The 72,089-nt window shown below is 38.2% G+C and overlaps 1 protein-coding gene across 9 annotated transcripts; it reads left to right on the forward strand.

Annotated features, from left to right (window-relative positions):
* Positions 1-28,479: 28,479 nt before the first annotated feature.
* Positions 28,480-39,566, forward strand: LOC107812007 (putative LRR receptor-like serine/threonine-protein kinase At5g10290). 9 transcript variants are annotated; one of them, XR_001654042.2, is made up of 13 exons: positions 28,480-28,615; positions 29,491-29,641; positions 29,844-29,976; positions 30,123-30,194; positions 32,058-32,129; positions 32,264-32,329; positions 32,481-32,545; positions 33,871-34,014; positions 34,257-34,598; positions 35,427-35,821; positions 36,324-36,673; positions 38,664-38,980; positions 39,326-39,566. XR_001654042.2 is itself a non-coding variant. In XM_016637018.2 (12 exons), exons 2-11 carry the CDS (start codon positions 29,575-29,577, stop codon positions 36,636-36,638), a joined length of 1,671 nt encoding a protein of 556 aa, XP_016492504.1. In that variant the 5' UTR covers positions 28,480-28,615; positions 29,491-29,574; the 3' UTR covers positions 36,639-36,673; positions 38,664-39,566. The 9 variants fall into 9 exon arrangements, 6 of the variants coding, with proteins under 6 accessions (XP_016492504.1, XP_075084125.1, XP_016492506.1 ...); XR_001654041.2 differs by lacking the exons at positions 38,664-38,980; positions 39,326-39,566 and adding exons at positions 36,956-37,185; positions 37,275-37,540; XR_012698028.1 differs by lacking the exons at positions 38,664-38,980; positions 39,326-39,566 and adding exons at positions 37,026-37,185; positions 37,275-37,540.
* Positions 39,567-72,089: the final 32,523 nt, after the last annotated feature.

Genomic DNA, 72,089 nt, shown 5'->3' on the forward strand with positions numbered 1-72,089 from the left:
GTAATTTTATTTTTTAATAAAACCGACCAACTTTGGTCGGTTATTTTCATGCGAAAATACAATTAAAGAGTATAAATCAAATAAAAGACAGTCTAAAAATAAAATGCACTAATGGTCTAGTGGTAGAATAGTATCCTGCCACAGTACAGACCCCGGTTCGATTCTCAGATGGTAAATCTTTTGATTACATAATTAAAATACCGACCAACTTTGGTCGGTTTTTTTTTGCAATATTTTTTTTTTTTTTGAATTTAATTGACCGACCAAAGTTGGTCGGTAATTTCCGACCAACTTTGGTCGGTATTTCTTTCCGACTCCTAAAAAATCGTCCACACGTAAATGGTCGTATTTTGATCTATTATTAGCCATTACCGATTAATTTTGATTGATTGTTTTGGTCAGTTTTTACCGGATCTCTAGTAGTGTCGCACTTATCAACAGGAACTGTGAGACAAGAATCACCGTCTCATAACGCTCCAGTTTTAGAAACCCCCTTCTTTATTGCTCCGTTTAAGTCAAAATTTTCAAAATATAATAGAACCATATGATGGTGAAGGTTGCAACTTGCAACTGCTAACGACCTTTTACCTAGTTCCATAAGTACGTGGGAACGGATTTGCCTGACATGACATACAAACTTAAGGTTATAACAACCAGTACATTATAGGTTGAACCGTTTACTCAAGTAGTATTTAGTACTAGTTGGCTTGCTGCAGTTCTACCATTAAAACTGTCTCACACATTTTTATTAATAGCCATATTAGGAACCCACTTTTTTCTTGCTCCATTTATTTAAAAGATTTCCAAGAAAGTAATATTCAATGGCGAAGGTTTCACCTGCTGGGGCTAGGAGCAATTCGAGATGGTCTCCTTCAGGGATGGCCGCTCTCGTCACCGGCAGCACTCGTGGAATTGGGTAAACCGCCTCTACCCTCCTACAACTGAATCGTCTTTCATACCTAGCCTAGAGGTGTCAAATGAATAGAGCTATATTTGAGTGGTTAAAATGATTAAATCAATAAATGAGTAAGTAATAACTCGCTCAATGTTTGTGTGAGTCAAGATGTCAATTTAATTAAACAAAGCATCATAACCCAATTCGTCCAACTCAACATTATTTCTCATTAGTTAGTTTGTTCTTTTATAATTTGTTCAATCACCCAATCGAACTAATAAAACAAAAAGTTCTCTTATCTATCATGATTATATCTTAAAATCAAATTAGAAAAATGTTGTTTCTATGTTTAATAGCCTATCTCTAGCTTTTATGGGTCAACTTGAGCTACATGTACAAGGCAAATTGGTCAAAACTTTTAGATAAACTAATGTGGGTCATGCATAAAATAATTCCCCAATGAATATATAGTCAGCTTAACCTGTCAAATTCCAGATGGATAGTTGAATTTTCATGGGCTAAATTACACCTCTATTCATCCCATGTATGTTATGGCCATATGCTCTTTTAGGCATGCAGTTGTGGAGGAATTAGCCGAGCTGGGAGCGACAGTGTACACATGTTCGCGTAATGAATGAGAGCTTAAGGAATGCTTGCAAGAGTGGTCCGCGAAAGGCCTTAGAGTCGAGGATTGTGTCTGGTGATGTATCTTCAAAGGGAGCAAAGAGTTCAGCTGATGGAAAATGTCTCGGCTGAACATTCTTGTAAGTGCTATAACCAGTCCTCCTATTGTTCGTAAAATAGCCTATGTATCCGATTGCATGCATGCAGGGATTAGGGGTGTCAACGGGTTGGGCTGATTTTGAACGGGTTAAAATGGACTGAGTTAATATATGGGCGGATCAAAATTACTTGAGCTGAGATGGATTGGATCAAGATGGACAAAAATTTGGATCATAGCCCAACCCGTCCAACTATTACTAAACTTTAATTAATGTGTGTTATTTTCTTATGAATTATTTAATTATCAAATAAGACTTTTTATCATTTGTTATGATCATATATAACATATCAAAAAAAATATATATTTTAAAGATATTTTACCAAAGTGTCTCATGGATCAATTTGAGCTAAAAATCAACCCAACTTTAGATGGGTTGAGATGAGCTGGATAAGATGGTCCGAGTTCAACAATAGGCGGGTCAGTGAGCGGCCCAACCTTGGGTGGATTGAATAGGTTTGAACTTAAATTGTCACCCCTAGCAGGGATGAAGTGGAGGCCAAAATATTGTTAATAAGTAGTACTCTCTGGTTCGATATATATGAACCTATTTGACTGGGTATAGCTGTAAGACTTTTTAAACTTGTGGTATTAAATATCGGGACCGCTGAGTGGTTATAGAAGTTTCTGATGAAGGGTAAAATGAAAAACTTAATTTAGATTGTTTTCAAATTTTTACAAAATGGTCATTTTTTCTGGATAAAAATTAATAGGATCAACATAAACTGAAACAAAGGGAGCATTTCCTAGTCGTGAAATCGGAATATAATCCATTGTGCTACCACTTAGTGTGTTTGGAGCTTGTTTGTTTGAGCAATGAGTAATATCTTATTTCATGTGGCTAAGACCAATTTAGCCGATATGTTAATCGTGAAAGAAAAAGAAATACAAATAAGAAAGAGCCTACTTAGCGTTTACATTCCTTTTGATTAATGGAGTTCTTGAATGATACTATTCTACTCCAATGGGTTATTACATGTGTTTTCAAAGTTAAAATTCCAATTGAATCAGTGTCACGATCCAAATCTCACATGTCGTGATAGCGTCTATCGCGATACTAGGCAAGCCGATAACCACAATAAATCATGCATTCTTTAAGTTTGAAAATATAATAAAATAAGCTTCAGAGTAAAATCTCATAAATACTGATACGAAAATATTGCGACTCAATACAATATTTTTCCCTAATCCGGGTGTCACTGAGTACATGAGCATCTAAATAACAACATAGTCTGACTGCTAACTACACTGTCTAGGAAGGTAGAACAGTATAAATAAAACTAAAAGAAAAAGGAGGAGAGTCAAGGTCTGCGGACGCCAAAGCAGCTACCTCGAGAATCTCCGAGCTGATAAAGCTCCAAAATCAGCAACCACCGTACCCGGAAGTACCTGAATCTGCACACGAAGTGTAGAGTATAGTATGAGTACAACCAACACAATGTACTCAATAAGTAACAAGACTAACATTGGGCTGAAAGTAGTGACGAGCTCAACAGGTACAGCCCAAATACAGAATTTTGCAGTACAAAAATGTAGACATGCTTTCAAGTTCAACAGTTAAGCTCAAAACAGATATAATATGCTAAGTGTGATTGGAATGAGGAATGATACATCTCTATATCTACATGTCAATATGCATGCCAACAGTAATGCAACACAATGATAAAATCATATGCATACTCTCGGAGTATCAATTCACTCAGTCCTCCCATTCACTCCATCCTCACAGTCACTCATTCCTCACAGTTACTCATTCCTCCCAATCGCTCGGCACTCGCTCTCGGCACTCGCACGACTCGAATCTATACACACACAACTCGATACAATCAACATAAGCTATATGAATCAATTCCATATGATAAAGCTAAGTTTAACAAAAGTCAAAAAGTCAACTCAAAAAGTCAACCCCGGGCTCATGTCTCGGAATTCAATAAAAGTTACCAAAATCCGAACACACATTCAACCACGAGTACAACCATACCAAAATTACTCAAATCCGATCATAACTCGACCTTCAAATCCTCAAATTAAAACCTATGAAGTTTCTACAATTTTTCCCAATTTTTCTACCCCAAAATACTAATTAAATGATAAAAATAATGATATATTAATGTATATTAACTAAATCCGAGTTAGAATCACTTACCCCAATCAATTCCTTGAAAATCCCTCCAAGAATCGCCTCAATCCGAACTCCTAAAGTCCAATTATGAAGTTTCACTCTAACCCTCGTTTTGATATTTTATAATCTACCAAGAAGTCCTCCTTCGCGATCGCGAAGCACAAAAACAAAACTGCCAAGAATTAACTCTACGCGAACGCTTATAGACCCACGTGAATGCGAAGACCAAATATCCCTGACCTACGCGATCGCAGACAGCCTCACACGATCGCAAAGAACAATGCGTGGAATCTCCACCTTCTTCCTTTCCTCTACGCGAACACGACTTATCCCACGCGTTCACGATGCACTGATGGCCAAAGCTTTGCGATCGCGGTCCTCATTTTACGATCGCATAGCACAAAGTCTAGCTTCCAAAAATAAGCCTACACGGTCGCGGACCTTCCCTCATGATCGCGTATAAGGAAACCAGACCTGCAATATCAGAAATCTTCTAAGTCCAGATTCCAATCTGTTAACCATCTAAAATCCACCCTAGGCCCCCGGGACCTCAACCAAACATACCAACAAGTCCTTAAACATTATACAAACTTAGTCAGGGCCTCAAATCACATCAAAAACCCGAATCGCACTCCAATTCAAACTTAATGAAACTAATGAATTTCCAACTTCTACAATCGATGCCGAATCCTATCAAATCAACTCCGATTGACCTTAAATTTTGCACACAAGTCATAAATGACAGCACAGACCTACTCCAATTTTCGGAACCAAAGTCTGAGCATGGTAACCATAAAGTCAACTATCGGTCAAACTTCTCAACTTTCCAAACCTTTCATTTTCCAACTTTCGCCATTTCAAGCCAAAATCACCTACGGGCCTCCAAATCAATATCCGGACACACTCCGAAATTCAAAATCACCATATGGAGCTTTCGGAACCATCAAAACTCCATTCCAAAGTCATTTATACGTAAGTCAACATCCGATCAACTCTTTCAACTTAAGCTTCCAACCTTGGGACTAAGTGTCTCAATTCATTCCGAAACATCCACGGAACCGTACTAATCACTCCGGCAAGTCACATAACAACAATTGAGCACATAATAAGCAATAAATGGGGGAACGGGGCTACAACACTCAAAATGAACAACCGGGTCGTTACATCCTCCTCCTCTTAAACAAATGTTAGTCCTTGAACGAGTCTAGAATCATACCTGGAGTCTCAAATAAGTGTGGATATCTGCTTCGCATCTCCCGCTCGGTCTCCCAAGTAGCCTCCTCGACAGGCTGGCCTCTCCACTTCACCTTCACTGAAGCTATGTTCTTTGAACTCAACTTTCGAACCCGCCGATCGAAAATGGCCACCGGCTCTACACCACAAGTCAAATCACCATCCAACTGAACCGTGCTGAAGCCCAAAACATGAGACAGATCGCCGACATACTTCCAGAGCATGGATACATGAAACACTATATGATGAACACTCGATAGATTAGGCGGTAATGCAAGCTTGTAAACCACCTCCCCAATCCTCTCAATCTCCTTAACCAGGCCAATATACCGAGGGCGTAACTTGCCCTTCTTCCCGAACCTCATAACACCCTTCATGGGTGACACCCTGAGCAGTACCTTCTCTCCCACTATGTAAGAAACATCACAAACCTTCTGATCGGCGTAGCTATTCTACCTAGACTGCGTCGTGCAAAACCGATCCTAAACCAACTTAACCTTGTCCAAAGAATCCTGAACCAAGTTAGTACCCAATAGCCTAGCCTCACCCGGATCAAACCAACCCACCGGAGACCAACACCGTCTCCTATATAAAGACTCATACTGAGCCTTATGAATGCTCGATTGGTAGCTGTTGTTGTAGGCAAACTCGGCAAGAGGCGAAAACTGATCTTAAGAACCCCTAAAATCTATGACACAAGTGCGTATCATATCCTCCAATATTTGAATAGTGCGCTCGGATTATCCGTCCGTCTGAGGGTGGAATGTTGTACTCAACTCAACCCGTGGGCCTAACCCTCGTTCCACTGCTCTCCAAAACTGCGATATAAGCTGCATGCCCCAATCTGAAATGATGGAAACTGGCACACCGTGAAGGCGAACAATATCGCGGATGTAGATCTCAGCCAACCGCCCCAAAGAATAAATAGTCGCAACTAGAATGAAATGTGCCGACTTGGTCAATCGATCCATAATCACCCAAATAGCATCAAACTTCCTCGAAGTTCGTGGGAGCCCAACTACGAAGTCTATGGTGATACGCTCCCATTTCCACTCTGGAATATCAAGCCTCTGAAGCAATACGCCCGATCTCTGATGCTCGTACTTCACCTGCTGACAATTTAGGCAACGAGCTACAAACCCCACTATGTCTTTCTTTATCCTCCTCCACCAATAGTGCTGCCTCAAGTCCTGCTACATCTTTGCGGCACCTGGATGAATGGAATACCGCAAACTTTGGGCCTCCTCAAGAATCAACTCACGTAGCCCATCCACATTGGGCACACAAATCCGACCATGCGTCCGCAACACCCCATCATCCCCAATAGTAACCTCCTTGGGATCACCATGCTTAATCGTGTCCTTGAGGACAACCAAATGGGGATCATCATACTGACGCTCTCTGATGCGAACATATAAGGAAGACCGAGAAACCACACAGCTAGAACCCGACTGGGCTCCGAAATATCTAACCTCACGAACTGATTGGCCAAGGCCTGAACATATGATGCAATCAGTCTCTCACCAACACAAATAAATACAAGGCTAGCCATACTCACCGCCTCTACTCAAGGCATCGGCTACCATATTGGCCTTCCAGAGATGATACAGAATGATAATATCATAGTCCTTTAGTAGTTCCAACCATCTCCGCTGCCTCAAATTTAGATCCTTTTGTTTGAACAAGTGCTTGAGACTCCAATGATCTGTAAATACCTCACAAGACATACCGTTGAGATAATGCCTCCAAATCTTCAATGCATGAACGATGGCTGCCAACTCCAAATCATGAAAAAAGTAGTTTTTCTCGTAGGGCTTCAACTGGCATAAGGCATAAGCAATCACTCTACCCTCCTGCATCAAGACACACCCAATACCAATCTGAGAAGCATCATAATACACTGTATAAGAGCCTGATGCTGAAGACAAAACTAGAACTGGGGTTGTGGTCAAGGCAGTCTTGAGCTTCTAAAAGCTCTCCTCACACTCATCTGACCACCTGAATGGCGTACCCTTATGGGTCAACCTAGTCAAAGGCACTACAATGGACGAGAAACCCTCCACAAAGCGGTGATAATATCCGGCCAAGCTGAGAAAACACTGAATCTTAGTAGCTGAAGACGGTCTGGGCTAATTCTGAATCGCCTTTATCTTCTTCGGATCCACCTTAATCCCCTCACTAGACACCACATGCCCCAAGAACACCACCGAACTGAGCCAAAACTCACACTTAGAGAACTTGGGATAAAGCTTCTCCTCCCTCAACCTATGTAGTACAATCCTCAAATGTTGTGCATGCTCCTCCTGGCTACGTAAGTACACCAGGATGTCGTCAATAAATACTATGACAAAAGAATCAAGATACAACTGGAATACACTATTCCTCAGATGCATGAATGATGTTGGGGCGTTGGTCAGCCCAAAAGACATCACAAGGAACTCCTAGTGACCATAGGGGGTCCTGAATGCCGTCTTCAGAATATGCTAGTCCCGAATCTTCAACTGGTGATACCCAGACCTCAAATCAATCTTAGAGAACACCCTCACTCCCTGAAGATAGTCAAATAAATCATCAATGCGCGACAAATGATACTTGTTCTTGATTGTAACTTTGTTCAACTGCCTATAGTCGATGCACATCTGCATAGTACCATCCTTCTTCTTCACAAACAGAACCGGTGCAGCCCAAGGTGACACACTAAGCCTAATGAACCCCTTATCAAGAAGCTCCTGAAGCTGATCCTTCAGTTCCTTCAACTCTGCTGGTGCCATATTGTAACGATCCGGCCGGTCATTTCGAGAGTTATAGCCCCGTTTTCCCTATTTCTACTTCTTTTTGTGTTATTCAACTATATTATGTAATATCAGATTAGTTGGTTCGGGATCAGAATGGTTTCAGAGTGAATTGAGACACTTAGTCTCTTAAGTAGAAACTTAAGTTGGAAAAGTCAACTGGATGTTGACCTATGTATAAACGATCTCGGATTTGAATTCTGATGGTTCTGTTATCTCCGTTAGGTGATTTTGGACTAAATGTGCGTCCGGAATATGATTTGGAGGTCCGTGGTAGAATTAGGCTTGAATTGCCGAAATTGGAAATTTGGCGATTTCGGTTGGCAATGGAAAATTTGATATCTGGGTCAGAATAGAATTCTGGAAGTTGGAGTAGGTTCGTAGTGTCATTTATGATGTGTGTGAAAAATTTGAGGTCATTCAGACGTGTTTTGGTTGGTTTCGGCATTAGTTGCCGAATTTGGAAATTAAGAAGTTCTTAGGCTTGAATCCGAGGGTAATTTGATGATTTGATGTTGTTTTTAGTGATTCGAAGGTTCAACTAAGTTGGTATGTTGATATATGACTTGTTGGTATTTTTGGTTGAGGTCCCGAGGGCCTCGGGGTGATTCCGGGAGGTTAACAGATTTGTCGAAGTTGGAAAATGCAGCTGAAGCTGCTGCTACTGCTATTTTCGCACCTGCGGAAGAAAGAGTCGCATGTGCGAGGCCACTGGTGCGCGTGGGGAGTGTGCAGGTGTGGAAAATGCTGGGCTAGGCAGGTTACGCAGGTGCGAGTTGGAGGTCGCATCTGCGAGCCCGCAGGTGCGAAACCTGGGGCGCAGATGCGGAAAGGGGGATGTTGGGCAGGCTTCGGAGAAGCGGAGGAAACGCGCAGGTGCGCCTTCACAGGCACAGGGTTTTGGGCCGCAGATGCGGAAGCTGGGCTCCTAAGTGAGTTCCGCACTTGCGATGGATTTTTTGCAGGTGCGGTGGCGCAGAAGCATGAAAGTTTCCGCAGGTGCGAAAAACCTGGGCAGAAACCATAAATAGAACCCTTCGCAAATTTGGTTCATTTCCACTATTTGCAAGTCGGTTTTTGGAGCTTTTGGAGGGATTTTTGATGGGTAATTCAAGGGCTATCAGTGAATTAAGTTGCTTGAGCCCTAATACTCGTATATATGGTGATTTGTCGTTATTTAATCATTGTAATTAGTAAAAATGAGGGGTTAGGGCTTGTAATCTTTGGAGAGTAATTTAAGGATTTGAAGGACCAAACGATGTCGGATTTTGATGAATTTGGAATGGTTAGGTTTGTGAGTGAATGAGTTTTCTAGTTTTGTGAATTTTGTCAGATTTTGAGACGCGGGCCCGGGGGGCCGAGTTTGAGCCAATTTCAAGTTTTGGTCTAATTTTGTAGCTTTTCTTGTGGAATTCATTCCATTAGTGTGTATTGATGGTATTGTACTGATTGTGAATAGATTCAGAGCATTTGGAGGCTGAGTCCAGAGGCAAGAGCATTGCGGGGTTGAGATTTGACCGGTTTGAGGTAAGTAACGATTGTAAATCTAGTCCTGAGGGTACGAACCCCCGGATTTTGTTTCATTCTACTATTTTTAGTGACGCACATGCTAGGTGACGGGCGTGTGGGCGTGCACTGTTGGGGATTGTGACTTGGTCCGTCCCGTAGCAACTGTAAAGTTTCATATTTTGTTGAAACTATATGATATTTATTTGTTTTAGAAAGAGTTTTCGTAAATTGGGTTGAATGCCATGTTCGGGCCTTGCGCCAGTGTTGTTTGGACCCTTAGGGGCTTTTTCTTACCATCATCTCATTTGTTTTCGATTGAAAATCCATACTCAGTCATGTTTATACTTGTTTACCGCGTAACTCAGTTTTATGACTCTATTTTGATGTATATAAATGTTTTGGGCCAAATGCAGTATTTTACTGAAATGCCCGAGTGGTTTGAGAGGTTTATGAATGAGTGAGGCCGAGGGCCTGATTTGTGAGGATGAGTGTGGATCGAGGCTGCCCGCCTGCAGCATACTTTATTATTATAGCACGTGAGTTATCCGTGCAGCACGTGAGTTGTCCGTGCAGATTATAGCGCTTGGGCTGAAGGAGCCCCTACGGAGTCTGTACACACCCCCAGTGAGCGCAGGTACCTACTGAGTGCGAGTGCTGAGTGATTGGGAGGGATGAGTGATTGTAAGGTATGCCCGAGTGGCAAGAGTGATTGTGAGGTATGCCCGAGTGGCACGAGTGACTGTGAGGTTTGCTCGAGGGGCTGTATATGAGTGATGTTTTGCCCGAGGGGCTGTTTATGATTTCATTATTTTGCTCACCTTTGCATTTTTCCTCTATCTGAAAACTGTTGGAAAATACCTTTAAATGATTTTTACTGGAACTGGGTTAAACGAGATGTTTTGATTCAAATCCTGATTTTAAAAGCATGTGGTATTTTACTAAGATTTCCCGAAATGAATGTTATATGCTTTATTGCTCGTCACTAATGCTTAGTTTTTATTTATTTTTGTTACTTACTGAGTTGGCATACTCACGTTACTCCCTGCACATTGTGTGCAGATTTAGGTGTAGCTGGACACGGTAGCGGTTATTAATGGTTCTGGTTGCAGATTTTCTTGGAGATAACAAGGTAGTTGTTGGCAATCGCAGCCCCTGCTCTTCTCCCTCTTATCTTCCTTTAGTTGTATTTAGCTATTTTCAGGCTGAGTTAGCCTTGATATTGTTAGACAGATTGTAGTAGATGCTCATGACTAGTGACACCCCGATTTCGGGCTTTTCCTTCCACACTTTTATTTTGATTTGAACTCCTTTACGAAGGTTTTTATGTTAAATAACATTGAAATTATCTTTGAAATGAAAATATCGGTTTGTTTTGGAAATGAGTCGGCTTGCCTAGTTCCACGATAGGCGCCATCATGACAGATGTTAGTTTGGTCATGACAGATTGGTATCAGAGCCTAGGTTACATAGGTCTCACAAGTCATGAGAAGGTTTAGTAGAGTCTTGTGGATCGGTATAGAGACATCTGTACTTATCTTCGAGAGGCTGCAGAACCTTTAGGAAACTCCACATTCTTGAATTCTTGTCGTGTGAATTTGTTGATTCAAGTAACTAAACATCTGTTGTTTCATTCTCTCACAGATGGCGAGGACTCATGCTACCGGTCAGGAGGGCCAGCCACCAGTACCACCAGTACTACCAGCCAGGGCCGCGAGAGGCCGAGGCCATGGTAGAGGCCGTGGTTGGGGCAGAGGTGCAGCCCGTACAGCAATTGGGGCAGTGCCTGCAGACCTGTGCCTATTGTGATTCCAGGCCTTCAGGAGGACCTAGCTTAGATTCTGACAGCGTGTACTGGCCTTGCTCAGGTGGTCTCTATTTCGATGGCCACAGCCACTTCTCAGGCCAGGGGAGGCACTCAGACTCCCGTCGCTCGCACACCCGAGCAGGTTGTTCAGGGACTTCAGACACCGGAGGCACCACCAGCCCAGCCGGTTGTAGTTGCTCAGGATTATGTGGTTTCTGCTATGCCTGAGGATGATCAGCGTAGGTTGGAGAGGTTTGGGAGACTCCAGCCACCACCTTTCAGTGGCACAGAGAGAGAGGATGCTCAGGACTTTTTGGACAGGTGTCAGAGAATACTCCGTACTGCTGGTATTTTGGAGACTCGTGGGGTCTCATTCACTACCTTTCAGTTTTCTGGGGCTGCACTTAGATGGTGGGAGACTTACGAGAGGCGTAGGCCTGTTGGCGTAGCACCCCTTACTTGGCAGCAGTTCTCCGTGGTCTTTTTAGAGAAGTTCGTGCCTCGATCCCGCAGAGAGGAGCTGCGCAGACAGTTTGAGCGACTTCGCCAGGGTAATATGTCTGTGACATAGTATGAGATGCGATTCTTTGAGTTGGCCTGTCATGCTATCTGGTTGGTTCCCACGGACAGAGAGAGGATCATGAGGTTTATTGATGGCCTCACTTATCAGCTATAGTTGCTCATGACCAAGGAGCGGGTTTCGGGTGCTACCTTTGATGAGGTTGTCGACATTGCTTGGTAGATTGAGATGGTTCGCGGTCAGGAGAGGGTTAAGAGGGAGGCCAAGAGGCCTCGTGGTCAGGGTGGATTCAGCGGTGCTCCTTTTAGGGGTCAGTTCCAGCAAGGTAGAGGTTATCATTTCAGACAGGCTCAGTCAGCTCGGCCATTTCACCGTGGTGCATCATCTAGCCATGGTTCTCACAGTTTTCATCAGGGCCACTCATCACTTAGTGCCCTTCCAGTTCAGAGTTCGTCCCGTGCTCCACCTGTTCAGGGATCTTCCATGCCAGGTTCTTCTACCAGTTATCCCGGTGCTAGGGGTTCCCTTCAGTTTCCACCGCCAGCACTAGGGAGTTGTTTTGAGTGTGGGGAGCTTGGGCATATATGGAGGCAGTGTCCTCATCGTCATGTAGGTCTATCTCAACAGAGGAGTCAGCCTCCGACTACAGCACCAGTTACCTCACCACCTGCCCAGTCAGCTCGGGGTGGAGGTCAGTCAGCTAGGGGTCGCCCTAGAGGGGGAGGCAGATTAGGGGGTGGTCAGGCCCGTTTCTATGCTCTCCCTGCCAGACCAGATTCTATTGCTTCAGATGCTGTGATTACAGGTATTGTCTCAGTTTGTCACAGAGATGCCTCAGTATTATTTGATCCTAGTTCCACATATTCATATGTTTTCTCGTATTTTGCCCATTTTCTTGATATGCCCCGTGAGTCTCTAATTTCTTCCGTTCATGTATCTACTTCTGTGGGTGATACTATTATTGTGGACCGCGTATATCAGTAATGTGTGGTGACTATTGGGGGTCTGGAGACCCAAGTGGACCTTTTGTTGCTCAGTATGGTCGACTTTGATATGATATTGGGTATGGATTGGTTATCTCCATGTCATGCTGTTCTAGATTGTCATGCTAAGACGGTGACATTGACTATGCCGGGAATTCCGAGGGTTGAGTGGAGCGGTTCTGTAGATTATGTACCAAGTAGGGTGATTTCATATTTGAAGGCTCAACGCATGGTTGAGAAGGGTTGCCTATCTTATTTGGCTTTTGTGAGGGATGTTAGTGCAAAGACTCCTGTCATTGATTCTGTTTCGGTGGTACGTGATCTTCAGGATGTGTTTCCTGCAGACCTGCCGGGCATACCGCCTGACAGGGATATTGACTTTGGTATTGATTTGGTATTGGGCACTCAGCCCATTTCTATTACACCGTATCGTATGGAACTGGCAGAGTTGAAGAAATTGAAAGAACAGCTTCAGGAACTCCTTGATAAGGGGTTTATTCGGCCTAGTGTATCACCTTGGGGTGCACCGATTCTATTTGTGAAGAATAAGGATGGTTCAATGAGAATGTGTATTGATTACAGGTAGTTGAACAAGGTTGTCAAGAACAAGTATCCTTTGCCTCGTATTAATGATTTATTCGACCAGCTTCAGGGAGCGAGGTTGTTCTCCAAGTTTGATTTGAGGTCCGGTTATCACCAGCTGAAGATTCAGGATTCAGATACTCTTAAGACATCTTTCAAGATCCGATATGGCCATTATGAGTTCTTGGTGATGTCTTTTGGGCTGACCAATGCCCCAGCAGCGTTCATGCATTTGATGAACAGTGTATTCCAGCCCTATTTGGACTCATTCATTGTTGTATTCATTGATGACATCCTGGTGTACTCTCGTAGCCAGGAGGAGCACGCTCAACATTTGAGGATTGTATTATAGAGATTGAGGGAGGAGAAGCTTTATGCAAAGTTCTCTAAGTGTGAGTTTTGGCTCAGTTCAGTAGCATTCTTGGGGCACGTGGTGTCCAGTGAGGGTATTCAGGTGGATCCGAAGAAGATAGAGGCAGTGCAGAGTTAGCCTAGACCGTCCTCAGCCACGGAGATTAGGAGCTTTCTTGATTTGGCGGGTTACTACCGTCGCTTTGTGGAGGTATTTTCATCTATTGCATCACCCTTGACCAAATTAACCCAAAAGGGTGCTCCATTCAGGTGGTCGGATGAGTGTAAGGAGAGCTTTCAGAAGCTCAGGACTGCTTTGACCACAACTCTAGTATTAGTTCTGCCATCAGCTTCAGGTTCTTACACCATGTATTGTGATGCCTCGAGGATAGGCATTGGTTGTGTTTTGATGCAGGAGGGTAGGATGATTGCCTATGCCTCGCGCCAGTTGAAGACCCATGAGAAGAACTATCCTGTCCATAATCTTGAGTTAGCAGCTATTGTTCACGCCTTGAAGATTTGGCATCATTATTTGTATAGTGTTAGTTGTGAGATCTATACTGATCACCGGAGTCTGCAGTATCTGTTAAAGTAGAAGGATCTTAATTTGCATCAGCGGAGATGGTTGGAGCTTCTTAAGGACTATGATATCACTATTTTGTACCATCCGGGGAAGGCTAATATGGTGGCCGATGCTTTGAGTCGCCGGGCAGAGAGTTTGGGGAGTTTAGCATATCTTCCAGTAGCAGAGAGACCTTTGGCATTGGATGTTCAGGCCTTAGCGGGCCAGCTTGTCAGATTGGATATTTCGGAGCCTAGTCGGGTATTGGCTTGTGTGGTCTCTAAGTCTTCTCTTTATGACTGTATCAGGGAACGTCAGTATGATGACCCCTACTTGCTCGTTCTTCAGGACAGGGTTCGGAGAGGTGATGCTAGGGATGTGACTATTGGTGATGACGGCGTGCTGAGAATGCAGGGCCGGATATGTGTGCCTAATGTAGATGGGCTTCGAGAGTTGATTCTTGAGGAGGCCCACAGCTCGCGGTATTCCATCCATTCGGGTGCCGCGAAGAAGTACCAGGATTTGAGGCAGCACTATTGGTGGAGGATAATGAAGAAGGATATAGTTGGGTTTGTGACTCGGTGCCTCAACTGTCAGCAGGTTAAGTATGAGCATCAGAGACTAGGTGGCTTGCTTCAGAGATTAGAGATCCCAGAGTGGAAGTGGGAGCGGATCACCATGGACTTTGTAGTCGGGCTCCCACGGACTTTGAGGAAGTTCGATGCTATTTGGGTTATTGTGGATCGACTGACCAAGTTCGCGCACTTCATTCCAGTTGGTACTACTTACTCTTCAGAGCTGTTGGTTTAGATTTACATCCGAGAGATCGTTCGCCTACATGGTGTCCCAGTTTCTATCATTTCAGATAGGGGTACTCAGTTCACATCGCAGTTTTGGAGGCCATGCAGCGAGAGTTGGGTACTCAGGTTGAGTTGAGCATAACTTTTCACCCTCAGACGGACGGGCAGTCCGAGCGCACTATTCAGATATTGGAGGACATGTTGCGTGATTGTTTCATTGACTTTGGGGGTTCATGGGACCAGTTTCTGCCACTCACGGAGTTTGTATATAACAACAGTTATCAGTCGAGTATTCAGATGGCTCCGTGTGAGGCTTTATATAGGAGGAGGTGTAGATCTTCGGTTGGATGGTTTGAGCCGGGTGAGGCTAGGCTCTTAGGTACAGACTTGATCCAGGACGCATTAAATAAGGTGAAATTGATTCAGGAGTGGCTTTGAACGGCGCAGTCTAGGCAGAAGAGCTATGCGGATAGGAAGGTCTGTGATGTGTCTTTTATGGTTGGGGAGAAGATTTTACTGAAGGTATCACCCATGAAGGGTGTTATGAGGTTTGGGAAGAGGGGCAAGTTGAGCCCCCGGTTCATTGGGCCTTTTGAGGTACTTCAGAGGATAGGGGAGGTGGCTTATAAGCTTGCCTTGCCACCCAGCTTGTCGTGTGTGCAACCAGAGTGAATTGAGACACTTAGTCTCTTAAGTAGAAACTTAAGTTGAAAAAGTCAACCGGATGTTGACCTATGTGTAAACGATCTCGGATTTGAATTATGATGGTTCGGTTAGCTCCGTTAGATAATTTTGGACTTAGGAGTGTGTCCGGAATGTGATTTGGAGGTCTATGGTAGAATTAGGCTTGAATTGGCAAAATTGGAAATTTGACGATTTCGGTCGACAGTGAAAATTTTGATATCGGGGTCGGAATGGAATTCCTAAAGTTGGAGTAGGTTCGTAGTGTCATTTTTGATGTGTGTGCAAAATTTGAGGTCATTCGGGCGTGGTTTGGTTGGTTTCGGCATCAGTTGCCGAATTTGGAAATTTAGAAGTTCTTAGGCTTGAATCCGAGGGTAATTTGATGATTTGATGTTGTTTTGAGTGATTCGAAGGTTCGACTAAGTTGGTATGTTGATATATGACTTGTTGGTATTTTTGGATGAGGTCCCGAGGGCCTCGGGGTGATTCCGGGTGGTTAACGGATTTGTCGAAGTTGGAAAATGCAGCTGAAGCTGCTGCTACTGCTATTTTCGCACCTGCGGAAGAAAGAGTCGCAAGTGCGAGGCCGCTGGTGCGCGTGGGGAGTGCGCAAGTGAGGGCAATGCTGGGCTAGGCAGGTTGCACAGGTGCGAGTTGGAGGTCACATTTGCGAGCCTGCAGGTGCGAAACCTTGGGCGCAGATGCGGAAAGGGGGATGCTGGGCAGGCTTCGCAGAAGCGGAGGAAACGCGCAGGTGCGCCTTCGCAGGCGCGGGGTTTTGGGCTGCAGATATGGAAGCTGGGCTCCTAAGTGAGTTCCACACCTGCGATGGATTTTTTCGTAGCTGCGGTGGCGCAGAAGCGTGAAAGTTTCCGCAGGTGCGAAAAACCTGGGCATAAACCATAAATAGAACCCTTCACAAATTTGGTTCATTTTCACCATTTTCAAGTCGGTTTTTGGAGCTTTTGGAGGGAATTTTGAAGGGTGATTCAAGGGCTATCAGTGAGGTAAGTTGCTTGAGCCCTAATACTCGTATATATGGTGATTTTTCGTTATTTAATCATTGTAATTAGTAAAAATGAGTGGTTAGGGCTTGGAATCTTTGGAGAGTAATTTAAGGATTTGAAGGACCAAACGATGTCGGATTTTGATGAATTTGGTATGGTTAGGTTTGTGAGTGAATGAGCTTTCTAGTTTTGTGAATTTTGTCGGATTTCAAGACGTGGGCCCAAGGGGCCGGGTTTTAGCCAGTTTCGGGTTTTGGTCTAATTTTGTAGCTTTTCTTGTGGAATTCTTAGCGCGTATTGATGGCATTGTACTGATTGTGAATAGATTCGGAGCATTTGGAGGCCGAGTCTAGAGGCAAGAGCATTGCGGGGTAGAGATTTGACCGGTTTGAGGTAAGTAACGATTGTAAATCTAGTCCTGAGGGTACGAAACCTCGGATTTTGTATCATTCTACTATTTTTAGTGACGCACATGCTAGGTGACGGGTGTGTGGGCGTGCACTGTTGGGGATTGTGACTTGGTCCGTCCCATAGCAACTATAAAGTTGCATATTTTGTTGAAACTATATGATATTTATATGTTTTAGAAAGAGTTTTTGTAAATTGGGCTGAATGCCATGTTCGAGCCTTGCGCCAGTGCTGTTTGGACCCTTAGGGGCTTTTTCTTACCATCGTCTCATTTGTTTTCGATTGAAAATCCATACTCAGTCATGTTTATACTTGTTTACCGTGTAACTCAGTTTTATGACTCTATTTTGATGCATATAAATATTTTGGGCCGAATGCCATGTTTTACTGAAATGCCCGAGTGGCTTGAGAGGTTTATGACTGAGTGAGGCCGAGGGCCTGATTTGTAAGGATGAGTGTGGATCGGGGCTGCCCGCCTGCAACATACTTTATTATTATAGCACGTGAGTTGTCCGTGCAGATTATAGCACTTGCGCTGAAGGAGCCCCTCTGGAGTCTGTACATACCCCTAGTGTGCGCAGGTACCTACTAAGTACGAGTGCCGAGTGACTGGGAGGCATGAGTGATTGTGAGGTATGCCCGAATGGCAAGATTGATTGTGAGGTATGCCCGAGTGGCACGAGTGACTGTGAGGTTTGCCCGAGGGGCTATATATGAGTGATGTTTTGCGCGAGGGGTTGTTTATGATTTCATCATTTTGCTCACCTTTGCATTTTTCCTCTATCTGAAAACTGTTGGAAAATACTTTAAATGATTTTTACTGAAACTAGGTTAAACGAGATGTTTTGATTCAAATCCTGATTTTAAAAGTATGTGGTATTTTACTGAGATTTCCCGAAATGAATGTTATATGCTTTGTTGCTCGTCACTATTGCTCAGTCTTTATTTATTTTTGTTACTTACTGAGTTGACGTACTCACGTTACTCCCTACACCTTATGTGCAGATTCAGGTGTAGCTGGACACGGTAGGGTTTTTGATTGTTCTGGTTGCAGATTTTCTTGGAGATAGCAAGGTAGTTGTTGGCGATCGCAGCCCCTGCTCTTCTCCCTCTTATCTTCCTCTAGTTGTATTTAGCTATTTTCAGGCCGAGTTAGCCTTGATATTGTTAGACAAATTGTAGTAGATGCTCATGACTAGTGACACCCCGATGTCGAGCTTTTCCTTTCGCACTTTTATTTTGATTTGAACTCCTTTACGAAGGTTTTTATGTTAAATAACATTGAAATTATCTTTAAAATAAAAAAATCGGTTTGTTTTGGAAATGAGTCAGCTTGCCTAGTTCCACGATAGGCGCCATCACGACAGGGGTTAGTTTGGGTTGTGACACATACGATACGGGGGAATAGAAATATGCTGAGTGCCTGACACCAAGTCAATACCAAAATCAATATCCTTGTCGGGTGGCATGCCCAGCAAATCTGCAGGAAACACATCCGGAAAATCTCGCACTACCTGAATAGAATCAATGGTTGGAGTATCAACACCAACATCTCTCACAAAGGCCAAATATGACAAGCACCCCTTCCCAACCATCTGTTGGGCCTTCAAATATGAAATCACCCTACTGGGAACATAATCCAGAAAATCTCTCCACTCGATCCTTGGCAACCCCAGCATCACCAACATCACGGTCTTAGCATGACAATCCAGAATAGTATGACATTGAGACAACCAATCCATACCCAAAATCACGTCGAAATCAACCATACTAAGTAATAAGAGGTAAACTCTAGTCTCCAATCCTCAAATGGTTACCACACATGACCAATACATACGGTCAACAACAATAGTATCGCCCACCAGCGTAGATACATGAACATGTGAAACTAAGAACTCACGGGGCATATCCAAATAACGAGTAAAATAGGATGATACATAGGAATAAGTAGAACCAGGGTCAAATAATGTGGAAGCATCTCTGTGGCACACTGAAATAATACATGTAATCACTGCATCTGATGCAAACGCCTCTGGCTTGGCAGGAATAGCATAGAATCAAGCCTGACCACCACCTGATCGGCCTCCCCCTCTAGGGAAACCTCTAGCTGCCTAAGCCCCACCCCGAGCTGTCTGGGCGGGTGGTGAAGTAACTGGTGCGGAAGTCTCCGCCTGACCCCTCCGCTGAACTGGACCTCCAAAGCGACATGGACACTGTCTCCACACATGCCCAAAGTCCCCGCACTCAAAGCAACTCCCCGTTAGTGGTGGGGACTGAATCGAGCCCCAAGAACCAGAATAACTGCTAGAAGGACCTGACATCGATGAACCCTGAACCGATGGAGCACATGATGAACTCTAAGCTGGGAGAGCACTGAGAGATGACTGATCCAAACGGGCATTGTATGAATCATGGCTAGCTGATGCACCATGATGAACCGGACGATCCATCAGAGCGGGCCTATAAGGACGACCCCTACTGTGGTAGGACTGCCCCTAGAAGGAACACCGCTGAAACCACCCGAACCACAAGGCCTCTTGGCCTCTCTCTCCTCACGCTCCTGACTACGGACAAGTTCTAGCCGTCGAGGCGATATCAACCACCTCATCAAACCTAGCACCTGATGTATTCTCCCGAGTCATAACAAAACACAACTAATAGCTGAGGCCATCAATGTACCTCCTAATACTCTCCCTCTCTGTGGGAACCAACCAGATCGCATGGCGAGCCAACTCTGAAAATCTCATCTCGTACTGGGTCACGGACATACCCTCCTGGCATAGCTGCTCAAACTGCCTACGTAACTCCTCCCTGCGGGTCAGTGGCACAAACTTCTCCAAGAAGAGAATAGAGAACCCATGCCATATACGTGGTGCAACATCAGCTGGCCTGCTTCGCTCATAGGTCTCCCACCATCTAAAGGCTGCCCCTGTCAGCTGAAAAGTAGTAAATAAGACTCCACTAGTCTCCAGAATACTCGTCGTGCAGAGAATCCGCTGGCACCTATCCAAGAAGTCTTGAGCATCCTCTAACACAACCCCACTGAATGTTGGAGGCTTGAGCCTCCCAAACCTCTCTAGTCTCTTCTACTCCTAATCACTCATAATGGGAACCACCTGAGCCTGGGCAACTACAACCGGCTTGGCTAGTAATACCCCTGGTGTCTGGAGTCCATGCATCACCTGCTATGGAGTACGGGCGATGGGAGTTTGAGCACCTTCCCCGGCCTGAGAAGTGGCTGGTGTGACCAGAACTGAAACCGCCTGAGCAAGGCTAGTGCAAACAATCAATATCTGGGCCAGAGCCTCCTGAAGGCCTGGAATCACAATGGGCATAGTTGATGCCTGAGCTGGTCCCATCGGCTCAACCACATCTGGAATATGCTCCTGAGCTGGAACAACTGGTGGATCTGTAGGTGCTGCTCTAACTGCTGTATGAGCTGCACCTCGACCTCTACCATGGCCTCAGCCTCTTGTTGCCCTGGCTGGTGGTACTGGTGGCCGCCCACCTGGTCTGAAAGCACGTGTCCTCACCATATGTGATAGAATAGAATAACAAAAGTATAGTTTCCGGAATCAACAAATTCGCATGACAAGAACACAAGAAAGTGAAGTTTTTCCTAATGGTTCGACAACCTCTACAAGATAAGTACAGACATCTCCGTACCGATCCGCAAGACTCTACTAAACTTGCTCATGACTCGTGAGACCTATGCAACCTAGGCTCTGATACCAACTTGTCACGATCCAAATCTTATATGTCGTGATGGCACCTATCACGATATTAGGCAAGCCGACAACCACAATAAACCATGCATTCTTTAACTTTGAAAACATAATAAAATAAGCTTAAGAGAACAATCTCATAAATACTGATACGAAAATACCGCGACTCAATATAATATTCCCAAAAATTCGGGTGTCACTGAGTACATGAGCATCTAAATAACAACATAGTCTGACTGTTAAATATACTGTCTAGGAAGGTAGAACAATATAAATAAAACTAAAAGAAAAAGGAGGAGAGTCAAGGTCTGCGGACGCCAAAGCAGCTACCTCGATAGTCTCCGAACTGAATAAGCTCCAACACTGGAAGTACCTAGATCTACACACGAAGTGCAGAGTATAGTATGAGTACAACCAACCCTATGTACTCAATAAGTAACAAGACTAACCTTGGGCTAAACGTAGTGACGAGCTCAACAGGTACAATCCAAATAAGAAATTTAACAATACAGAAATATGGACATGCTTTCAAGTTCAATAGTTAAGCTCAAAACAGATATAATATGCAAAGTGTGACTAGAATGAGGAATGATACATCTCTATATCTACATGTCAATATGCATGCCAACAATAATGCAACATAGTGATAAAATCATATGCATACTCTCGGAGTATCAATTCATTCAGTCCTCCCATTCACTCAATCCTCACAGTCACTCATTCCTCACAATCACTAATTCCTCCCAATTGCTCGGCACTCGCTCTCGACACTCGCACTCGGCACTCACACTCGCACTTAGTAGGTACCTGTGCTCACTGCGGGCGAGTCAGACTCCGGAGGGGAGGATCCTGCCCAACCGCTATAATAAGCCAATCCTGGTATGAATCAATAAAGCCTGTTGCGGCGCGTAGCCCGATCCCATAAATATCCTCACAATCAGGCTCTCGGCCTCACTCAGTCATCAATCTCTCTAATCTATCGAGCTCACGAATATCATGACAATCAGTCCAAACAATAATGATATAATGTATCAATATATGGCAACAAAGACTGAGATATGATATGCAAATGATAGATGTGACAGAGTACATAAATGCAAATTAAGCAAGTAATTCAATAGCAACACGACCTCTGTGGGTCCTGACAGTACCAGCGTATAGCATAAGCATGATTTCTAACATGAATCACAACTCAATTTCTCTAACACATGGAGAATATATGGATAATAAAAAGATCATTTGACTACACAGCTCCACGGAATTGACCGAGTCACAATTCCTATGGTGCACGCCCACATGCTCGTCACCTAGCATGTGCGTCACCTCAACACCAACCACATAACACGTAATTTAGGGATTCACACCCTCAAAACTAAGTTTAGAAGTGTTACTTACCTCAAACCGTGCAATCTCTGCTCCAACAAGACCTTGCCTTGCAAATCAGCCTCCGAACTGCTCGAATCTATGCACACACAACTCGATACAATCAACACAAGCTATAGGAATCAATTATGATAACGCTAAGTTCTTAAGCAAAAGTCAAAAAGTCAACTCAAAAAGTCAACCCCGGGCCCATGTCTCGGAATCCAATAAAAGTTACAAAAATCTGAACACCCATTCAACCACGATTCTAACCATACCAAAATTACTCAAATCCGATCATAACCCGACCTTCGAATCCTCAAATTAAAGCCTATGAAGTTTCCACAAATGTTCCCCAATTTTTCCACCTAAAACACTAATTAAATAATAAAAATAATGACATATTCATGTATATTAACCAAATCCGAGTTAGAATCACTTACCCCAATCAATTCCTTGAAAATCCCTCTAAGAATCACCTCAATTCGAGCTCCCAAAATCCAATTATGAAGTTTCACTCTAAGCCACGTTTTGATGTTTTATATTCTTCCCAGAAGTCCTCCTTTGCTATCGCGGAAAATGCTTCGCGATTGTGAAGCACAAAAACTAAGCTACCAAAAATTAACTCTACGTGAACGCGTACAGACCCACACGAACACGAAGACCAAACATCCCTGACCTATGCGATCGTGGACAGCCTCACGCAATCGTAAAGAACAACATGTGGAATCCCTAGCTTCTTCCTTTCCTCTACGCGAGCGACTTATCCCACGCATTCGCGATGCACTGATGGCCAAAGCTTCACGATCGCGGCCCTCATTTCGCGATCGCATAGCACAAAATCCCAGCTGCCCAAAATAAGCCTACGTGATCGCGGACCTTCCCACGCGATCACGTATAAGGAAACTAGACCTGCAACACCAGCAATCTTCTAAGTCCAAATTCCAATCCATTAACCATCCAAAATTCACCCGAGGCCCCCGAGACCTCAATCAAACATACCAACAAGTCCTAAAACATCATACGAACTTAGTCAAGGCCTCAAATCACATAAAAACACGAATCACACCCCAATTCAAACCTAATGAAATAAATGAATTTCCAACTTCTACAATCGATGCTGAACCCTATCAAATCAACTCCGATTGACATCAGATTTTGCACACAAGTCATAAATGACACCACGAACCTACTCTAACTTCCGAAACCAAAATCCTAGTCCAGTAACCATAAAGTCAACTCTCGGTCAAACTTCTCAACTCTTCAAACTTCTAATTTTTCAACTTACGCCATTTCAAGCCAAAAATCATCTACAGACCTCCAAATCAATATCTGGAGACACTCCTAAGTTCAAAATTATTATACGGAGCTATCAGAACCATCAAAATTCTATTCCGGAGTTGTTTACACATTAGTCAACATCCGATCAACTCTTTCAACTTAAACTTCCAATCTTGGGACTAAGTGTCCTAATTCATTCCGAAACATCCCCGAAACCGAACCAACCACCCCGACAAGTCACATAACAACAATTGAGCACATAATAAGTATTAAATGGGGGAATGGAATTATAACACTCAAAACGACCGGCCGGATCATTGCAATTAGTTTAAGCTTCTTAATTAGCCTTTTTGAGTCATAAAATAAAGTGTAAGCTTATGAAATTGATGCATATTGACTAACTCAATAAAAAAAATTATCCGTGAAACTCTTCAGTCATTATTCAATATATTTTTCTTAGATTATGTTTAATATTATAAATTCATATGTTCAATTTCACAAGTTATCGTGCTTTCTTTTTAGTTTCAGTAAAAGCATATAGCCCTTAAAGATTTAATATTTAAGAATTTTTCTGATACACATAAGCTTTTATTACGATTCTTAAAGATTTATCAAATTTATGTCTTCTTAGTTTATCTCTCTTCAAAGGTTTCGATATTACCCATTTAGTGAGGTTTTAATTATTGAAATAAAAGAAAATGATGATTTACATAACTTTGTCGAAATGTGCTAAGCAAAGAAAATATTACTAAATCATGAATATTTAATAGGGTGAACAAATTACTATAAAAGTTATTAAATTAACTAACTCTATGTAATCATATTAATTTTGATTTTTTATATCTAATTTATTTTAAAGTCCTAAATGTTTGGACTTCCTACATAGTTTAAATACGAAAAATATTAATATGCAAAACCTTAATTGATTTTAAAATCTTGAATATTAGTAAAATATTTACACTACGTTTTTGTTCAATAAAAAAATGATTTTTAAAGAATAAAAAGCCAATTAACATTTCATGTAGAAGTTTCGTCCTTTTTTAATATAAATTTAGGCTTGTACGGTTTATTATAACTAAATATGACATCATATAATTATTTTTGGTGCTTGATTAAACATGGATTAATTACTTTGTATGATTAAAATAAGAATTTTTAAAATACATATTTAATTGTTTCGCGTTGAAATAATTTTAATTTAGACGTTATTTTATTAAACATTTTCAATTTAATATGTGATTTTATGTCCCTATATTTCAAAATTGTAATTAGAAATAAAGTGAAGCCACCATTGTTCTCATCCTGATTCCATAATTATTACACAAAGGATGTATTGTCAATTACAATTTGTATAAAGTAAAATATTTATTGATTTTGAATTCCTACATATTATGACTTCTTACCTATTTTAATAAATAAATATTTAATATGCAAAATTTAATAGATTTTAAAATCCTAAATATTAAAAAACTAACTTAAGTTACAAATTTATCCTTTATAAAAGCTTTTTTTAAAGAGTAAAAAAGGGGAATGACATTCGCTAAAAGTCTTCGTGCTTTTAATATAATATAGATAGATTTGTTTTAGCTGCATGCACGTCAATATGGTTTGACTAATTGTTAAAAAGTAATTCAAGAGAATAACGATTGATTGAGTTATAGATACTTTATACAATTTAAATAAGAAAGCATTCAAAGTCTTAAATATTAGAAAAATAATTAAATGTTTATTCCTAGATATGAGAAAAATAATTATTATGACTATTTTTCCGAGTATGAAATTTATTTTTAAAGGATAAAAAAGACTAAAATACTCCAAATCTTCACCTAAAATTAATCGGTTAAAATTATTTTGATTTTTCTACTAAAAATCTTTTATACCACTATATAGTTTAAATAAGAAAGAATTTAATATATAAACATAAACAAATAATCAAATAAATAAATACGTATCGAATTAAATTTTAAGACCAACAAATACTTTCATTGGGAAGGACAATAAATTAAGAGGCAAAACTCTTCTTAATTAAAATACAAAGACAAAACACGAAATTACACAACTCTTTGTCGTGGAGTTTCATTGTTGGGAAAAAACCTCTGATTTTATTTTTCTCCTATATAAAGTATATAATAACTGCATAAAAATTAAGAATAATGGACGTATAGAATGTTGCTCAAAATAAGTAAAAAGATATCAGAATATGATGCCCTAATATATTGAGGCTTCCTACTTAGTTTAAATAAGGAATGAATTAATGGGAAATATTTAGCTAATTTTGAAGTCCTAAATATTAGGCAAATAATTGAATGACTATTTTGTTATATGTGAACTCTATTTTAAAAGGGTGAAAAATATGAACGATATTTCGCTAAGGACCTTCGTGCGCGTGCACCAATCTCGATGTGAGTTTGTTTAAAACATTACGTAAATATTAAGAGTAAAACATATAGACTTTGAAGATTTAAAAGCTTTTTTATTTTTTTGGAGCTATTTTCAACTTCGTTCTTTATTTATATTTTTATTTTTAAGTTCATTTTAGAGGATACAGACGCAGTCAGCTAACTAACATAAGATGGTTTTTTTCTTTCTCGCAAGCAAAATGCAAGTTGTTCTATTTTTTAATCAATAAAAAATACAATATGGTATTATTCCTGTTATATTAAAAAAAAAATTACATTACAAAAGTAGAATACACCAGCTACATTTTAAACCATAAATATAGAATAGTTAATTTTAAAGTCTTAAATATTAGAAAAATAATTAAATTATAATTGTATATGTGAAATTTATGTTTAAAAGTTAAAAAATCTTTCAATATTCTATGTTGGAGGTTTTTGCTTTTACAATTATCGTAAAGAGATCTCAATAAGTTATGTCTTTATTGGATAATAGTAGAACCGATATAAAATGATCGTCGACGATATTGTTAATATAATGCAGCGCTCAATATTATTAATATTTACGAGGATCTTGAGCTCAAATCTGTCATGAAATTTGCACAGATAAATGATTGGCCAAATGAAAAATACACAATAAAAATTGATTTCACCAGAAATATATGAAGTTGGACGGATAGTCCCAACACCTGAAAGTATAAAGTCAGTGGAGGATAAATATGTTCTTGTGCGGAAAAAAAGGTAAGTCGATAGACATAAAGACGACTTGTGTCACAAGAAGATTTGTAAATATCCTGGCATTGATTATATAGAGACATGTCCTCCTGTGGTGGATGTCGTCATTTCAGGTTTTAATCTGACAATACAAGAAAAACGTGATATGCGTATAATGAAAATCATTGAAGGATTTAAATTGTTCTGAAGAATATTAAGGTTTTCAAGAAATTTATTAAATAAAACTTCAAAAATCCTTATACCGATTAAAACAATCAGGGCGCATGTGGTATAATCGCCTGAGTGAGTACTTGTTGAAAGAAGGGTACAAGAATGATTCAATTTGTCCTTGTATCTTTATAAAAAGATCTGGATCTAAATTTATTATAATCGTCGTGTATGTTGATGATTTAAATATCATTGGAACTCTTAATGAGCTTCCTAAAGCAGTAGACTATTTAAAGAAAGAATTTGAAATGAAAGATCTTGGAAAGACAAAATTTTGTCTTGGTCTACAAATTGAGTATATGAAAGATGGAATTTTTGTCCATCAATCAGTATACACTAAAAAAATTTTAAAGCGATTGTATATGGATAAAGCACATCCATTAAGTACTTCGATGGTTGCGAGATCACTCGATATAAATAAAGATCCATTCCGACCTCATAAAAATAATGAAGAGCTTCTTGGTCTCGAAGTACCATATCTTAGTGCAATTGGTGCATTAATGTAGATTCTAACATTACAAGGTCTGACATAACTTTTTCAGTTAATGTCTTAACAAGATATAGCTCTGCTCCTACAAGGAGACATTGGAATGGAATCAAACACATATTGCGGTATCTAAAAGGGACTACCGATATGGGATTATTTTATGGCAATGATTGCAGTCCCGATCTTGTTGGTTATGCCGATGTTGGGTATTTATCTGACCCACACAAGACTCGATCTCAAACAGGCTATGTGTTTACATATGGAGGCACTGCCATATCTTGGCGATCAACTAAGCAATCAATCGTGGCTACTTCATCTAATCATGCTGAGATAATCGCTATTTATGAATCAAGTCGAGAATGTATATGGTTGAAGTCTATAATCCACCTTATTCGAGAGACAAATGTGGTTTGAAGTGTGACAAACTATCCATAATTTTGTATGAAGACAATGCAGCATGCATAACCCAATTGAAGGGAGGATTCATAAAAGGGATAGGACAAAGCACATTTTACCAAAGTTATTTTTCACACATGATCTTCAAAAAGAATGGTAATATCAATGTGCAACAGATCCGTTCAAGTGGTAATATGACTGATTTGTTTACCAAATCTCTACCGACATCAACCTTCAATAAACTAGTGTACAAGATTGGAATGCGAAGGCTCAAGGATGTGAATTGATGCTCTCATAAGGGGGAGTTAATACGCGTTGTACTCTTTTTTCCTTACAAGATTTTGTCCCACTGGTTTTTCTTGCAAGGTTCTTAACGAGACAACCAAAAGGCGTATTTCTAAACATATGTACTCTTTTTCCTTCACTAGGATTTTTTTCCTATAGGGTTTTTCCTAATAAGGTTTTAACGAGGCACATTATCTATGGATATCCAAGGAGGAATGTTATAAGAAAAATCAAATTATGGTGGATGTCTACTCTTCCTCCATGATCTTCTCAAATGCTTAATGTCATATTCAATGATATATTTCTATGCTTAATGACATATTCAATGATATATTTTTTTTTACTTTTTATGCCTATATAAAGGCCTTGTAATAGATAGGAAAATAAACACAATTGAAGAAGAAATAAAAATCTCTTCTCTCTTTCTCTCTCTTAACTTATTTTTACTTAGTTCTATATTGTTACTTTGAACTATATTTCATAACAATAATCCTAAAAAAAAAAGAATAGAGATACAACTTTGTTTTTTTACCTAAAGTTTCTTCATAGTAATAATAGTCGTACCTATTAAAGTGGAAGAGTCAATAAAATGGGAAAAGGAGGAAGAAGCTTCTTTTTAAGATTTGCTTTGATTCAAAAGTACATATATTCTGCTTCTCCTCTTTCTTTCACATTTTCAAAGTCCTATAGTTTGGTTCTTCTTTAAAGGTACTTTCCCCATTTCCTCCTCCTTATTCTTGTTGTTGTAATTCTTTTTTTATTTTTTAATTCAAAAGATTAGCTTTTTATCCTTTTACTTGTCTAGGAATACTAAGAAATGGTGTTCTATGGTGGTTTCCTTATGTAACTCTGAATTAACAATGAAAATTCAGTTTGTTGTAAGGAAAAGTGAGTAATGGAATTGTGAATTTGTTCTTGATTTCGTCATATAGTCTAATTTTTTGTTTTTGTGTGTGGTGTATTGGACTGAAAAGGGAGTTGAGTTCTGCTCGAAATTTTGGGTAAACGTGTTTGTGCGTGTGTTTGAATTAGTACTTATTTATTTACTATTTTCAATGCATTTGGTGTAGCTGAGTTGAAGAAAGCTGATTTTAAATTAATTCGTAATCTTTCTTGCTTCATTAGAATTTTTAAAATTTTTTTTAATCTCAAACATTTACCAATTGCCTAAGCTTTTAAAATGATTCATATCTCAATTGCTAAGCTTTTAAAATGATTCATATCTCAATTGCTATGCTTTGAGGAAAGAAAGACTTATGGAGCAGCGCTTCCTTAGCTTCATCTGATGAATTTTTTGCCCTCCTAGCGATCTGTACATGTCCGATGTGCAAGTAAGGAAGTGCTTCTCACAGTGATAAATCACAACCACTAAGTTTCTTGGAATGATTGGCATGTTTAGTAGAAAGGACTAATGTTTTGGTTAGTATACTGATTTAGCCTCCTGCATCATTGCCTGCTGTAACACCATATACTGCTATTACGAATCTGAGGATCAGATTGTTTTCTTTTTGTATCTAATTAAGCTTAAATGTTGCCTTTCAGCTTTTACCGATTTCCCCTTATTAACCTTTGATGTTTTATAGGCACCTGTTCATGGAAGATGGTGTCTTATGTCGCAGTGGTAAATTGCAACAACGGTACTTGACATGAAGTGCAATATTTGAAAGATGGAACTGTTCTTTGCAATTGTGATATTAGCATGTCTCCACTCATTCGCTTTACCTGATGGACAAGGTACACGATTCTTCCATTTTTACTTCATCATCTTTTATATACTCAAATGGATCAAGAGAAACTCAGATGGAACTAATATATCTTATTTCATTTTCTTGCTTATGTTCTGTTTACATTTTGCTTCTGCCGATGGAATGTTTTCTTTGTTCTCCTAATAAAGTAGTGTGACATTCAGTTCTTTGTGATCTCTGGCCCATTTTAGGAGATGCCCTGTTTGCACTGAAGAATTCACTTAATGCTTCAAATGATCAGCTTGCTGATTGGAATCAGTATCAAGTTAGTCCTTGCATTTGGTCCAAAATTACTTGTGATGATAAAGGCAATGTCATCATGGTGTAAGTTCTATTGTTAGAGCCATTAGAATCGCCTTGTGAATAGTAGTATCATTTTATAGTTTTTATGTTTTAGAAAGGTTGATCTTTGGTTGCCCAACTTTTTTTCCTGGATGTGATTTTTTATAGTGTCTGATTTTTGTTTGCAGGTCATTGTCAAATATGGGATTCTCGGGCATTTTAACTCCCAGATTAGGTGTTCTAAAGAATGTGAATACATTGTATGTATAAAGAACTGCAGTTGAGTTATTGTTGACAGAATGTTGGCTTGAATTCTAAGCACATATAATTTTCTAGATGCTATTTGTTGCAATTTTGAAAATATTTTATATTCAATATTGTTTCTAAATGTATTTGTTCGATGTCATCGACATTGCACAAGAACAAAATTCCCTTCTGATAATCTGATGTACTTTTGAGGTTTTGCACCTCTCAAGCACAAAGAAGTTAAGAAGATAGAAAAACAAAAGCACTCCACTAAAGTTTTTCACAAAACTAGCGAAAGCGTTCTTCAAACTCACGTTAGAAGAATGTATATGAAAAGAAACCTCACCTTCACGTTCCTCAATCCAGCAAGATTGCAAGAAACGTTGATTAAGCAAAGAAGAGGAAACGAAAGAGTCAATCACGTTTTTGAAGCTAATGCTCAAAGAAACTAATCACCCCCCTCTTTATTTTCAGCATATTGAGCCCTTCAAATAGGCCTTACAATGAGTAAAATTGATAAGGTTAAGGAAAACTAATCCTAATTAAACTAGAATAAGAATAAGGCTTACCAACTAACAATCCTAGTTTGTCTAGAACTACAAATATAATCCTACTAAAACAAAAATTAAATTACTAGGAAATAAGAAATAAAAAATCCTAATCTTTAAGGAAAAGAAATCCTAATCTTGAATGGATTCTTGAATTTCTTGTCCTTCTTGATCTTGGATCATAATCAAATTTTAACTAAAAGTTGAGGACATAGATGAACAATAATTTCAAGATAGCTTTACTTATCGGAAGGGGAAAAAAGAAAGACAAAAGGTTACCTACATATTGTGGTGTTATCAATGGAGAAAGAGAAATATTTGGCCATTTCACAAAGGGAAACAACTTAATAGAGAGGTGGAAGTTATTTGAACTGGTCTAGCAAATGGGACTCTCTGTCCGGATGGCTGTCTTTCTTCTTGTGGTAACTAGTTGGTGTCTTTTCTTTAACAAGGTCTCTATACTTCGACTGCTGGTTCCTTTGGACAAGGAGCAATCTCAGCCATTTCACGAAGACAAGGCATGTGAACTATACAAAGTTGATCCTCAGTATGGGTGGCCTTGCCTTTTTCTCTGAACGGTCGTTCTTTCAAATTGTCTTTGCACTTTGGATGCTTCCAAGAGCCCCATTTTAGTATTTGACTTGTATATTTTTCAACTCAATAAGTTAAATGTGTAACTATATGGAAGGACACGTTTGTATAAGATGTAGCTCTTGCACCCAAGGGTGTGGCCTAGTGGTCAATGAAGTGGGTGAGAACCATAAGGTCTCAGGTTCAAATCCCAGCGGAGGCAAAAAAACACTAGGTGATTTCTTCCCATCTATCCAAGCCTTAGTGGATAGAGTTACCTAGTACCTGTTGTTGGTGGGAGGTGGCAGGTATCCCGTGGAATTGGTCGAGGTACGCGCAAGCTGGCCCGGACACCACGGTTATAAAAAAAAAGATGTAGCTCTTGTTTAATTTTCATTGGTGAATATGTTGTTGTCTTGTTGAGCTCAATATTGTTAGATTCACGACTAGAATATTTGGGACAATTCCTCTGCTATAACCTAGCTGGCTGTGTCGTGTACACCCCTGCAGGTCTTTGCAAGGAAACGGTATAACCGGTAAGATTCCAGAAGCGATAGGAAATTTAACAAGTTTGACAATGTTAAATTTAGAGAATAACCGTCTGTATGGAGAAATACCAGCTTCCCTGGGAAATCTCAAAAAGCTTCAGTCTCTGGAAGTCATATTATTTAATTTGGTTGTTGTTGGATAGAAGATAGTTTAATTGGTGTTTTGGAATAGGAATGAACTCTCTTTTTATTTTTATTTTTTATTGAGCAGGTTTTTGACTCAAAACAATCTCACAGGGACAATCCCTCAGTCAGTTTCAAGCCTCCAGAACTTGATGAGCCTGTAAGTGATTTATCTTTACTTCTTCACTCCATGTATAGAGTGATGCTTTTATTTTGGGATGTCAATTAACAACTTCAGTGATCCTTATCCTGTATCATTCAATGCTTCACTTGCTTCACTGATTTGCTTTGCAGTCAGCTTGCTTCCAATGGTCTTACTGGTCAAGTTCCTGAACAGTTGTTTCAAGTTCCAAAATACAAGTATGCATACCTTGTAGTAATAACAATGGCACCTAATACTATATGATTGCAGTTTTTTTGCTTTGAACAGTCGATCAAGGCTGCTTAGTTACTGCCTTGTCTACTAATTCATTATCTTTAATTTATGTTTAACATAATTTGGTTATTCTAGTTTTACAGGGAATCGTTTGAATTGTGGCTTAAATTTCAGTCATCATTGTGAATCTGATAGTGGAGGTAAATTCTACGATCAAATATGTAACTGTTTCATTTGACTTACTAGTCTTACATATAGAAATTAGCTCTGCTGGAGATGTTTGTTAGTCAGATATATATGCTTTATGCTTCTTTGCATTCTGGAGAATGAAAGATGTGGCTGAAAAATGTAGCATTTTACTCCCATTATCTGTGGTTTTACTTTCATTTATCTTTTATCTAGTCATAAGGCTTTATCTACTAGTTTAGAATTTGTCTCATTTTTGTTAGAGTAGAACCTTTAGTACTTCCAAGAGTTCTAGCTTGTTCGGGGTTTCATAATCTATTTATGGGATAATTATGTACTTTGTTTGGAACAACACTATGATGAATAGATACTGTTAATTTCCTTACCATATCATCTATATTTTCTCTCGTTCTTATCTCTTTTTCCCCTTTCTCATTTCTTTCACTTGTCATTCTCCCTTCCCCTTTCTTTGGTGGTACATCAGTACGGGTATCGGAACTCGAGCTTTGGTTCCTTACACTGTATCGCATTCATAAAACCTATCGAAAGAAAAACTATTCAGAATTTCTACCAAACGAAAAGTTATCCCATATCTATCTCCCAAAGTCTCAATTCATTTCCTCTTTATATACAAATGCGGAACAGGAATAAATGTTTAGTGTTATACTTGCCATTGATTGCGGGATATGTTTGTTGTGTTGAATTGGTGGTTTGTACTGGTACCATATTTAATGAATGGAAGAATCAACCACCTCATGGTACTGCCGGGACTAAAACGGATGAGTTTCTTTCCATTACTGCTAATCTTCGAGAGTTGTAATAGTCTCACTCAACTGAGGGACAGTGAAGTAGTTGAAAAATCCAGCACTATTACTACGTTATTGTTGATTTAGTTAATGATAAGGTTATATCAATATTTAAGAGATAATATTATCTTATAGTTAGACATAGAATTTTAATAATTTTAGGAGTTGTAACGATTGAAAAAAGGATTTTTATAATTTTAAGAGTTGTAGCATGTGAGGGTTCCCTAATTTATAAATAGGGCCCTTATGTACTTTGCTTGGAACAACACTTGATGAATAAATATTGTTGATAAAAAAAATTATCTCTCATCCCCTTTTCCTCTTTCCATTCTTTCTTTTTCTCTTATTCATCACACTCAATTCTCTCTCCTTTTAGCACTACATCAGAAAGTTTCTGAAGTCGATAAAGCTGCTGATTGCCTATCCAATGTAATAATATTCCTTTAGTAAGAAAACTGTCATTTATGATTTAACATATGCACCTTCTTAAACCTTACTGGACAAGCAAAATTCTGAAGTTGAATTTCTTGCAGGTTCTCCTAGTAAACCAAAGATTGGTCTCGTAGTTGGTATTGCTGGTGGATTTCTTGGAATTCTCCTTCTTGGAGGATCTGTGTTATTGTTCTGGAGGAGAAGGCACAAAGGCTATAGGCGTGAAATCTTTGTTGACGTTGTAGGTTTGTGTCACTTGCTTTTGACAATAATTTCATTGGTATAATATACTTGTTATCTGCTAAAAATAGAAGGGTATTGTGGCCATAGGGTATTGTGGCCATGCATTGTTATATCTTGTAATTCCATTTTAAGTTAGTGAGCTTAGTTCTTATCCACCAGTACTTAGTTTTGATCTACCTTCAAGATGGTGTGGCTCCTTTGAATATATTATGATTATTTCTTGCGTTTTATTTGGCGGACTCAGGTGAGGTTGATCGACGAATTCCATTTGGTCAATTGAGGAGATTTTCATGGAGGGAATTGCAGCTTGCTACTGATAACTTTAGTGAAAAGAATGTTCTTGGACAAGGAGGTTTTGGCAAGGTCTATAAAGGAGTGCTCAATGACGGCACTAAAGTTGCCGTGAAACGATTAGCTGATTATGAGAGCCCTGGGGGAGATGCTGCATTCCAGCGAGAAGTTGAGATGATAAGCGTGGCTGTTCATAGGAACCTCTTACGGCTTATAGGGTTTTGCACCACACCGACTGAACGGCTGCTAGTATATCCATATATGCAGAATCTAAGTGTTGCTTATCGTCTACGAGGTATTGTCCCTTCTGAGTAGTGCTTAATTGTTAGTCACCGTACTTTTTTAATGTCCCAAATAGTACATTTTCCCTAGCTTTGCCTATTCATCTCAGTTATTACATTCTTTATTTCGGTGGTCTTACTTGTCCTGCAGCACAAATTTTGTTTTTGTCAGCTGGGTTGTAAGCAGTCGTGCACCATTTTCTTCCTCTCAAGCTGTGAAAAGAAGGCGTTCTTTTGTCGTTACGGTTTAAACTGGCTATTAAAGTAATTTAGAATTGCTGATGCTAGTGAATGACTTGACAAGGCATCAAGTATAAGTGGCATGCTTAATGGGCAGAAGCATCTGCTCTTATAGTTTGCATTTTCATATTTGAAAAAAAGAATCTCTCTTTAGACTCTGGAAAAGTGTTGGAAGTTTAGTGCCCTTAGGTTGCATTACCATGAGTACAATTTGCATGCTTCCTTTTTCCCAGAGAAAGGTAGGGAAAGACAGGTTCCGATCAGATGAGTTTACTGCATTGGCATTGTAGAAGCACTTCTGATATTCATTAAAGGAGTTGAGATTTTGGACATTTCGATTTTCTTTAGTCTTCAAGCTCAATAGTCGAATAGACCTCATCAATGGGCACTTAATAGTATAAATTGATATCCGAGTTTATAAATTGATTCTTGTGCATTCTCTCCACCAGAAAGAGATTTGCTGCGTCAATTGATTTTCCCTATGGAAGTTAGTTTTTTAAATCCTTGTGTGAACTGAGAGGAGTTTCATGAATTTGTCAACCAAGCTTAAGATTCTTAGTAGTTTTCAGCAGCTTCTTATTTTAGATTTTAATCACTCGCAGAACTTAAACCTGGGGAGTCTGTTTTGGTTTGGCCAACTAGGAAGCGTGTGGCACTGGGCACTGCATGTGGACTTGAATACCTACATGAACACTGTAATCCAAAGATTATTCACCGTGATGTTAAAGCAGCTAATGTATTACTAGATGAGGATTTTGAAGCTGTAGTTGGTGATTTTGGCTTGGCAAAGTTAGTTGACATTAACAAAACCAATGTGACAACTCAAGTTCGTGGTACAATGGGCCATATAGCTCCTGAATACTTATCCACTGGCAAATCATCAGAAAAAACAGATGTTTTTGGCTATGGGATCATGCTTTTGGAGCTTGTTACTGGCCAACGTGCAATAGACTTCTCACGCCTAGAAGAAGAAGATGATGTTTTGTTGCTTGACCATGTGAGTGTACCGAACTCGATGATCTTTGTATCATTCCAAATGGATATCAAATTAGTGCTTTTTATTTTTATATATTATCTCTGCTGATCAAACTTCAGTTCTTTGTCTCTATATTCTGCTGGGACGGCTCATTTGTCCTTTGCAAGAGACCCTCCTGATGATAAACTTTCTTTTCTGTCTATTGGTGTAGATGTGATAATTTTATTTTTCACTTCAAAGGGTCACAAGCAGTTCTCATTTTTCATGTTTCGGCAGGATAGAAATACTTTGAATGTCAACTAGGTCTTAATACTTGAGGCCTTTTGACTCTAGACGGAATTGAGAAGAAATAAAGGAGAAAAATGACTAGATGACAGAAAAAAATTAAAGTGTGGATGTCTCAGATGTGGACCTCGAGCCTCTCTTTTATAACTTTACATTATAGTCTTTCTTTAACTTTAGGCTTCATAGAACCTTATGTAGTATTAGTTGCTAAAAGTACAGCATGTATACCGTCTTGAAGGTCAAAAAACTGCAAAGGGAGAAAAGACTGGATGCTATTGTAGACCGGAACCTGAATAAGAACTACGACATGGATGAAGTGGAGATGATGATTCAGGTGGCATTGCTGTGCACTCAGCCCTCACCAGAGGAACATCCAGCAATGTCGGAGGTGGTAAGGATGCTGGAAGGAGAAGGGCTTGCCGAGAGATGGGAAGAGTGGCAGCACGTTGAAGTCAACCGTAGGCAAGAATATGAGAGACTTCAAAGACGATTTGATTGGGGAGAAGATTCAATCTTTAATCAGGATGCTGTTGAGTTGTCTGGCGGAAGATGACAAATGAGTAATTTTGAACTAGTACATACGTCATTGTAAGTTTCCTGATACATAGAAGGCAGAAGCCTGATTGCTCAATGGCCAGCAATCCATGTTTTTATTTTTTGAGTTGTTGATGCCATATCTTTTTTTCTTTTTTCATACTTTATATGTCCTCTTATTTAAGCATTCTTTTTCCTTTTATGCTTGGCTTTGTGCAGAAACATTCGAGTTTCAACAGTATTTTCCATTCTGTTTTTGTTTTCCTTCTCCGAGACGTTCCTGTGAAGTTTACAATCACTTTTTGTAACATATATTGACTTTTGTTCCATCTGAAGGTCTCAAGTGCTCTTGTTGTTATACAACCATTCACCAATTTCATGCACATGGCTCTGTTTTGCTGGCTAGGAAAAATGCATCATTCATATGACATCCTTGTGCGAGACTGGAAGTTGTGTTGTTTGCTTATGCTGTGTCCTCCACTTGAACTTCGTTAATGATCTTGCTTGTTCTACGGTCAAGGGCGGACGTAGAGGCTTATGAACCAAATAACTCTTGCCTATATCTTGTATGTCTAATAGGAAATCTACTAAATATCTATAAATATTTGACTGTGAATTCAGTAATTGTTGTAGTATTAACTTGAGGTCGTTGTAGGAACTCATAAACTTCAAATGCTGGATTTGCCTATGCCCTCTATTCACAGTTCTTCGTCTTGAGATAAAGGATCAGGCAATGTACTATCAGAATTATTGAGAATCTTCGCAATCAGATTAGTTACAATTCAGTTAGCTAGGATGATTAGCTGCAACTTCGCTGGCAGTCAATAATTAGTCAACATTAGGGTATTCTTTGTACATGATACATGCGTGTATATATGTTGTTGTACAACTCTATTATAAGCAGTTAATTCATTTCCCGAATTCTCTCTCCTTCAACTCCTCTCATGTGAATCTCTATAGTGCTTCATTGTTGCTCATTCTGAACTTGATTCATCTCTATTGCAGCATCTTGGTATCAGAGCACATGAGCTTGCAATCTTCTCATTTTTAGATGTTTATCGATTTCCTCTTCACATCTTCAATTTTTCCCTAATTTCTTCGACCTTTCAATTTTGCCCTAATTCCGATTGAGATCGCACAAATTTGTGTTCGATTTCTATTTTCCTCTTCTCAAATTGATTGCATTTTCTCGTTCGATTTCATTGAGACTTTAGTATGGCTATTCTGGATCAGAACAAAGCACCTAGCGTTGATGCACATGTAGGCATCTGTGCGACAACTAGTGTAGATACAAGCGCCAACGGTGACATCAGCAGTCCTCTTTACCTTCATCTATCTGATATTCCCGGTGCTATGTTAGTTTATGTTCCTTCCAATGGAATTGGTTGCAGTGTGATGTGCGCTTAGAAGCAAGTTAGGGTTCATCAGCGGAGAATGTATATGGCCAGATTCTTAAACACCTAATTATCATTAGTGGGTAAGATGCGATGATATGGTAACATCGTGAATTTTGAACTCACTTTTGAAGGTCATCGCAAATAGTGTGGAGTATGCAAACGATGTCGTTGAGTTGTGGTTAGAATCGGAGGTTTGCTACGAATAGACCAATGGTGCTAGGTTGTATCAAGTTCAAAACGAAATAAAAGATTTGACCTAGGAGCCCTTGACATCATGAGTTGCTACACTAAAATGAACAAACTTTGGGAAGAGTTGAATAATCTGAGCATGAAATCACAGTGTAACTGTCACTGTATTTGCGGTACCAAGGAGAAGTTATACAAGGCCAACAAGGCAAACATTTAATCCAGTTTCTCATGGGGCTAAATGAAGTTTACACAGTGGTGCGAAGAAGTATCCTCATGATGAACTACATTCCTTCATTAGCACAAGCTTTTTCTCTGCTTATTCAGGACAGAAACAAAGAGAGATGTGGCCTTCTAATTAGCTTATCCTTGAGTCTACTTTTCTTTATGTTAATTAATGCACAAGGAAATACCAATTTATGGACAAACTATTCTGCTAATGGTTATTCTACTGTAAACAGGCTACTGCAAGCGTTTGGGACATACTAAGACAAATGTTACAAGTTGCACGATTACCCTCAGAACTCTAATCCAAATCAGTCCTTCAAATTCAACAAAGGCAAGCATACTATGGCTAATGCACATGCTGCACCTACTGAAGAGCTATTCATTAAGGGAGATGAATCAGTTTCACAGGACGATACTCACAACGTAGCAACTATTGGCATCACAAAAGAGCAATATGGTCAATTGGAGAATCTGCTCCAACACCTTCACAACAACAATGGAGGAGAGAGCTCAAACACTCGCCTTGCAAGTAGAGCTGCTAATTTTGCAGGTATAATAGCTTGGTCTTCTATTGATTATGGCAAATTTTCTTGTAAATGTATCAAAACTATATATGACACGTGGATTTTGGATTCTTGTGCTTCACACCATATGACCTACAGTAAATCTCTTTTCTCTGAAGCTATACTTTTGTCTTATCCTTTGCTTATTGCACTTCCTAACGGCTATAGAGCTAAAAGTGATAGAAATTGGTAATGTTATACTTGCATCACAAATTACTTTGCATAAAATTCTTTTTGTTCTTGCCTTCGAATTCAATCTTATCTCTGTCTTCTCCACGACTGCACATCTCAGTTTCCTAATTGCCTTTACTGCTTCTTCATGTCTACTGCAGGTCCCTTAGGTCCCTTTAATAAATAGGTCTCTAGAGATTGGTAAGATCAGAAGTAGTCTGTATCTTCTTTGTTCTCACTGTTTAGCAAATACGAGTCCAATATTAGTTCCTAATGTTTCTGTTACTTGCACTTCATCTTCTGATTGTGATGTAAATATTTCATAGTGTCAAATACTTCCAATTGTAAATAATTTCATTGCAATAAGACACAGTCAATTTACATTCTTCCGATTCATTTTCATTCTCTTCTATATCTCATGGAAATAATGTTGATGTGTTGTGGCAGCTCTACTTGCAAGGCGATAAGTCTTTGAATGACTTACGGAATGTTAATGTATAGCGCTCTTTAAAAGAACGTTATACTTATACATAGATAAGTCACTCTTTTTTTTGTACACTTATTTCCGTTCTACTTGGCAAAAATACCACATTTAGGTTCTGGACTCTTAAAGACGTATCTCTTCTATCACATCCACTTTTTCTCCAAAATAGTCTTTTCTTTGTCTTATTTGCCTATGACCTGGCAGTCCAGATTACCATTTCCCCAAAGGTCCAGTACTTCAAATAAAATATTTGACATCTTTTATGTGGATTTGTGGGGTCCCTATCATGTCCCAATACATGCTAACCAGAGATACTTTCTTACTTTAGTAGAAGATTTTAGTAGGTCTACATGGACTCATCTCTTGTGTTGCAAGAGTAATGCTCTCCAGGTTATCAAAGTCTTTGTTTCTCTAATTCAAACACAATTTCAAACATCCATTAAAATCATAAGGTCTGATGATGGTCTAGAGTTCAATAGTACAGAAGCTACCTTGTTTTTCTAGTCCAAAGGCATAATCTATCAGAAAAACCTATCCTTACATTCCATAACTAAATGGGGTGATAGAAAGAAAATGCAAGTACCTTCTTGAAACTACCAGGGGACTCCTCTTCTGGTCAAAATTGCCCCTAAAATATTGGAAAGAATATATACTGTAAATGCCATTTTTTTTTTTGCAGTTTTAAATAAAAAAAGAAAAACCAAAATATTTTCCTTATTTGTTTGTGTATTTTTTGTGTCTAATTTTTAATCAATTAATTAAATCAATTGATTAATTGGTTAGATGATTTATAATTAAATTTGTACTTATGTAGTTTGATAGATTAAATAGGGTTATAATTTGAATGGTTTAAATATAAGGGGATATGGAAGAAATTGGGTCAAATTTGAAAGAGATAGTGGCCAAGAATGCAATATCAAGGCCAATTGAGGGGCTGGCAGAGAGGATCCAAACAACGTTTTCATTACTAAACTACGTTGTTTTGCTTAGTGGATTACAATTAAATCTGGACCCTCTGATCTTGCTCAATCAAACGGACCTCATTTCATCTCCCCTTCCAAATAAAAAGCCAAAAAATTCAGATTTTTGGCCATTTATCCAAACCCTAGAGACCCCTCTTCTTTGCCCTCTCTCTCTCTAACCCTTTTGCCGCTGCCACCCCTTCTCCATGGCGGCACCGCCGCCCGCCGCCCTCCACTGTTGACCAAACGCACTCAATCCTACTCCATTCTTCTCCTCTCTTTATCCCCAACCTGAATCCAAGCCCCAAAATCCCCAAATCCATACCAATTTCCTCTAAATCTAGTTTGACTGAAACCCTAGCTGCCTCTCTTTCTTAAAATTCAAAGAACTCCGGCCATCCCCACCCCTCAATTCTCACATCATTGGATAGATCTCTTAGTTTCACGACCAACGTTGCTGATAAAAATCCGGTCAAACTCCGGCGACCATTTGAAACTACCACTGCCCGCGCACCACCAAAATCACCATCATTGATCCTCTGCCTTGGTCTATCTCTTGAATCAAAGCACGATTTCTTGTTGGTCATGTCGTGACTAACTACTGGCTCGCCGGAATTTACTGTCACGATTCACCAATTATAGGATTGTTCAAAATCAAACCGAAACCGTTAACCGAACCGATGGATTATTGACTTATTGGTATCGGATTATCGGGGTAATGGATGGTGAACGAATTGAGATTTTATAATTAACGGCTTAACGATTTGGGGGCGTATTTCTCAATTTTCTTATCGGGTAAACCGTTAACCCGTTAAGAATTTTTATATTACACTAGTTTTCTTCATGTTTAGGAGGCTCATATGGATTTTGTATAGTGCAATAAACTGGAAGTAATCATATTGTAGTCCAAAATTGGAAGTAATTTGTTAAATTGTCTGCTGGTTTTATCCGTAATAGCTAGATTGTATGAGCTTTTGTCCTTTCTTGCATGCATCTAACAAATTAAAGTCTGATTTTCTGGATTTTTGATTTTACAATCTGGATTTCTTGTGAAGAATGAATGTTACTGAAAGTTTGATCGATTCATACGTGTATGAGTAGTCTTGAACTAGATTGGAACTCGGAAGAAAACTCTTCAATTCAAAAATACTTTTAGATCTTAGATGGTATTAAAAATTTGGCATTATATTGAACCGTTTGGTATTTGATTGAATGATTGTTCAAAAAATTTCTATTTAGTTTAGCTGATAAACCGCTCAATAATTGTTAATCCAATACCAATCCGCCCGTTGTCTTATTGGATGGCTAGCGGATTACTACATTTATAATTTGATAACCGATAAGCCGAACCGTTAAGCGTAATTACACACCCGATCCGTTCGATAAGCACCCCTAACCAATTAGAAATCGTGCTCGAAGTTCACATCGCTCCCGTTTTGACGTCCCACCATTGTTTCAGGCACTTGGATTATGAAATGGTAAAAATCTTAATCCCTTTCCTCCGCCCCTAATTTTTTGTTTTTATGTAATTGATTTAGATTTTTTATTTAGGTTTAAGTTCTGTTAATGATCGTCTAATTCATGTTCGGTGTAGTTTCTGATTTTGTCTTTGTTTAAGTTAATCAATTCTGTTAATTGCTTCATTATTTAATACGTGTTAAACTTGGCTTTAATTGTTTAGTTCTTATTATTCATGTTTATTAATTGGTGAAAGTTTTACTTATCTGATTTTAGTATTTTGGATTAGTTTGAGGCAGTATATAGTTTGCTTTATTGCGTGAAGGGCAGTAGGAGATAAATGATGGAGTATGGTACATAGTTAGTAGTTTCTACTGTTTTGAGTTGGTTGGGAAGTACTCTTTCCCATGTTTCTGCTGTTTTTGGTGAGAAAGGACAGTCCTTTCTCACCCTTTTGGGCAGATTTTTAGTTTAACTCGAGACCAAAACTTGGCTTTAATTGTTGAGTTCCTATTATTCATGCTTGTTAATTGGCGAAAGTTTTACTTATCTGATTTTAGTATTTTGGATTAGTTTGAGGCAGTAGGATAGTTTGCTTTATTGTGTGAAGGGCAGTAGGAGGTGAATGTTGGAGTATGGTACATAGTAGTTTCTACTGTTTTGAGTTGGCTGGGAAGTACTCTTTCCCATGCTTCTGCTGTTTTTGGTGAAAAAGGACTGTCCTTTCTCACTCTTTTGGATTGATTTTTAGTTTAACTCACTCTTCGTATTCTCGAGCAAAGAGGGGCAGCTATAAATGCCGAATTTTTATATTTTTAAATAAAAATAAAAAATACCAAAATATTTTCCTTATTTGTTTGTGTGTTTTTTGTGTATAATTATTTGATCAATTAATTAAATCAATTGATTAATTGGTTAGATGATTTATAATTAAATTTGTACTTATGTAGTTTGATAGATTAAATAGGGTTATAATTTGAATAGTTTATATAAAGGGGATAGGGAAGAAATTAGGCCAAATTTGAAAGAGAGAGTGGCCAAGAATGTAATATCAAGGCCAATTGAAGGGCTGCCACCGAGGCTCCAAACGACGTAGTTTCATCCCCTTCCATCCTCTTCCAAATAAAAGGCCAAAAAATTCAGATTTTTGGCCATTTACGCAAAGTCCGCGCCCTCCACCGGTGACCAAACACACTCAATCCTACACCATTCTTCTTCTCTCTTCATCCCCAACCCGAATCCAAGCCCTAAAATCCCCAAATCCACACAAATTTCCCTAAATCTAGTTTGACCGAAACCTTAGCCGCCCCTCTTTCTTCAAATTCGAAGAACTCCGGCCATCCCCACTCCTCAATTCTCACATCATTGAGATCTATCCATATTTCTTAATTCACGACCAAACGCCCTTGATAAAAATTCGGTCAAACTCTGGCGACCATTTGAAACTACCACTGCCCGTGCACCACCATAATCACCACCATTAATCCTTTTCCTTGGTCTATCTCGTGAATCGAAGAACGATTTATCGTTGGTGATGTCGTGACTAACCACTGGATTGCCGGAATTCACTATCATGATTCGCCAATTAGAAAGCGTGCTCGTAGTTCACATCGATGCCGTTTTGACGTCCCACCACTTTCTCGGGCACTTGGATTGTGAAATGGTAAAAATCTTAATCTCTTTCCTCCACCCCTGATTTTTTGTTTTTATATAATTGATATTAGATTTTTTTTTTTTAGGTTTAAGTTCTGTTAATGATCGTCTATTCATGTTCGGTATAGTTTTTGATTTTGTCTTTGTTTAAGTTAATCAATTATTCTGTTAATTGCTTCATTATCATATATATATATATATATATATATATATATATATATATATATATATTATATTATATTAAAAGCATGAAGCCCTAAAGTTAAAAGTTAAATTACTGATTTACCCCTTTTAAAAATCTAAACCCTAATTTGAAAGCAAGAAAAAACTAGCGCATGATTTGAAAGGTAAAGCTTCAACAAACTAATTTGAAAAGAAGAAAAAACTAACGCATGATTTGAAAGGTAACGCTTCAACAAAAAGGAAAAGGCAACGCTTGATTAACCTCAAAATTGCCTTATGTCTTACAACGTTTGTCTTCTCACAACGGGAAAGAAAGCGCTGAGAGGAGGAAAGAGAGACAACAGCAAAACAAGAAGATAAACCTAAAAGACAACAAATAATTCTATACATTGCTGTCTGCGTAGCACTATAGCAAGACCATAGTATAGAGTTCATTCTTGCAAGGTATTTTGTTTTAATTCTAATGATGTTTGTTTACAGACAATTTTTATTTTTACTACACAAGTCGATCTCCTTACTTAGTTCCTCTCATCCCCATTGTGGTAATTTTGAAATTGAAAGAGATCTTTAATATCTACTCGCTCGCTGCTTCTTTAATATTTACTCACTCGCTTCCCCTTCGCATTTTGACAACTTCTTTTCAAGATTATAATCAGGTTCCCTCTCCCCCGCTTTTTCTCCTGCTCCTTCGTTGTGTAGATATATGATTGCATGAATTACATATAGTCAACCTTTTACGTTTATATCCGTTATTGGATGATATAACAAAAGCAAATATTTATTAGCGCAAGACAAGGGCCGCAAAATTGTGTATGGATTCATTGAAAGCACGGGTTTCTTTTACTATCTCAATCATTTGATACTTATTTAGTTATGATGGGTTCGAAAGTGTTCCTTTCTTTTTCGTCTTAGACATGTTTCTATATTTACCCATTATTGGTGTTTTAGATTCTTACTATTTTACTATTATTATGAATTTATGATAGATCACTTTTCTACTTTATTCATATTTTAGTTAATGTGTCTTTAGTATGTCAGTATGTGTTGCTTAAATTTTGAGTCTAATAGACATATCCCAAACAAATTGGCCGATAGAGTTCTATTTTACTTTTTTTTTTTGTGAGTCAAAGTTCTGTAAAAGTTTTTTCAAAATTTTGATAGAATCGCTTTTGTACTTTATTCATATTTTAATTTAAGTGTCTTTAATATTATTTTCTTAAATTTTGAGTCTAATTTATATATGCCAAACATATTGTGTCAATAGAGTTTTGTTTTGTTTTTTTGTGAGACAAATAATCATTTTCTTTGGTTATAGTTTTTCCAAAATATTTTTTTGTGACTCGAATAATATTTTTATGCAAGAGTTTTTTCATATTTTTGGATAGAATTCATATTTTAGTTTAAGCGTGTTTAATATTATTTTCTTAAATATTTTGTCTAATCGATATATGCCAAACAAATTGTGTCGATAGATTTTTTTTTTGAGACAAATAACCATTTCCAAGATCTTTGATAGAATCACTTTTATTTTTATTCATATTTAAGTTTATTCTTTGTTACTCAAATTTGCAGTTCAATCAATATGTACCAAATAAATTGGTTTGATATATAGAGTTGTATTTTACTTTATTGTGAGTCAATAATCATTTCTTTTACAATAGTTTTTTTCAAAATTTTAAAGTGTCAAAGTTATAATATATCTTTATGTAATATTAAATATATTCAACCCAAAATTATTTATTTAAAACCTTATATTTCAAACACTATGTTTATTTTTCGGCATGTAGAGGTTAGGTATATCTAGACATCTGCATCGTAAGTGGATTTTTGTCATCTGTTTTCATATGAAATATGATTTGAATAAAATAAAATTCAAGAGTGGAAAAACTCTTATAAAATCAAAAGATTAATGCACTTGTAAGTTCAGTAGGAACTTTAATTCTCATCCTTTTTCTTCTTCTTTGCGTTGACATTTGATTATTTCTTCTTTAGCTATCTTTTTAATGTATCCAAAGCTTCTTCATGTGAAATAAATTACTAGACAACTTTAATGAAGTATCAAAAATATTTGTAGTAAAATCGTTAGTAATCGCGTTGATAAATGTATCAATTCCTTCTATACTTTCCTATTTATCTAAGTTCCCTTTTATTTTATTTTTTGTTTATCAACTTATAAATATTTTTGTTAAAATTATGTTGCCTTTAATTAACTAAGTCTCATTTAGTTGAAATGGAAAGAGAAAGGAAATCTCCTTACTGTGATAAGGCTAATATAAATAAAAAATTATCATCAGCCTAAGAAGATATTAAGCTCTAAGAGTTTATTGAAGAATAAGAAATTAAATAATTTTGAATACTAAAGGGGATAATATGGACCTTTGCCCTTGATTTTATCTTGCTTGAGTACTTAACATTTATTCCTCCGATAAAAAATGACTCGTTATGCAATTCAACCTTTCATATCTACCGATGAGATTTGAATTCTAACAATTATCGATGTATATATAAATATTACTTATTGGTACATATGATGAAACTGAAAATTTTATGCGTGATATTTATATTAAAATAGAAAATGAGCCTTCAATATTGTAGAAAAAGCAATCAACTTTGAGTTGATAATTATGCAAAGGTGCAGTTAATATTATTATGGCTAAAGGATATGGAGAATATTAGGAAGTTATTCGTAGAATATCGCTTCGACATCATCTATTACAGTGATCAATTTAAGAAGGGAAATATGATACCATAATGGCTAGAAGAACAAAGATAGTTGGTTGAGGCTTGAATATTGTAGAAAAGAAATTTTGAAAAGACAATTATGCCAAGACGCAATTGATATTATTATGGCAGAAAGACATGGAGAAATCATAAAGTTGTTCATAAAATGTAGCTTATGACATCATCTATTGGAGCAATTAAATATAAGAAGGAAGATTCAATTAATACCATGATGGCTAGAAGAACAAAGATAGTGTTGGTTGAAGAGTATATTTTTCGACTTTATTCATGAAAGATCTTAAGATTAGAGTGTTGGCTTTTGCTGTATTTTTATTTATAATCTATATATATATATATATATATATATATATATATATATATATATATATATATATATATATATATATATATATAGTGTGTGTGTGTGTGTGTGTGTGTGTGTGTGTGTGTATTTAGCTATTTTTAGATACCCTACAAAAAAATATGGAATATGTATTTAATTATTTTTAGATACTCTACAAAAAATGATATGGAATACACGTGCGTTGCACGTGTAGAGAGACTAGTACTATACTAAAAGTAGGAAGCTCCTATTGCAAAAGTTAAATTACCAAAATACCCATCAAAAATCAAATAACTATTTTACCCTTCCATTAAATCTCACTTTAATATCCTTGGACTAAAAAGTAAATTATCTTCCAACAAATAATAAAATTGTACCACAATAAACGTCCAGGTAATGAGAAGACATAATTTATGTATTTTATTTTAATGATTATAATGTCCACTTTTCTTGAGAATTGGATGATTAATTTGTAATTTAATTTTATGTTGAATGGTTAGCTTTTCTAGGGTAATGTCTTTTCATTTATCATGTATTAATTTCTTTTAATTTTTCATGTATCACCATTTAAGAGTTAGCTTTTACAATTCCCATGTTTTCTAACAGTCTCACATAGTAGAGGCCTCTTATTCTTATGAGCTTTGTCCTAGAAAACATACAATGAAACTAGAAAACAAAGCTAGATCGAATGAGATCAATGAAAATAAATTCTGCTCTCCCTTGATTAAATTTATTGTTTCATTTGAATACCATGTAAATCAGGACTTGTGAATCACGCACACATGTAGATTCCCGCAAGAATCACATTCATGGAGCCGTTTGGAAGTACAATTCATAGAAATTAAATTCAAGAGGTACAAAATAATAGTTTGAAAGTTCCTTTTTCCTGTTTTCCTTATTTCCTCATTGGTTTCTCTCATATTTCTCATACGATATATGTATCTAGAGAGCCAAAGTTTGTCCATTTATATATTATGCCACCTCTTTTAATACTTGATTTGTTTAAAGATACTTTAACTGGAGTTTGATGTTTGTATAAAGACTTGAAGTGAAAAGAAATTCTTTGGTTGGTTAGTTACTTAGTTAGCAAACATTTCGGTGTTCTTGGATGTGGAAGTTTTTAATGTTTTATATGCTTGATCTCATTCAACCAAAGTTGGATATTCTAATATGTTGATTTTGTAAATTTTATAGTGTAATTCGATGAAATCTCAACCACGTAGATTAGTGCATCCCGATCTCAAGTCAAAATTCATTAATTTGGGGCTTCTAAGTAGCGCCAATAATATTGAAAAAAAAGTTATATTGACCTGGGAACTTTCATCTAAATTTAGAAATTTATCTTATCATCCAAGAACTTTCTTTTAAATTTGGAAAAGAAAAGTTCTTTGTTTTTAGGCTGGAGCCCCACTGCTTGTAAGAATGTATTTGAACACATATTATCCAACTCTCATCTTAATTTGTCATAATTGATAATTAGATGTTACAAGTTTATCACATTATACAAAGGGGATTTGGTGAGTTATTCATATATATGCTAATTTGTCAAACATTCTGTTGCAAATTATACTTTAATCCTTATCATCGGTATCACTTTCTTTCCCTTATTTCCCTTTTAGTATATTGTTTTTAATATTTTTTTGCCTCTTCCAAGTATTTAACCACAATACTATCTATTATTTATTTATTATTATTGTTATAAATATGAGAAGCCTGATCAATATAAATAATTGAATCACCAAAATTTCCATTAAAAGCTAAATGTCATTTTATAAAAATAAAAAATTTCAATAAAAAACGTATCTTGAATATTTTTTAGCTTACTTATTATAATCACGAGTATATACAATCTTCTGCGAATTAAAGGTGTTTACAATCTTTGGTATCAAAAAATTTTGAGGTATCAAATTGAAATAATATTCTCCTCTTGCTTAATACGAGCTAATTACTTTCTTAAATTTTATAAAAATATTTCTTTATTGAGTTAGTTAAATACGAACACTAATCATTGTTCAGAAAGTTACATTTTATTTTTTACATTATAAAAATTTTATAAGTCAATTTCTAATAATATTTATATGATTGTTTAAATTTTTATAATCAATAGTTCATGTTGCGCGTGTACATAGACTAGTTATTTAATACGTGTTAAACTTGGCTTTTATTGTTGAGTTCTTATTATTTATGTTTGTTAATTGGTGAAAGTTTTACTTATCTGATTTTAGTATTTTGGATTAGTTTGAGGTAGTAGGATAATTTGCTTTATTGTGTGAAGGGTAGTAGGAGTGAATGATGGAGTATGGTACATAGTTAGTAGTTTCTATAGTTTTAAGTTGGCTGGGAAGTACTCTTTCCCATGCTTCTGCTGTATTTGGTGAGAAAGGACAGTCCTTTCTCACCTTTTTGGACAGATTTTTAGTTTAACTGTCACGATCCAATTCTCATCGGAGCCGCGACAGCACCTAACACTACTTGCTAGACAAGTCAACAGTTTCACAATAACCACAAAATCCAATAAAGCAGGATTTAATAAAATCAACAGCGGAAATTATCATGAAATAACTACAAAACAATAGTAATACTACTACAACCATCCCAATGATCTGGTCTCAACGAGTATACGAGTACTACTGAATATCAAAATACAAGGCCAAATCCTTAATACAACTGCCTGAACAATAGAACAGTAATAACAAAAATAGATGAAAGAGAACTTCAAGGTCTGCGGATGACATATCAGCTACCTCGTAGTCTCCCAAAAGCTGGTACCAACACAAACCTAGCAATCACCTCGTCCGGAAGTATGTAAATCTGCACACGAAGTGTGGAGTATAGTATGAGTATAACTGACCGTATGTACTCAATAAGTAACAAACCTAACCTTGGACTGAAAGCAGTGACGAGCTGAGAAGAAACAGTTAGAGACCAATATCAATAATCAGTAACAACTCATGGTATAAAGGAAACAATATAAGTAAATAACTTAATGATATCATGTTCAACTCGTTCACATTACAGGAATTTAGACATGATTTCCAACTATAATAGTTAAATCCCAACACGGATAAAATATTTTATTTACCAGCTAGCATGAAGAAAGTACGTCTCTATGCCTACATGTCAAATATACATGTCAATTCAATATCATCACCGTGAACCCATCAAGAATAACCATACTTAGCATGCTCACGGTACCTGGCACAAGGCCCCTCACTATCACACACACAACTCTCAGCACTGTATGGGTGCCTGAAATAAATGACACTCACCAAAGCACGTGTATATATACCACTGTGCCTACGCTCACTGTGAATATCATACTCCGAAGGGTGGATCCTGGCCCAAACGCTAATCAATATCACATAGCCCAATAGTGGGGCCTGATGCACGCGTCACCCCAAATTAGTAACACTTAGCCCAATATGAGCCTGGTGTACGCGTCACCTCAAAATTAATACCAAACCGGCTCTATGCCCCAAATTCAGTCATCAGCCACTCAAGTCTTAGTTAACCACATCTCACAGTATTCAATTTAACAGTGTTATACATGTAAGGCAATAACAACAGGTGCGAAATCAAAGTAAAAGAACACTGAGACGGAGATAGCATGCACAGATATAGCATCATGACTGAGACTATATGTACAATTAAGGCTAATAGCTCAAAACAACAAGAATAACCCTATCATGTCTCAAACAAATAAGCATATAGTCTAGACATGATTTCTAACATGAATTATGGCTCAAATAATCAATCAAGTAAAGAAAATACGGATATAACGATGCATGATAGTGATCAAGTCCTCTAATAGTCTAGAATCCACCTGGATCATGAATACACCGGTGAACGCACACATGCCCGTCACCTAGCACGTGCTTCACCCCCAAAACATCTCAAATATATAGTTCTCATGGATAATTATCCTCAAATCCAAGTTTAGATATGTTATTTACCTCAAAATGCGAAAATCAATACTCTAAAAAGCCCTTTCCACGCGAATGGGTCTCCGATCGACTCGAATCTATCCAAAACAACTTAATATCATCAATAGAAACCATAGGAAATAATCCCAAACAATAAAGCTAAGGTCTTTAATCAAAATCGGAAAGTTAACCTAAAAAGTCAACCCGGGCTATCACCTCGGAACCCGACCAAACTCACAAATTCAGAACACCCATTCTATTAAGAGTCCAAATATATGTATTTCATCTAATTCCATCCACAAATCGACTCTCAAATCATCAAATCTTACTCTCCAATAACAGTCTAAACCCCCCAAATTTCACCTTAATTCACATAAACTAGGTATAATAATCTATGGGTAATCAATATCCATCATCAAAATTGAATAAACTTCACTTACCTATTCAATTCAAGCAAAAAGTCTCCCAAATATCGCCCTTAGCGGAGCTCCACAACTCCTAAAATGAGAAAAACAATCAAATCATTCGACATATAACTCTGCTAGTGATTCCACATCTGCGGTCACTTAACCGCACTTGCGGTCTCAAGCTCGCATCTGCGAAATCCTTCCTTCAGCCGACCTACCGCATCTGTGGTCCCTCCTCTGCACCTGCGGGACCGCTTCTGCGATCCAATGTCCGCATCTGCGAACTCCGCAGGCCTCCATCCAAGTCCGCTTCTGCGCCCACTCGTCCGTATCTGCGGACTCGCAGATGAGGGAATACCCTCGTACCTGCGCTCCCATCCAAACTTCACTTTACAGCGCATCTATGCACAAATGGCCGCACCTGCAGCTCCACATCCGCGGCCAACCAACCACCGATGCGAACACACCAGAAGCCTGAATCATCAACAATGCAACAAGTCCAAAACATGATCCGTAACTCACCCAAAACACACCAGAGGCCCCAGGGACCCCATCCAAAAATATCAACAAGTCCTAGAACATAACACGAACCTACTCGAAGCCTCAAATCACATAAAACAATGTTAAAGCCACGAATCACACCATAATTTAAGCCTAATAAACTAATGAACATTAAAATTCCAAAACTCATGCCGAATCATAGTAAATCAACTCTGAATGACCTCAAATTTTCCATGCAGATCCCAAATGACACAACGGATCTATTCCAACTCCCGTTCAAACCTATCAACCTTCTAAACCTTCAACTTTCCAACTTTTACCAACAAGCACCAAACAGGCCTACGGACTTCCAAATCTAAATCTGGACATGCGCCTCAGTCCAAAATCACCATACAAAGCTATTGGAATCATCAAAATACCATTCCGAAGTCTTTTACAAAAACGTCAAACTCTGGTCAACTTTTTCAACTTAAGCCTCAAACTTTGGGACTAAGTGTTCCAATTCACTCCGAAACTTCTTCGAAACCAAATCAACCACCCCGACAAGTCACTTAACCACAAATACACATATGTAAAGCATCAAATAGAGGAAACATGGCTAAAATACTCTAAACAACCTACTGGGTCATTATATCAACTCATGACCAAGGTCTTCTACTGCTATAAAGAGAGGGATTGTTCTTTAGTTTTTGGACATATGGGAGGCATCCTTTGGCAGCTGAAAAATTGAGAGAAAAAAACCTTTCAAAAACATAAAACTTGTTAAGTCATTTTTGGGTTCTTTTGTTCTTTAAGTTGTTGATTTTCAAGGTGTTGGTGGGTTGTTGTCTCTTGCTGAGTTTGCTGTCCACTTCGATTAAAAGTTATGTCTTTGTTTTGGCTTCTGCTTCTAGTTGTTGAAACACAACTTTAGTGTTGCTAAAATTTTCTGTTTCTGCTATCCAGGTATTCCCTCAACTACTATTGTAATTTTGTCCCAAGAATGAATACAAATGAAGTTTGAGCTCTCCTTACTTCGTTGTACCTTTAAAGCATTCTGCTCTCATTAGTCTTATTTAAATGTCAAGCATATGTAATGGACATTGAAGTTTCCATCTCCATACGCGTTAAGAAATAAATTTTGTTTAAGGTCCATTTTATACTATCTTGATGTTTTCCAGAATTGTTCTTGTGATAGGCTTAAATGGAATACTATATTTAGTTTCTTGCTATCACGACCTAAAATCCAGCCTTAGGCGTGGTGATGGCACCTAATCTCTAAGACTAGGTAAGCCGATTACTTATAAAAATTAAGCTAGTTTAACAATGATATTTTAAAATAGAGTTTAATATAAAAACCGAAATAAAAGAGAAACAAACATACGCGGCGATAATCACAACAACCTCCAAAGACTAGGTAATATAGAGTCACGAACTCTAGCTAAATACATAGAAAGATCTCAAAAATCAAAATACAATACTGTTCGAATAACAAACTGACAGTACAACAAAAAGGGAAAGGACTCCAAGGGACTGCGACGACCAAGCAACTCTACCTTGAATCCTCGCGATCAAGAAGCTAACTTTGCCTAAGTCCGATATCTACAATATCTGGATCTGCATAAAAATGTGCAGAAGTGTAGTATGAGTATATCACGGTCAGTACCCAGTAAGTATCAAGATTAACCTCGGTGGAGTAGTGACGAGGTACAAGTCAAGACACCTACTAGTCAAATAACTTGTGCAGTATAGAAGTATAAAGCTAATAATGAAAGAAGAAATCAGTAAATGGAAACAAGAATCAACATGTGATATAAACAGGAAAGTAATAAGAACACCGTTAATGTATTAGTGAAACCAAATAAGGAAAACAAATAACAACCAATTAATCAACCCGTTCCAACACAAGTCTCACAACGAAATTACTCAGAGATACCTCATCTCATAAACACAAGTCACGAGTCCCAAATCACGAATCATACGCTCACAACACCTTGTGCCCATATTTTTAATCACCACAACACGGACAACTCACGTGCCAATATCTCAATCCGTCCGGCATGGTCACAGTCTCACAATCACAATCCGCCTAGCGTGGTCACAAGCTTAATATCACAATCCGCCCGGCATGGACACAAGCTCACTAACACAATCCGCCCGGCCTGGTCACATGCTCAATATCACAATAGAAGCAGATAATACAAGAATACATGGGCATGATCAATGAATGTCAAGTTTCATACTCTTGAACTAGTATAAGTGGCATGCTACAGTGTATGCTTGTATGAGTGTACTATCATAGTCCAAGTCAACAAGTAATATCAAAGACATCGAATAGCTCATTGAAAGCAACACAACAAGTCACGTAAGGTGCATGACATACACAAGGAAAATTACACCATCACACGAATATCATCAACCTAATGCCCCAAGCCATCACATATTATCCCTGACATAGCCACCATTATCTCTACGTATTGTTAACATCATAACAACCACCCTTATCGCTCCACCTAGACATTAATATAATAGCCATCTGTATCACTCCGATAGTTACCTGTATCACTCCGCCCTAACAATATCATTAACCACATGTATCACTCTGCACAATCAACAACAGCGAGATGCCACCCCTATGCTCTGTACAACGACAACAGTGAAATACTACCCTTATGCTCCGTATAACAACAACCAATCCACACAACAAATTCACATGTGCTAACATCACAACATCATGACGTATCAACTCGTACCACAAGTGCCCATAGGCCACAACCTCCTAACAACAACAATACCAATATCGCTACAACACAGAGCCCATGGCTCAAACACGATGTGTAGAAAATCTTAATAACAACGATCTGAATGGGGAAAGTAACTCAACAATGAACAACACCCCATTAAAAAACAACTTCAACTAAAACAGGTTACTGGTTTCCAATAACTTCAACTTCAATTAATTGCTTAAGAATAAACTTAATAATGAAGGTATTTTCATGAAATGGCAAACTTCGGATTCTAGTGTATTAAATAAGCTAACAATGAAAGAGATGGCATGAACTAATAACTACGCCTAAATGCATGAGAATAACCCGGCAACAAAAGGATATCATATAACAACAATTTAAATTAAGAATAACTCAACAATAAAGGAAGTCAAATAATGATAAGAGAGGTAACAACTTCAAATAAAGCACATAAGAGTAAACTTGACAAGTAAAAGATATAATATGTGCTAACAATTTCAAATAAATACATGAAAGAAGCCTAAGAGTCTAAACTGGTCAATATCCATATATAAGTCCGAGTACGCACTCGTCACCTCTCGTACACATTTTTTACATAATTCAAATAATATAATAAATTTCACATCCTAAGTGGTAGTTCCCCCACACAAATTTAGGCAAGATACTTATCTTAAAGAAGCTAAATCGATACTCTAAAATGACATTCTCGTGTGAAATAACCTTCGGACGGCTCGCACCTCGGAACCTCAAAAAAACCAATAAAATCCGAACAGTCATTCCGATACGAGTCCAACCATACCAAGATTTTTCAATTCCGACATCAAATCGACCTTCAAATTATCATTTTATATAGTTGAAAGGTTTTATAAAAATTCCCAATTTTCTCCAATTCAATTCACTAGTTAAGTGATAAAAACAAGGATGGAATCATGAAATATAACCAAATCCGAGTCTTTCCCCAATCCAAAGCGTGAAAATCCCCTCCAAAATCTCCCAAAACCGAGCTCTACAACTCAAGATATGATAAAAATGAGCAAATCCTCGAAATATAGTACTTTTATATTCTGCCTAGATATTCCTCTTACGCGATCACGGAATATGCTTCGCGATCGCGAAGCACAAATCACAAGCTGCCAAAACACTCTTCGCGAACGCGATGCACGATCTCCAGCAACCTTCGTGAACACGTTATCTACCTTGCAAACGCGGAGAGTAAACCCCTGATGCCCTATCCAGATTCCCTTATATGCGATCGCGTAAGCAAAGGCGCGAACGCGGAGAGCAACAATTCAAACCTCCGCGAACGCGTATCCTCTGCCGCATCTGCGATCACCAAAAATACTCAGCTCTATAATCACTACGTGATCGCAGCCATATCTTCGCGATCGCGAAGAACACTGAAACACCAGAAAACCAGTAACTCCAAAACATGAAGAAATGGTCTGCAGCCCATCCGAAACACACCCGAGGCCCCCGGGACCCCGTCCAATCATACCAACAAATCTCATAACACAATACGAACTCGCTCGTAGCCTCAAATCACATCAAATAACACCACAACCACGAATCACACATCGATTTAAGCCTAGTGAACTAACGAACTTTCAACTTCTACAACTCGCGCCGAATCATATCAAACCACTTCGGAATGATCTCAAATTTTGCATGCAAGTCCCAAATGACACAACGGAGCTATACCAACTCCTAAAATCAAAATCCTGACCCAATTTCAATAAAGTCAACTCCCGAGTAAAACCTCTCAACCTTCCAAACCTTCAACTTTCCAATTTTCGCCAAAATGCATTAAATCAACCCACGGACCTCCAAATCCAAACTCAGACATATGCATAAGTCCAAAATCACCATACGAAGCTATTGGAATTATCAAACCACCATTCCGGAGTCGTCTACAAAAAAGTCAAACTCCGGTAAACTCTTCCCACTTAAGCTTCTAACACAAGAACCATTCTTCCAAATCAATCCTGAATCACCCGAAAATTGAATCCGACCATACACGCAAGTCATAATACACAATACGAAGCTACTCGAAACCTTAAGCTACCAAACGGGATGCTAATTCTCTAAACGACCGGTCGAATCGTTAGATTCTCCCCCTCTTAAACAAATGTTAGTCCTCGAACCAAGAACCGTTCCGAAGCCACGAAATCACTGAATGCACTCACCATACATATACTCACGGGTGATACCATGTCACCCCAATCCACATAAGACCGACAACACCATCTTAACTGAAGATTATTCCTTCCACCCATACCGATAAGCCTTAGAACCAAATTTTTCACCATCCGATCATTTCCCAAAGACCCGATTCCCATATAAACACACTGTATCATTCTCAACCAGCTGCCACAGCTCATGCATACACCTACCAGGTATGACCACCCTATGTAATACATCGCCCATATGCCCATAACAACATCTCTGACCACAATAGCTACCCATAATCAAATCCAGCACTGGCAAATAACCTCATATCAATTAAAACCTTGTCCCAAACCTTCACAATGCTGACAATGATGCAAGAAACATTAAGATCTCATAATCATTCACACAATGCGAATATGACTGAATATGGAAAGAGAAATACATGGGAGAACTATCAAACAAGTCCAACTGGCACAACTCCCTATCAGTACCATACAACGAATCCATTCCACAAGGGAGAATCAAAACATATGAACTAATCACAAGGATCTCATCCTAATATAACTCCATCGTGGCACGTAGCCCGGTTCAAATATATCAAACCACACAAAAACGAGAGGATCCCATCCTCAGCTCTGAATCACAAGTAGAATACACATCACACTAATCGAAACCTTCCACTAACTCAATTTTGCGAAACAAAATCACAACACGTAACGGACTTCCCATACCGGTAGAGCACCTAAATCACAAATCGTAACCAAGAAATCACATCAAAACCTACCGTAATGAGTAATAAAAAGTTTATTCTAGTCTCACAGCTTTCAATAGGGAACAAACCAAAACAATAGACACAGGCTACTACTCCAGAGTCTCTCAGCAGAGGTAAACACATAAGTAGAGTACAAAAATCACGAAACTCACCCATATATGAGGCAAATAGGAGGACTCACTTCGATAAACAAGACCGAATCAAAATAAAACTAATGCTCCTCTATGACAAATCGAAACTATACCTGTAACGACACCATATGGTGCAGCGGCCTCAGCCCTGCCATGAAAAGCGTATCAACGGACTAGGCCTCCCCCTCTAGGGCGCCCTCTACCCGCCTGTCCTCCACCCCTGGCTGGCTGTGCAGGTGGAGTAGCAACTGGAATGGACCCCATAACCTGAGTGCTTTGATGAAATCCACCTCTCCCGAGTCTGGGACTATCTCTCATGATGTGCCTAATATCGCCACACTCATAAAACCCCTGTGCGGGCGTGGCTACTGGTACTGAGTCTGTGCTAGATGACTGGAATAACTGCTGTAGGAATCCCGTGCAGGTGGTGCACTAAAAGGTGACTGCCCCATATGAGTACCCTAAGGTCTCTGACTAAATGGAGCACCACGAGTAGTCTGAAGTGCAGACTGGACCGGCCGACTGCCCGAGCCTCCGTCGTGATGGGTCATAGCTGAAGAGTAGAATCCACTGAATCCTCCAGAACCTCGAGACCTCTTTGCCTCCTTATTCTCCCTCTCCTCACCCCGAATACGCTCTAACCTCCTGGCAATCTCCACAACCTGCTATAATGGAGTATCAGTCTCCAACTCCCGAGCTATGCTGAATCTAAGACCATAACTGAGCCTCTCGATAAATCTTCGGAATCACACTTTGAATGTAGGAACCAAAGTAGGTGACTTAACGCAGTCAAACTCTGTGCGCCATACATCCCGGAGGGTCTGGGGAACAAACTCCCTCAAAAAAATCTCTGAAAACTGAGTCCAAGTGACTGGTGCTGCATCAGCTGGCCTACCCTCCTCATAAGCCTGCCACCACTGATACGCTGCTCCCTACCGCTGAAATATAGTAAAAGCAACTTTGCTCACCTCCACAATACCCATGGTGCGGAGAATACAGTGACACTTCTGTAGAAAACTCCGTGCATCCTAAGTAGCAGTACTTCTTGAACCTCTCAAGCCTCTTCCGCTCCTCCTCTGATGCCCCTGGTCTGACCTTAGGCTGAACCAGAATAATAGGCTGTACCGACACCACATTCGGAGTATGACCAATATGAGTCTGTTGCTTTAGAGTACGGGCGGTGAGAGTCTAAGCTCCTCCCCGAATATGTGAAATAGCTGGTGCAACAGAGATCAATCCTGCCCGAGCCAATGTACCAAACATGCTCATGAACTGCACTAAGGTCTCTTGAACTCCGGGGGTAACAACAGGTGCCTCCGGTTCCTGTCCCCCAACCGGAGCTACTAGTGGCTTCTTAGCTACTGCGCTGGCAGGTGCTCTAGCTGCAGCACGTGCCCCTCCTCTGCCTCTACCTCGGCGCTGACTTCTCGCGGCTCTAGCAGGGAGTGCGAGTGTCTGCTCTGCTAATCCAGTTGCATATGTCCTCACCATCTGTGAGAGAATAGATATACAAAGGCTCAAACTTCGAAACAAATCCGCAAGACAGAAATGAAAGAAGTAAAATTTTTCTAATAGTTCCGTAGCCTCTCGAAGATAAGTACAGACGTCTCCGTACCAATCTGCAAGACTCTACTAAATTTGCTCATAACTCGTAGAACCTATGAACCTAGAGCTCTGATACCAACTTGTCATTACCCAAAATCCCTCCTTAGGCGTCGTGGAGACTAGGTAAGCCGATTACTTAAAACAATTAAGCCAGTTTAACAATGATATTTTAAAACAGAGTTTAATATAAAAACCGAAATAAAGGTAAAACAAGCATATGCGGCGATAATCACAACAACCTCCCAAGACTAGGTAATACAGAGTCACGAACTCTATCTGAATATATAGAAAGATCTCAACAATCAAAATACAATACTGTTCGGATAATAAACTGACAGTACAACAAAAAGGGAAAGGACTCCAAGGAACTGCGACGACCAAGCAGCTCTACCTTGAATCCTCGCGATTAAGAAGCTAACTCTGCCTGAGTCTGATATCTCCAATACCTGGATCTGCACAAAAATGTGCAGAAGTATAGTATGAGTACACTACGGACGGTACCCAGTAAGTATAAAGACTAACCTCGGAGGAGTAGTGACTAGGTACAAATCAAGACACCTACTAGTCAAATAAACTGTGTAATATAGAAGTATAAAGCTAATAATGAAAGCAGGAATCAATAAATGGCAACAAGAATCGACATGTGATATAAACAGAAAAGTAATAAGAGCACAGTTAAAGTACCAGTGAAACCAAATAAGGAAACAAATAACAAGCAATTCATTAAGACGTTTTAACACAAATCTCACAAAGAAATTACTCTGAGATACCTCATCTCATAATCACAAGTCACGAGTACCAAATCACGAATCATACGCTCACAACACCTCGTGCCCATATTTTCAATCACCACCGCACGGACAACTCATGTGCCAATATCTCATTCCGCCTGGCAAGGTCACAGGCTCACAATCACAATCCACCTAGTGTCACGACCCAAAATATCACCTGTCGTGATGGCGCCTATCTCGATACTAGGCAAGCCAATAACCTCAATAAATTACAATTTCTTTTAAGTTTGAAAATTTAATATTTAAAATCAATACAAGAATCTCATTAATACCGACATAAAATACTCCCAAAACTCGGTGTCACTGAGTACATGAGCATCTAAATGATAACAAAGTCTGACTGATAAAAACACTGCCTGAAAATATAGAGCAGTACAATAACCGAAAGGAAGAGAGATCAAGGTCAGCAGACGCCAAACAATTACCTTGATAGTCTCCAACTGATAACACCCTGAGATCTAATAGTTGCCATATCTGGAAGCATCTGGATCTGCACATGAAGTGCAGGGTATGGTATGAGTACAAACAACTAAGCAAGTAACAATACTAAATAAAGAACTAAAAGTAGTGATGAGCTTCACAGCTAAGTCCAATTACAGTAGTTTCCAACATAAGAAAGTAGGCATGCTTGCAAATTCAACAATTAACGCCCAAACAGTAATTTCATATCAAATACGACTGAACAGAAGATAATATCTTTCAGAAATTTCCAAAACAATAATATATGATAGCGGAAATGCAACAATAATGAAATCAATGCATTCTCTCAGAACAACATTCACTCAGTCCTTCCACTCTCTCAGCACTCAGTACGTACATGTACTCACTCGGGGTGTACAGACTCCGGAGGGGCTCCTTCATCCCAAGCGTTATAATCTGCACGGACAACTCACGTCCTGTACGGACAACTCACGTGCTATCATGTAAATATCTGGATCTGCATGGACAACTCACGTGCTGCACGGACAACTCACGTGCTATAGTATCAATATCTGGATCCGCACGAATAACTCACGTGCTGCACAGATAAATCACGTGCTATAGTATCAATATCTGGATTCGCACGGACAACTCACGTGCTATAATATCAATATCTGGATCCGTACGGATAACTCACGTACTGCACGGATGTTACATCCCGTACTTTAATATTAGGATAAGTCGTAGTATTCCATATGTGCTTGAAGGGATTAAGACTATTCATGAGATTATAGAGGATTTGTGACTATGTTATTATAAGACCCCGTAAGTTTAACAACATGGATACCGTTATATATATTGGATATGGTATTTTGAGTGAAATATTTTTGTAAAAAAATAAAGGTTTGAAAAAATATGATTTTATATAGTTATTGAAATTACTACTTTCGAATATGCTTTAAATTATACACATAATATGAGAAAGTTTATGAGTTTTTTTTATTGTAAATATAGAAATTATTTTCTCACAAGAAAAGAAGGTTATCTTTCTACCATTTTAAGAATTAAGTGTACGAGAATTTTTACTCTTTATAAGAGACTAGGAAAATTATAAGTTGAGAAAATATATGTATTTTTACATAGATATTTTAATAAAATAATAGTGTATGTATTTATTTTATATGGTACCACATGACCATGATAGTAGGATACATAAAGTGTGTTAAAAATGAGTAGTATTTTAAGTAATTTGAGATAATTCTTAATTACGTGAGTAATTAATTAATTATTGGGTAACGAGATATTACCTAATTAACTAATGAGTTATGGGATAAAATTAAAATTCCCCTCTCCACGTGGCAACAAATAAGAGTAACACTTAAATGACTCTTGCCTTAGACAAACTAATTAGTGGGCACTTGGACACCAATTCTAAGACAATTACACGTAAAGAAATGACATTATCCTAGTCATCTCTACTTATCTTCAAAAGATATCCAATTCATTTCTTGGAAAAGAATATATACAAAAATTGCAAAACAAGGAATGAAGATTCATATATCTAATGATGAATGCTCAAGTTGCCGTTGCTTATATTGCTGGAATTTGGACCTTGCTTCATACTCTAATTGATTAAGCACCACGGAAACTACAATATGTGCAAGACCAACTGATCGCTCCTTGCCCGTGTAGATTTTGTCTGAAGAATATTATACAAATTTTTCCTACTCCAGATATGTTAAGGCTAATTCTTTCTTCTTTTGGCATGATCCAAGTAACGATACGCAAACGTAATGCTATTTCATAAGTGTTTCTGCTCTTAGCAGTTAAGTATGTCTATGTTATTTATTCCTGTAAAATGATATTCAAGCATGTCTAAGTATGTGCCTAAGTCCCTATTGAGGTATATGATAGAGATGTTAATCTTTTTAATATAGTGATACATACATCTTAATTTACCACAGAGCTACGACCGGTTGGGCAGTTACCACCGGTTGGGCAGTTATGTATTATTATTTACCATCAGTTGGGCAATCATGCATATTCATTTACCACCGAGTTATGGCCGGTTGGGAAGTTACACATTTACCACCAAGCTACGGCCGATCGGGTAGTTACCACTGATCAGTTGGGCAGTCATGCATCATACGATATGGATAATAGATTCAAAGAGAAGTATTATATATATAAGTATAAGTATGCATATATGGTGGCACTTCAGAGATTCAGGTTGATTCTTATATGTCTTTAATTAATGTTGACTTATTGTTACGTTTTAGTTCTGCCTTACATACTCAGTACATTATTCATACTGACGTCCTTTTGTTGGGGACGCTGCATTCATGCCTGCAGGTATAGATAATCAGTTTGACGAGCCCTCATAATAGACGAGATTAGCATTCAACGAAGGATCGGTAAGACTCCACCTCATTCGGAGTGCAGCCGAGTCTATGAGTCATCGTGTCAGAGTTTTGCTACAGACTTATGGGTAGGCCGGTACCCTGTCCTATTTGATGTCATATAATCTTAGAGGCTTTGTAGACAGAGGTTTATTTTGTACATTATGTCAGAGGCCTTGACGGCCCATATGTATTCATGTTTTAAGAAAGATAGTTCATTGATACAGTGTTTGCCCACTTATAGTTATGCATTACAAGTTGTGGCCATGTTGGCTCATGATAGTTATAAAGAAAAAAAAAGAGTTGCAAAGTGGTTCGCTCGGGCCAGCACGGCACCGAGTGCCAGCCACACCTCCCCAAGTTTGGGAGTGACAACGGACAACTCACGTGCTATAGTATCAATATCTCATAATCAGGCCCTCGGCTTCATTCAGTCATAAATCTTTCCAGTCTCTCGGGCTCTCAGTAATCATGAAAATCGGCCCAAAAATAATGATATGATGTATAAATAAATAGCAACAAAGATTGAGATATGATATGAAATGAATGAACATGACTGAGTGTGAAATTACAATTTAAACAATTAATTTAACAGCAATATGACCTCTATAGGTCTCAATAATGCTGGCATATAGCCTCAGCATGATTTTTAATATGATTCTCAGCTTAATTTCTTTAACACATAAAAGTACATTGACAAATGTCAAGATTATTTGACTATACAACTCCATAGAATTTGACCAAGTCATAATTTCTACGGTACACGCCCACTCGCCCATCACCTAGCATGTTCGTCACCTCAAAATCAATCACATAACACAAAATCTATGTTCGTCACCTCAAAATACCCTCAGAATCAAATTTAGAACTATTACTTACCTCGAACTGTGTAATTTTTTATTCTACTTTACCTTTGCCTCGCGAATCGGCCTCCGAACGCCTCAAATCTAGCCACAGTTAATTCAATTCAGTCAATACGAATTATAAGAATTAATTCCATATAAAAATACTAATTTTCCAATAAAATTCAAAATTTAACTCAAAAATCGCCTGCGGGGCTCACGTCTCGGAATCCGACGAAACTTACAAAATCCGATAACCCATTAAATTATGAGTCCAACAATATCAATTTTATCAAATTCCGATAACAACTCAATCTCCAAATCTAAAATTTCCGTTCTTGAAAAGTTTTGCAAAAATCTTGATTTCTTCCATTTAAATCCGAAATAAATGATGAATATAACCATGGATTTATGAAATATAATCACTTTTGGATATAGTACACTTACCCAAGTCTAAGTCGTGAAGAAATCTTCAAAATCGCTCAAGAACCGTGCTCCAAAAATCCAAAACGAAATGAAGGAAATGACTATTTTTGGTCCTTAAGTTTCTGCCCATCCGTCACTAAAAGTCCATATTCCGTCACTAAAAGTCCATTTTCCGTCACTAAAAGTCCATTTTCCGTCACTAAAAGTCCATTTTTCCGTCACTAAAAGTCCACACCAGAACTTGCTTGCACCAACAGTTATTTCTTTCACTAAAAAGACTCTAACTTCATCATACGAACTCAGAATTCGCCGATTCTTGTTCCTATAAGTCATAAATAATAATACGAACCTAGTCGTCATTGAAACTCAATTCGGAGCTCATTTGCTCAATGTGATACCAATTTTGCTCGTTAAATAATTAACTCATGTTTCGCGCTAAAAACCCAATCTCGACTTGATGAAATTAGACCAAACTTTTCAGTATAATTCATTATCAAAATTTCGTAAGTCTCGAAATCAAATTTCGATCTCTAGAACTAAAAATGGACATTTGGATCATTACATGCTTATGCTCAAAATACCAAACTCTTCCAAAACTCATCCGAGCCCCATGGGACTGCAACCAAGTATACTAGCAAGTCTCATAATATGACACGAACTTAGTCGATGCCTCAAATTACATTGAACAATACTAAAACACGAATCGCACCCCAATTCAAGCCTATTCAAAACTAACAAATTTCAAATTCTACATTCGATACCGAAACCTATCAAATCAATTCCGATTGACCTCAAATTTTGCACACAGGTCATAAATGACGTAACAGAGTTGTTCCAATTTCCAGAATTAGATTTCGATCCCGATATCAAAAAGTCAACTCCCCAATCAAACTTCCAAACTTAAATTTCTTATGTTCTCCATTTCAAGCCTAATTTAGCTACGGACCTCAAAATAAATATCCGGACACACTCCTAAGTCTGAAATTACCATACGGAGCTATTGGAACCATCAGAATTCAATTCCAGGGTCGTTTACACATAATTCACTATCCGGTCAATTATTTCAACTTAAGCTTCCAAAACAAGAATTGTTCTTTCAATAAAATCCCGAATCATCTGAAAACCAAACTTGACCACCCTCGCAAGTCATACTACACATTTCAAAGCTGCTCGAGACCTTAAGTCACCGAACGGAACGCAAATTCTCAAAATGACAAGTCGGGTCGTTACATCCTGTGTGGTCACAGGTTCAATATCACAATCCGCCCGGCATGGACACATGCTTACTAACATAATCCGTCCGGCCTGGTCGCAAGCTCAATATCATAATGGAAGCGGATAATATAAGAATACATGTGCATGATCAATGAATGTCAAGTTTCATACTCCTGAACTGGTATAAGTGGCATGCTACGGTGTATTCTTGTGCGTGTGTACTATCACAGTCCAAGTCAACAAGTAATATCAAAGACATCGAGTAGCTCATTGAAAGCAACACAACAAGTCACGTAAGGTACATGACATACACAAGGAAAATCACACCATCACATGAATATCATCAACCTAATTCTCCCAGGCTATCACATATCATCTCTGACATAACCACCTTTATCTCTACGTATTGTTAACATCACAGTAGCCACCCTTATCGCTCCGCCCATATATTTAATATATTAGTCACCTGTATCACTCCGATAGCCACCCATATCACTCCGATAGACACCCGTATCACCCCGCCCTGACAATATCATCAGCCACCCGTATCACTTCTCACAATCACCAACAATGAGATGCCACCATTATGCTTCGCACAATGAAAACAGTGAGATGCCATCCTTATGATCCACATAACAACAATCAATCCACACAACAAATTCGCATGTGCTAACATCACAACAACACGACATATCAACTCTTACCATAAGTGCCCATAGGCCACAACCTCTTAACAACAACAATACCAATATTACTACAATACAGAGCCCACAGCTCAAACATGATGTGTATAAAATCTCAATAAAAATGATATGAACGGGGAAAGTAGCTCAACAATGAATAACACCCCATTAAACAACAACTTTAACTAAAATAGGTTAGTGATTTTCAATAACTTCAACTTCAATTAATTGCTAAAGAATAAACTCAATAATGAAGGTATTTTCATGAAATGACAAACTTCGGATACTAGTGTATGAAATAAGCTAACAATGAAAGAGATGACATGAACTAGTAACTACGTCTAAATGCATGAGAATAACCTGACAACAAAAGTATATCATATAACAACAATTTCAATTAAGAATAACTCAACAATAAAGGAAGTCAAATAATGATAAGAGAGGTAACAACTTCAAATAAAGCACATAAGAGTAAACTTGACAAGTAAAAGATATAACATGTGCTAACAACTTCAAATAAATAGATGAAAGAATCCTAAGAGTCTAAACCGGTCAATATTCATATATAAGTTCGAGTACGCACTCGTCACCTCTCGTACACGTCTTTCACATAATTCAAATAATACAATAAATTTTTATTCTGCCATGAAATCGACCTTCAAATTATCATTTTATATTTTTGTAAGTTTTACAAAAATCTCCAATTTTCTCAAATTCAATTCACGAATTAAATGATAAAAACAAGGATGGAATCATGAAATATAACCAAATCCGAGTTAAGAACACTTATCCGAATCCAAACTCCAAAGCGTGAAAATCCCCTCCAAAATACGAACACACCCGAGGCCCCCGGAACCCCGTCCAATCATACCAACCAATCTCATAACACAATACGAACTCGTTCGAAGACTCAAATCACATGAAACAATACCACAACCATGAATTGCACATCGATTCAAGCCTAGTGAACTAATGAACTTTCAACTTCTACAACTCGCGCCGAATCATATCAAACCAACTCGGAATGATCTCAAATTTTACATGCAAGTTCCAAATGACACAACGGAGCTATACCAACTCTCGAAATTGAAATCCGGACCTGATATCAATAAAATCAACTCTCGGTCAAACCTCTCAACCTTCTAGTTCTTCAACTTTTTAACTTTTGCCAAAATGCATCAAATCAACCTATGGACCTCCAAATCCAAACTCGGACATACACCTAAGTCCAAAATCACCATACAAAGCTATTGGATTCATCAAAACAACATTTCATCGTTTATAGAAAAGTCAAACTCTGGTAAACTCTTCCCACTTAAGCTTCTAACACAAGAACCATTCTTCCAAATCAGTCCCGAATTACCCGAAAATCGAATCCGACCGTACACACAAGTTATAATACACAATACGAAACTCGAGACCTTAAGCCACTGAACATGACGCTAATTGTCAAAACGACCCGTGGGGTCGTTTCACTTGCTTACACCTTTTTCTAAATGGATTAATGAAAATTAGCTTACCATTTTAATTAGTTTAATGGCTCGGTAAGATTCAAGTCTTGTCCTTATTGAATGCATTTCTTTGTTTTAGCATTTCAACTTTAAAATGATGAGTAATTCGACTCGTTGTCTCGCTTGATTAGCTAAATAATTGGCGTAGAAGTTCTGGTCTTCTATGTTCTGATTTTTGAGCTTGAATAATTTTTTATCCATGTTAGTTGTATTTATTTTAAGTTAATAGCTTAGTTGTACGTAGGAGTGGCAAACGGGCAGGTCAGGTTGTATATGGTTCGGGTCAAAAACGGGTAATGAAAAAACAGATAAATTATCCGACCCAACCCATATTTAATACGGATAAAAAACGGGTTAACCAACGGATAATATGGGTAACCATATTATCCATAACTTCTTGAATATGAACACTTTTGGGAGAATTCCTAATCTATCAAATTTGAGAAACCCCCAATTTGAGACTTTACAAATGTAAAAGTTAAACCCATTAGTTATCCATTAGTTACCTGTTGGTTATCTATTTTTTAAATGGATAATATGGTTCTTATCCATATTTGACCCATTTTTAAAAAGTTCATTATCCAACCCATTTTTAATGGATAATATGAGTGGTTAACTGTGTTCTTTTAACTATTTTGCCATCCCTAGTTATATGTTTAGGTTATTTTATCTTAATTAGCATGCTAAATGTTAGTTTAAGTATGGAAATATATTCTGTTAGTTTCATTTGAGCTTACGAAAGGAAGATCGGACCGTGAGAGATTGAAAAGAATTTGGCCTAAAAGTTGTCCATATTTTAATTAGGGGACATTTAAGGAATACCCATGCGCTGGAAACTAATTACCCGCCCATGCCCATGTAGTTTTTCCCTACCCATTTTTTTATTACCCAGTCAAAACTAACCAAATGAAGTCAAACTAAGCCACTAAAAGCAAGCCAAGCCAATTCAATTCAAACGAAGCCAAACCAAATCAAGCCAAGCCAATTCAATTCAAACCAAGCTAAACCAATCCAAACCAAATCAAGCTATGTTAAGTCAAATGGGTAAGAAAAGTGGGATGGGTAGGTAGTTGAGTAACTAATTATAATTGGGTAGGTATATAATATAACTAATTTTTAAATGGGTAGAGAAGGGTACTTATTTTAAGCTAAATGGATATTTTGCATAAATTGCATAATTAAATCTTTCCTCAAGCACTAAACAACTATGAGGCGCACTTTAAATAATTTATCAATCATGGACTCGCTTGCGTAGTATGACTTTTATCATTCAATCATTAATTTTATAAATAATCTCATGAGCTCTCCAAAATAATTTTAATTAATCTTTAATTCAATTAATTTTTTTTATTATAATTACGGAATTGCTTGCGTAGCGTGGTTGCGTCGTTTGACAAATTTCTAAGTTAAATTCACTTCAAGCATAAATGTAGTAACTTCCCAGAAGTAAGCACTAAAAATAATTTTCATGATTGTGAATTCGTTTGCGTGGCGCAGTTATGGCAAAATAAGAAAATCCCGTCTTGATCACGGATTCATTTACGTGGCGTGGTTATGACAGTAAATAAAAGGAAAAAGCACAATCCCAACAAAAAATAATAGTATTTAAAATTAATTTAAGCCAAATGTAGTCAATAAAGTGACCGTACTAAAACCACGAGATTCGAGGAGTGCTTCACACCTTCTTGCCCGATCAACATAATTCTTTATTCAGTCTCATATTTTCGTAGACCAATAATAAATAGAGTCAATATTTTTTTGATTAGGGATTCAATAAGGTTACTTGAAACACCAAAATTTAATTCCAAGTGACGACTCTGTAAATAAAATAATCCCTATCCAAAATCGTCATTTTAATTGAAAAAACTCTTTAATTTACATTCAACGCCTAATATATTTAACGGGGTAAAAAGGGGTGTGACATACTTATCTTATAAATTGTATGTCTACGTACCTTGAAAACAAGTGCCCCTTTGAGCTTTTGTACAACAAAAGGCCAATTTATTCTCATTTAAGATGCTGTGGTTGCCTATATTTCCCATATACCTAAGGTCCATAAAGATAAATTTTAACCCAGAGATGTCCCTCATGTTTTTGTTGGGTACTCTTTTGATACTAAAGGATACAGAGTGCTAAGTTAGTCACTCACAAGATACATACTTCCAAAGATGTGATTTTTCATGAAAATGTTTTCTTTTTTGCCAGCTCCCCAATAACTACTTCTCCTTCTCCACTCTTTATTTCTTCTCTTTTTATTGATTTTCCTGATACTACAAAGTTCCGGCATTCAGTCACCCACCATGACTCCATTACGCTATCACCTTCTCCCATTTCCTCTTCAACTGCTAACTTATCCACTAGCTCACATACATCAACCTCCCACTCTTTGCCTACACCTACTACAGCACCTAGAAGGTCTTAGAGAGGTCACAAACTACCTTCACATCTACAAGATTATGTCTGTTCTATCCCTAAGTTGAAGCCGGATCCTCCTGTTATTGATTAGTCTATTGCACTACTTCACTTGCTGCCCTATATTCTATGCATCATCATATTTCACCTGAATATTTAATTCATGATAGTCATTTACTTGTGATGAATGTTTGCAATGATAATGTGCAATCTTCTTATGAAGAGGCAACTGTTAACTCTACTTGGCAGGCAGCTATGATACAAGAGTTTGAGGCTCTTCATGCAAATCATAAATGGGATTTGGTCACTTTACCACCAGGGAAGCAAGCCATTGGTTGCAGGTAGGTGTACAAAGAGAAGAATAAGGTAAATGTCAACATTGAGAGATTCAAAGCTAGGTTGGTTGTCAAAGGCTACACTCAACAGAATGGAGTGGATTACAATGAGATATTCTCTCCGGTTGTAAAGTTGACTACAGTCAGGGCACCTATAGCCACTGCAGCGAAGAAAAATTTGACTATTTCACAGCTTTATGTGAACAACACATTCCTCCATAGGGACTTGCATGTGGAAGTTTATACGGAAGTTCCCTCAGGTCTTGAAGTCAACTCCATGAGTGGTTTGCAGGGTGAACAAGTCTTTGTGTGGATCAAAATTAGCCATCAGACAACGGTATGCAAAGCTAACTGAAGCCTTGTGTTCCGGGGGATATATGCATTTTTTGACCGGCAAAAGAACAAGCTCTTCTATTATGTATGCACACGTTAAAGAACTTCTTTCTTGACAAATTCAAGATCAAAGACCTAGGCAAACTTCACTACTTTCTGGGGTTAGAGGTTCTTTATAAATATGATGAGGTCCTTATTTCTCAAATAAAGTTTGCCATTGATTTGCTCAAAGAATATGATTGTTTGACACATAGTGGATTCTACTCACCGATTGATCCTAATGTGAAGTTAAAGGCAAAGGATGGTGTTGCCTTGTCAGATTCAACTCTAACAACTAAAATTTCGTTTCTGAAAATAATAATCAAGACAAGAAATATAGCAACAAATAAAAGTAATTGTATTTCAATAATTTACGCGGGTTACAATCTCTGAACAATCTTAAGTTTAAAAGATGTAATCCTCTGATTCTTCTCCTCACAACCGCCAATTCGAGAGTTTCGCTTGTTCTTGAATTGATGGACCACTTGTTGTTGTGATTTGACCACGAATGCAGAGCTAGACTTTGATCACAAACGTGGAGAATGAAAACTTGCGGCTCATACCTTGGAGACGATGACTTCTTGCTACACGAAAGACTTGCGAATCACCACTGTAGAAGAGAGCTTCAATATGTCCTTTCTTTTTTTCCTTTTGACCTTATAGAGACCCCTATTTATAGTTGTAGGGGAGGGAACTTGTGATAAACACATATCTTTTTCCTCCAATTTGATTGGCCAACTTAAGTCATCAAACCTATCACTAAAGATATGTGATAAACTTGCATATAATTGGTTGAACCATGTCATCTGAATATTTGGAGACATTTGATTGGTCTTTACATTTGACTTGGCATGCTACATCCCTTATGCGCGTGGTATGATTTTAGTGGTCCTTGATTTGACTTGGCGCGCCATGTCATTTGACACGTGGAATGGACTTTGGGCTTATCATTTGAAGTCCGACAAGATGAACTAGCCCAATTAACTCGGGCTCTTAATTAAATCCATATACGCATAATAAATTCAATTATACTAGCCCGTAATCCTTGTTTGGGCTAACATGTCTTTGAATTTAACATATGGTCTAAATAATTTTAATTGACTTAAACTCAAATAAAATTCAATCGTCTACAAATGCCCCTTACTTCAAGTTGCGTCGGTTTGTAGACTTGTCAATAACGGTGAGGCTTGAAGTACTAACATTGACAAACTTTTATTTTGTCGAACCTCAAACTTGACTCCTTGTAAGCCCGTTCCTACTTTGGAAATACAACCTTGTGAATTTGCAGCATATAGTATTTGGATTGAATTGATTTGGCATTTTGAATTCACCTTGCGATGTTCAAGCCCAATAACTTTAAAATTGGGCCGATTTGTTGTCCAACGGTTGGTTCATGTAACAAAAAAAAAAGAGTTCTTTCACTTCCAATTAGTCCTCTCCCAGAAAATTTAGGCTCTATACTAAGGACATTCCTGTTCCAGTTG

The sequence above is a fragment of the Nicotiana tabacum genome, chromosome 13, assembly GCF_000715075.1.
Source record: "Nicotiana tabacum cultivar K326 chromosome 13, ASM71507v2, whole genome shotgun sequence".
In the NCBI taxonomy this organism is placed as follows: domain Eukaryota; kingdom Viridiplantae; phylum Streptophyta; class Magnoliopsida; order Solanales; family Solanaceae; genus Nicotiana; species Nicotiana tabacum.

Bases quoted from the DNA above. Each gene is read 5' to 3' on its own strand.
- LOC107812007 (XM_016637018.2), top strand. From the start codon at position 29,575: ATGGAACTGTTCTTTGCAATTGTGATATTAGCATGTCTCCACTCATTC. The intron at 30,195-32,057 runs GTATGTATAAAG...TTTATTGAGCAG, and splicing joins CTAAAGAATGTGAATACATT to GTTTTTGACTCAAAACAATC. The intron at 32,130-32,263 runs GTAAGTGATTTA...TTTGCTTTGCAG, and splicing joins CTCCAGAACTTGATGAGCCT to TCAGCTTGCTTCCAATGGTC.